Source organism: Dermacentor variabilis, chromosome 3, assembly GCF_050947875.1.
Source record: "Dermacentor variabilis isolate Ectoservices chromosome 3, ASM5094787v1, whole genome shotgun sequence".
Lineage (NCBI taxonomy): Eukaryota > Metazoa > Arthropoda > Arachnida > Ixodida > Ixodidae > Dermacentor > Dermacentor variabilis.
The window spans coordinates 9,611,075-9,683,163 of NC_134570.1; the positions used below are offsets into that span (position 1 = coordinate 9,611,075).

At 46.2% G+C, this 72,089-nt stretch overlaps 1 protein-coding gene across 5 annotated transcripts; it reads right to left on the minus strand.

The window, feature by feature from the left end:
• Positions 1-4,461: 4,461 nt before the first annotated feature.
• On the minus strand, positions 4,462-20,819 carry LOC142575128 (uncharacterized). 5 transcript variants are annotated; one of them, XR_012826585.1, is made up of 3 exons: positions 20,420-20,811; positions 13,916-18,842; positions 4,462-9,176 (listed from the first exon to the last, which is right to left on the minus strand). XR_012826585.1 is itself a non-coding variant. In XM_075684155.1 (3 exons), exons 1-3 carry the CDS (start codon positions 20,532-20,534, stop codon positions 15,060-15,062), a joined length of 315 nt encoding a protein of 104 aa, XP_075540270.1. In that variant the 5' UTR covers positions 20,535-20,819; the 3' UTR covers positions 4,462-15,059. The 5 variants fall into 5 exon arrangements, 2 of the variants coding, with proteins under 2 accessions (XP_075540270.1, XP_075540269.1); XR_012826584.1 differs by having other exon boundaries at positions 4,462-9,215; XR_012826583.1 differs by having other exon boundaries at positions 4,462-12,934.
• Positions 20,820-72,089: the final 51,270 nt, after the last annotated feature.

The following is a 72,089-nucleotide window of genomic DNA, read 5'->3' on the forward strand; positions in this document are numbered from 1 at the left end:
TCCCCGTTAAATCAAATAGATCACTGTAGATGGTGGCCACAAGCATATTACAAGAACTGTGAATTGGAAGCTGTTAGCTGCCTGTGGCACAAAGTCATGCAAGGGTACATGTAGTTTTTGTGTGCACATTGACTTCATGTTTTACTAATTTGACTGGCTCCTATTGCACTCTGGCTGAATAGCAATAACACACAGGCCACTTTACATTCGAATTACTTGAAAGTCTGCGAAAGCTGAAGGTACATTCATAAAAGTTCATAAGTCCATGGCATTAGTGAAAACAAATCTAAACCTTTTCTGGTACAGCTGTGCGTTGTCAGAAGTGGCTCAATGCATTGCAGTGATTGAACAGGCACATATTGGCTGTACCACTTGGATTTCAGCCTGCATGCGTTGGCTGGACAAAAAATTCTACCATATTTTACCTCCAAACTTTTGCTCATGAGTGGAAAGCGCTGTTTCTGTTGTAAATAGATGTGGCTTGCACACAAGGTATGTGCATGCTAAGTGTCTTGGTAAAGAAAAGTAAAGGTATGCTGCACGAACAGAAGGTGCTGCAGCCACATAACCTGACCTTTGATCTTCATTATGCTCGCAGATTGAAGGGATGGAACTAAATGCGTGTCTTTTAAATGCTTGATTTCAGCCAGTTAAATTTGCCAACACGGGGATTCAAACCACTGGTGTCCATCTGCTGTTGGGCTGAACTCTCAATTTAGTGAGAATACTAACCACTGCGTTCATTGGTGCTGACAGATATCAAGTCAGTTGTAGCTTGGCATTACTGTATTACGTCACCAAAATGCTAGAGAACCACTTGAGATCCTTCGATGTCAGCATCCTCATAATCAGTGGGCACCCCATAAGAAAAATAGGTCAATTTTGGATGGTATCCTTGCAAGTGTGAGAAGGCTAGGCCACAGAAACTCGTGTTTCTGATTTGTGTACTATTCAGCCACGTTAAAATATGGGTAGCCTAGACATCTAAAAGACGAGGAGCAAGCAAATTGAATGCAGCTACCAAGCAAAAAATGTGGAAGTGTAAGCTGTTGATTTTCTTACTCTAAAGGCACGTTCACACTGAAGACAAAGCGGCTAAACCGGGCAAAGCTCTTGGCCAGGCGGATAAAAGCAGGCATTAAACGAGGCGGCAAGCCCGATCGCTCGCGGACCACTTATTTTTCCGGCCCGCCAGAGCTGTCCGCTTTGCCGCAGCCAATCAGAACACCAGACGACGGTGGCGTGATGACGACGGTGGCGTGTGCGCGATAAGGATGGACGACCGGTGCCACGAGACGGCGACAAGTGCGCCACAAAAACGTTTGATGCTCCGCCTCGGCGGTGCGGGCAGCCAGGCAAGCCGTCCAGTATACAGGGTGTTTCAGCTAATTTGTGCTGAGGCTTTAAAAGAGAAAGACGGAAAGAAACTAGGCCTGCAGTACTCAAATGCAATCAATTCAGTAAACTACCCTTTTGAGCAACTTTAATACTTACAGCTCATTCAGAAACATCTGCTTTATTTTATGAAGATAGCTGCTGTGGTTATTTTTTCAGGACAAAAGAAAGTGCACAAGATCGAAAAAACTACCATGCAACTATGCACTTTTGAGCAGTGACGAACAAATGAACAATGCGGCATGCAGACAGGATGTAAAAGATATGCAGATCCGACACACTGAAGATTATGTAACCAGCTTTCTTTGCTGCTTCTGTTCATTGATGGCATTTGGCAGTGATATGTTAAATGTTACCTTGCATGCACCACTTGTGTTTGTAGTACAGAGCTCACAGGCAGACGTGCACTCCGATGCTCAAGGTGGTGTTGTGCACCATCCATATCCTGCGAGAGTAGTGGCACTGTCATTCCCTCGCATGGCGCATCGCATAGCGGGTGACGTAGAGAAATCCGTTTATTTAATCCTTAGGAGAAATAGTTGCTGCCACGTCCTGTGCCCGACAGAGCAGCGCCTGCTGGCCACCCAGGCTTCTGTCATGCAGCATGGCCTCCCAGTGTTGCAGTGTAGGGACATTGAAGTTTTGATGCTGGACCACCACTTGCATACTGTCGTTTTGAGGCCGTGGTGCTGTATTGCAGCTTTGCATCTGCACATCCTGTGTCAATTGCTGGCATGGACACACTTGCTGTGTTTATTTTTTCAGAAATAGCATAAACATGCCATACCACACCTTGAACTATCATTATAATATTTTTAGTTTGCCACCACAACTGTCACCATGTCTAGTTGTAGTGTTTTTCTTTTAAAGAGACTCTATACGAAGGATGCTTTCTGATGGCATCTTTACCTTCTCGTATGATCATTCAGCGACACAAAGTGCTGCAGCTTCTGCAATGCTTTTGTCTATTCCTTCCAGGCACACTACTCTCAATGTATCATTTGCGCTGAAATAGAATACCGCCCATTGCTCAAAGCAGCTTCAATATAGATTCCAATCGGAAGAATAGGCAGACTTGTGGCAGTATATGACTTTCTATAGCCATAAAAGGCAAGCTAGCATAGTGGGGCATCTCAATGCTTGTAAAAGCATTCAACTGCATGTACCTCGAAATAACTAAGCTCAAGCAGACACTATCAAAATTCGTGCTTGTCACGGTGAGTTGGTGCGGGAACTTGAAGGTGTCGCTTTTCCTTCATTTTAGAGCGCAGCTCTTTGGCGTCCGTTCCTGGGTTTCGCGTCGTCGTCGGCGTCGTCGTCGGCCTCGTAACCAGCTCCGCCCCCCTTTCATCCCCCCAGCGCTAGCAGCGACCGACTGATGCCGCTGACGCCGCTAGAGAGTCAAGATAACGTGACTGCATAGAACACCGTCGCCGCCATGCAGAAAGAGGAGGAAAGGGTCCCCCCCCCCTGTTCTTGTGTGGCGGATAGCTGGGGTTGACTCACTATCGCCGTCAGCGGCATCAGTCAGTCGCTGCTATCTCTTCCCTCCTCCCTTTATCGTGTTGTCCGCTCGCTGCGCGCGCTTCTGCCCCCATCGTTTGCCGCTGGGTGTACACGCCGCCCCCCTCCGCTTCCGCTTACTGCTGGTTGCTCTCGACGGCGGCGATGAGCTTCTGCTTCAGCCTCGCTTACTGCTGGTTGCTCTCGACGGCGGCGATGAGCCTCCGCTTCGGCGGCGCGAACGGCAGGGTCTTCTCGGCGGCGGCGCTTAGCCTCTGCTTCCCCCACGGCTGTGACAACCTCGCGAGGCACTTGTATAGATCTCGTCTTTGAGAATCAAGCATTGGTGTACCAAGTCGAACATATATCAGTCTATTTCTCCGACCACAAAGCTTCCTTCATGACTGTCAAGAACTGTTAGTGGAGTCTTTGTTAAAGGAATACGTGTGAAAAAAAAAAAAATTATGTGATAGCGCATACATGTGTTGCTCGATTTCTTTGCCTCAATCTATCCAAAAGGTGAAACAGCTTATTTGCTGCGCTCAAATTTCGCATTAGGAAGTAACGTAATCGTCGGTAATTTTTTTTTGTGTGTCTCATGTTTTTGCTAAGGCTCTTGCCACAGCAAAGTTGCACTTGTGGTATTTTAGAAGGGTAATTTACTAATCACCTGGATGATGTCATTTCCTTCATTTGGTTGCACTTTGTGCATCAGTGCAATAAATAGGTCAAACGGCTTAATACGAAATGTTGCCAGGCCATTTTGGCACAACACTTGTGGATAGCATTTTGGTGTGGCTTGGGCGAGACTGAAAGAGAGAAATTGACACATACAAGCACAAAGGCCAGGCACTGTGGCCTGCACAACCACTAGAATAGCAGCTAGTCTTATCAATTCATACTGAGTATCACAAAGTGTAACGTTGCAAGAACTGTAGCTTGGTTGATGAGACAAGGCACTTACAGCTGTAGCTGAAACATGTGTGATCAACATGTACAAGGTTACAATACTCTACACCCTTTTTGTATTTAAGTTTTTAACTTTGCCCACAATCTGATTACAGCTTTCCAGAGTTCCTTGGAAAATCCTCTCATGCACCTACCATGTGGCGTGCAAGATGGCAGCAGCAGCTGTGGGAACAGTTGAAGAGGCGAAGAAAGGTCCACTTTATAATAGGTTGTATGTAAATAAAACTGATTGAACTCAACCGATTCGGCTTCCACTTTGGCAAGACAATTGTCAGCAAAGCAATGGGCGATACTAATAAATAGTGCATAGAAATTCTTGGAAGCCCCGTCAGCTTTCTTGCTGTTAACGGGCTGTGTTGGTGAGGTGGTTTAGGCAGGGAATGCCAATTCATGAGGGATGGTCATGGCCACCATGTTCAATGTATGTGCAGCATTAATCAGTTCTCTAGACCGAGTGCACTAATGTCATGGCAGGCCAGCACTTTGTCACATGATACATTTTCGAACCTCGCATGCTTTCTTTGGGGCTGAGAAAATTAATGAAGCATGAAACTAAAATCGGCATGTTGCAGTTTTCAATTAACCATCACTGCATTTGTCCATTCTTGAAACAAATTTTATTGTACCAAATGCATACAGAATGAATTTGTGGAATATCCAAAGTACATTTTGCTTGTTTTGGTCAAGCAGCTGGCAGAACAAAACCACAAAGTTCCAAAGCAGAAAGGTAACACTTCTTTTGAAGTACACAATTGGCGAAACAGTGTTGCTAACACACGAGTGCAAAACTTGCGGCCGAGTAAAAAAAGAAGGGAGCTGCTACACACCACTTGGTTCCTTGACCATTAATTTTTTTCTTTTGTGGCTGATTTTTAAAAATCCTTGCTATAGCAAATGCAAGGACATCAGAAAATCAACGCACAACAGATATTGGTGCTATGGTGTAAAGTAATGAAGATATAATTTTGCATGCACATTATTTAGTCTGAAATAGAGGGATACAGCACAAACATTACTCTTCAATCCCAATAAAAAATATGGAACTCGAGGGCTATGGATAAATCTTGAGGGCCTCTGCTTCTGTAATGTGCAGCTATACTTAAGTACACAAGCGTTTTTGAATTCTGCCTCTACCTGGGTGCAGCTTTGTGACCTGGAATGAAAAGCCACAGCCATCGAGCTGCTGCAGTGGCGACATCACAGTAAAAGGTGATAGCGAAAAATTAAAACAATAATATGGCCATGCAACTTGCACATCAGATAGGTCACCTGAAGCTTCTATTTCCAATTTTTCTGGTGTTGCATAGAAGGACAAAAATTTTGAAAAGTAATAGTGTACGATTTTCATACATTAACAATTATGCATATCTAGTTTTTTTTTTAACCATGCTGATATTTAGCAAAAAGTTTTGAGCACGGAGAGCCCGGCGTTTTTGCAAAGGAGTTTCTAGGTGAGTTGGACACACTTTGCTGCTAATGCGAGTTTCAGAAAATTAATTTTGAAAAATTCAGTCACTTTTTTATTAGTAACTTGGCGGCAGCCTTCTAAATGGCATATTTGGAGGCAGTCGCATGTGAACGCACACCCTTTCTTTTTCTAAATCTCGAAAATTGCACTTATTCTGAAATATTGATTATCGCGCTCAATTGAGTACAATCAAAACTTGGTGCATCCTCCTCCACATCAGGCGGCAGTGCCCTGTCAAGAAGTGTGGGACAAAGCTTAAATGATAGCCTGACATGGCACACTGACGCACATGCTTGCCAGGCAGAGTGTGTCGTATCAGCAGCTACAATGACTGGCCAAGATGTTTCCATCTGATGAGATAGCGGGACCTTCTTTTCTGCGCCTTCTTTTCTTTTCTGTTCCAATATTGCCTCGATTTACCAGTAAAATTCAATGATGAATATCTTGAATTAGGTGCAACTTTCAAGATTTGTAAGAAATGAGAGTGCATTAAAATGTGACTGCCTCCAAATTTGTGGAGTTCCAAAATAGAGGAATTCCTCTGCAAGAATGCCACATTTGCCGCGCTCATAACTTTAAAACAAGAAAATCTGTATGGTAATAAAAGACACCCTGCACGTAACAGTGTGCATTGGAGCATTTCATGCAACCAATATTCAAGCACCTTCTGTCTACAAAGAATTCATAAAGCAAATTTATGCATTAAGACTGGAATCAGTTACGAGCACTGGAAATGCAAACACTGTTACGAACCCTGGTCACATGCCAGGCATTGTGTTGCTGCTCTCTGCGTAGGGCCTATGAATAAAAACCACCTTCAACATCGTACAGTAAGCTACCAATTGCTATGTGTAGGAAGACTTACAGTTCTTCAAATGCAATTATGACCTAGACATTCTAAAGCTTTTCTAATAGTGTACTTTTAGTGAACAAGTACCCCAAACTTGAACAACTCTGAAGCTATAATGCCATTATTATCTGAAAGATGCACTACACATTTTTTTAACGCAGTAAGGAAACATTCATAATCGACAATGCCACCATAGACATGAGAGTCATAATATTGCACTGCGTGCAGCAAGGATAGCACAATCTCGCACAAAAGATTAGTCTCTCCCGCAGCCTTTGAGGCCCCCTTTATTATGTCTCGCTTATGATGCCGTGACATGGTACGAAACCATGATGACGTAACTTATGGTCATGAGTTACTCTTGAATGAAAGCTTGTGCACACATGCATATTCCTGCATTGTAATTCTGGAGTGCACTTACAGTAAGGACACTGTGAAAAGAAGAAAAGGCCAACAGCAAGAACCAGGCGGCGCAGTGCTATTTGCACCTTCTCGGCTGTTGTCGGTTTAAGTCACCTTCACAGCAGCAGAGTCGTGTTATGCGGCGAAGCATATCTGAAGTTAAAGGGGACACTGTCACAGGGCCCCTGCTGGTGCTTATGGTTACCCGACACTATCAGCTGAAGTACTCGTACTGTGACCTCTTCATGCATTTGGACAACACCAATCGCCATGTGAAAACCTCTGTTCACTGCTAATCTCGCTAAGAGCCTAAATTGTTTCCAAACTACAAATTTCACCAAGTGGCAAACTTGGCAATGCTTCTGGAACCTCATTCTCAAGTACTTTAATACTACCAGGATGCTTCAATGTCAAACTGGATTGAAAACCTGGGATAAGATTGCGCAAGCTTCTAGCTTTCTGACTGTTTGCTTCACCTTCTACATCAGTGACTAGGCAGTGTTCAATAGGCGCTCCCGCTTCACCAAGCAGACGACCGCTGACGAAAGCACGGTGAAGGCGAATAATGAGAGCGCAAGCAAACATTCAGAATGCAAGATCTCGCCCTTTGATTTAGAGAAAGGAAGGATAATTTCAACACCAAGGAACCCAAGTATGCGTTCAACAACAAAAGCTTCTGAACGGGCCACTTCCACATCAGCACTGCGGAAAGACTGATTAGCTTATCACCCAGCAGAAATTTTCACTCGTGGCAGAAATTTTCACTGCCACAATCGCAGGTTCAAAGATATTTGCATGATGAAATTTTGGGCCAAAAAGAAGATCCGTTTGAGTGATGGTGTAAGCGTGGTGCCCACTGTTGGCTCGGCTTGTGAAGAGCGACCTGTTGATACCAGACACTCTAAGCAGCTCTTTTCGATGTCTGAATCGATGGTGACATGCACTAGGTGTCACTGCTCTTTGAACATGTTGAGCTGTTGTCCTTGCTTCATGAAACATTAAGTAACTACAGTTATGACATTGTCAAACAAAAGTGTTGTATTAGAGAATTTTGTTAACCACGAAGCATAATATCCCTGTACATTATTTGCTATGCAGTAAACTATTTTGCACCTCTGGTTGGTGAAAAAAAATGGATTTTTGCAATACCAGTAGTATTCATATTCGAAAAATATTCGCTTCGCACTAAGGTTTCATTATTCAAATTAGCTTTGAAATTGAAAAATTCATATTTCCACACCCATAGTTTTGCTCAAATACCTGGAGCACAAGTCATTTGAGGACGTAACTTCAGGATTAGCAACAGTATGCCACCAAAGAGTCAACACAGTTCAAATTTTTTTACATTCTTTTACAATTGTTTCCTAATGTACATTCATTAAAACCATCTTAAGCTTCAATAATTGACTAAACTAAACTTTGATAACAGCTGCATGCTTGGATCGAACGGTGCATGTTCCGGCCACTCTAGGGTAGCAGTTTAGGAGAAAAAATATCCGTTACTTAGGAATTCCACTTGGTGACCTTGTGCAGAGAAACCCCGGCTGGACCTTACCATCTGAATCTGCTTCACAATGGCTATCACTGGCTTTTTTGGTGTTCTCGATGGCATCCACTTGCTTGAGAAGCTCGACCTCAATGATGTCTGACCACTGGCAGCACTTATTTCTGTTTATCACAGATGAAAATTGCCTATGAGCTCTTATTTCGCCCAAAACACAGACTTTTGCCACATTTAAGAAAGTGGCACTCTCCAAGTCAGTGTGGTCAGCATGCCTGGCATGCACTTTCATCTCCTGCGTCAGAGTGAGTTACTATCCCAGATTAATGTGCTACAGAGATGACAGAGAGGTTGGCGAAGAAGTTGTGCCCAGACAGATAGAATGATAATATTTATGTCTATTGCAATTCAAAGCCATCTATTAGAGCACCTTGCACCACCAGAGAAATCCTAATGGCTTCCTTTTCTTTCACCTCATAATGTGGGCGGTAACACCCCATTAAATGATCCCTAAGATGGTTTTTGTCAACCCTGAGGAAATCTCTCACAGAAAACTTGTAGACAGTCTTAAGTGTTGTCAGATTACTTTTCAATGTGTTCTTTATCATCACTGTGGTGGTCGTAATTTCAATTCATGTGCAGCACTCACACAGTGCGCACTCCTTGCAGACATCTGTAACTAGTGGCAGTTCACCAGCATATTTGAAGGGAGGAAAAAAGAGCATGGCCACACCAACCACACCACAGCATGTGTATGCATCAGATGACATTGTGGAACCTAATTCTATGTCAGCAGGAAATGCATGGCTTCTGTCGCTATTTTGAGTGCAAATATTTGTCCCACAGGTACAGAGAAGTCATTATGGCAACCACATAATCCAGGCAGCTTAGCGCTGGGCAACTGCAATATTTATGAAGCAGCACACTGCATTCAAAGCCAGGCACTGTCACACTTGTCTGGGAAAATCGGTGCTTGTATACACAGGGGCCGGACCATTTCAAACCACAGTCACGTTGAAACTCTGTCCACTCTTGTAGGGTACATTTTCTGTGTAGTCGCTGCCACTGCAGGAATAATTTTCTTCCAACTGCACAAAGAGAAAATTGCAGCACTGTGCTCTGCAGTGCTTGGTGCAAAGGCAGAACAGCCATGAGCCTTCTCCCATCCACAATTCAGAAATCCGCCAATACATAGATGGCTTACAGTGGCATCCCTACAGGCAGCACACACCACCTATATGCCGCCACTTAGTTTGCAACACACTGAGGGTCTCCATGCCTTTATGTAAATGCTCAAATATACTACAGGACAGGATCTTTAGGGAATAAAGGTTGTTTCACGGTCCTCACATCTATGCTGTGACAAAGCCAACTCCAACTGCACAGGTAGAAATTGCTGTGGAAAATTAAATTTTACAGTTCCATGTACCATATTTTCCATACAGTACTATAGTCTGCAGGATCTAATTTGGGCTGAAAAAGCCCCTCTCATTAAGCACCATGGCAAATATTAGTTATAGATACATTGGTACGTTGGAAGCCGTCAAGGGAGCATTTTCTCAAACAAATATTTCTAATTAGTTCATTATTAAAGGAAATGGAAGAAATTGAAATGTTGCATTTTCACGCTGCCAGGAGGCGAGTGCTAAAAGCAACAGCACTCAACCCCTTTGCCTCCAAGTGATCTTCCTTCTTCATCTTCCCCCATGACGGAGCCAAGGGTTCACGTCACACTCGCATGACAAGCCCTGTCTTTTCTTTCCTTTTTTTCTTCTCTTCCTTTTTTGCTGTGGGGCACACATCCAGGGATGGCATTTAACATTGTTTGGCTTACGAAAGTCACGTGCCATGGTTGGTGATATTGCAGGCAGCACGTTTTACATAGAGACATTTGTGCATGTAACCTTGACTCTGGCTGAAGCAGGGCTTCGTTGCGACCATGATGGCATTTGTTTAAAATTTCAGCTGTTTTCCCACTGTGCATCATTTTGATAATTTGGAGACAGGATTGTTAGTGTGTGATCTATGCATTGCACTTGTCGGTTTGCAACTTCTAATCTTGGTGAGACGCCTTTTCAAATAACAAAGTGCGACTGAACTTCCTGAAGGCATTTGCCTTCAGGAAGTTCAAGGGAAGCAGCCCACATCCGCATACCTTATTCACAGCTGTCAATTCTTTTTTTGCTGCTGCTCCGTATTAAAGATGGAAACCCAAGACTGTGGAAGTAGCGTGGGCTTGGTGGTCTGGAGCTTACCATCGGTTGTCGGATCGAACCGCTGGCACCAATTCTTACAAACTGTGCACCCAGGTGCTCAGGATCGTGCCGCTGACTGCATTTTGCAGCGGCTCGCGAGTCCTCAGGGGGCCAGGCAGGAGATACGGCAACAAGGCAACGAGTAACAATGAATGTTTACTTCACATTGTTACGGAGTGGTCAACTCTGCAAGTTTCCCGATGGAGAGCGACAGACATGCTAGTTTGATCAAAAACTGAAGGCTCAATTCCATTGGCGAAGACGTCCTTTATAGTGTTTGGAATACCCTTGCTCAAAAGAAGGAGAGAGAAAACACTTTCTACGCTGGCGGCCACCGCTCGATACATGGAAGTGTTCAACAAATTTTCTAACCCCCACTGGCTCAGCAGAAGGAAAGGCACTGACGTGCGTGCACACACACACACACACACACACACACACACACACACACACACACACACACACACACACACACACACACACACACAGAACGCTGGCACCTTCTCTGTCGAGGACGAAGAGAAAGAGCGAATGCACACACGAAGCTTAACCGTCCCACTTGCTGAAGGGAGACAGCACTGTGGAGACTACGCAGACATCAGGGTGTTGTGCAAGCCGTGGGTAAGAAGGTGAAAATGCCTGTACAAATGATAAGGTCTTTTTGCTATTAGGGCCTCCTAGGCGTTTTCCAACGGTTGCAGGCGGCTCGGCGTATTTAAAAGGTCCAGCCTTTCACTGTTGCTTTGGCGCCGCGACACAAATCGTTGACCACACAGGCCAGTCATAACATCAGTTAGACTAGTTCTTGCGCACGCTCAAGGACACTGAGCTTGAACGACGCCATGAATGCTCTGTCTTTTCAGTGCTATTAGAACTGTTCTTGTATTTTCTGTGTATACGAAGTCGATAAATCTCTTGTGCATTTTGCAACGTGGCCTTAGATATCCAAGCACTGAAACGCAGCCACATGATCAGAGTGAGCAGCATTCACTTGCATATCGTGAGTTGCCAGAATAAATTGAAGATATTGTGCTGCGACTATCATTACTGCGTCATGAAGCAACCAGAAATGACAGTACCATGCTTCACAATGCGACTTTCATTTCTCCCCTGGTGCGCTTGTACTTCTCTGGTCCCCTTTCCACTGTGTAGGGCTCCCAGAAAAGCTTTTCTCAGGACAGGGGACCATACTGTGCGCTCAACCAGGTGGCACCCATCACCACAACATTGCCCCAATCAGACTCACCTTGTCATCTCTCGTCCTGTCCAGTGACGTCCTTCACATTTCAAGGATGAAGGTTTAGCACTGTGTTTCCGATGACTCTCTTTAGAGCTCTGGGACAGCGCTTCCGCTGCCCAGAGTAATGCTACAGAACAGCGATTCCACTGACCCCAAGCAGGTACGCCATGTTTGAAGAGACAAAGATAAAACCTTGTGCAGGCTGTCCGGCATGCATATACATCTTTTTCTGCGCCTCTTTCTAAGCAACAATACTTTCACTGGTGAACAGGAAGGCAGCCTTTGTTTCTTTTTTTCATTATCGTTTCTCAGTTTTACAAGGCCATAAAGAAAAATAAAGAAAACAGGAAAGATTGCAAACCAGCCCTGCAATTTTCCTGAATTATTGGAAACGAATATGTGCGAACAGAGGATGCCAAATGAAATGAACAGCCAGGTGCAACAACAAGTGACATCATTCAGGTGGTGCAGGCGGTTTGGCGGGCCCATAAAATGCCTTAACGAGATTTATTTGAGCGTGAACATGGTGAGAAGGCTGCTTCTGCCTTGCAGTGGTGTAAAGACTGCTGCATGTCTGGAGGTTAAAATGCTCATCATTCTATCATACATGGAAGTATTCCGACTATTTAGTGGAGTCATGGGAAAGCCACTCAAGCCTACATTAGCAAAATGTGTAGTACTGATTACAGCGAACACACTCCCTCCATATTCATGCAACCGAATACAAACATACTGAAACCTGAGGTGTACCTGACGAGCGTACCTGCCAACAGCCCATAGGACAGGAAAGGCAAATCCCTGTGCATGCATAGTGAATTCGTCACTGCTGTGCATGCTCATTTCGGCAAACTGGCATAACAGATGAATTGCGAGAGCAATATGTGACTGTAAAGCACGTGGCGCATCTTTGTCACCATAACTTGAGCTTGGTGAGAATCAAGTGGTTTGATAAATGTACAACAGAGTCAGCAATGGTGGGACAGTTCTTAGAAACTTCACAGCATGCCCGTCTGCCTCTACAATGTAAAAAAAAAATTGGCTTTGATCCAAGAGCCAGATCTTTTTGACTGGGCAACATTCATGCACCAGCTTTGTCAGTTTTTTGATGCTCCCACTACTTGTGCTGAGGTCGCGAGAAAAGCCCAGAGAGAGTATACAATTCGAGAATCATGTACCTCTTACATTGTGGATGTCCTTGCACTGTGCTGACGCATGAACACCACCACGTCTCAAAATGATCGAATGCGACATATTAAAGGCGCAAACACTGTTACCTTATACGTCCTTGGTATGCAGAACCCCAGCACCTCCACCACTTCTAAGGAACCGCTTTATTCTTGCCGAGCTAGAGCTATGGCGAGGAAGAAGCGACACACACTACGTACGGATGAGGAAGATGAAGGAAAGTCACATTGCGCTCACAATATCGCTAACGTGGTAGTTTCCCAAAGGAAGCGGTCACACCACTGCATATAAAGTGTATGCACAGGGATTCTCATATGTCTTCCCTGTCCAAGGGACTGGTGGCAAGCACCACAGAGCAGCACTGGTCAGGTGCATTCCAATTAAATTCTTAAGAATTGAGAAAAGGCCGATTCAACACAGAGCAACGATCTGACACCCTTGCCAACAAACCTGTTGCACTGGCATTAAGTTTCAGATATTTGCGGCCACACATAGGTAAACCAATGGGCAAGGTTCTGACTGGTGTTGTAGTGAGTACTGCTCCAGGAGGGCACATGTAACCGGCAAACAGAGGCCTCAGGAGAGCATTAGAATATAATCAAGGAGGCGGCAGGGTACCTAAGGGGCAGCGGAGGGATCATAACTGGAAGCAGGGCGGTCCTAAACTGGAAGCAGGTTATGTTGCTCCAACTCACGGACCACCCTGACTCCAGCCTTGTCCGTGAAAGCGGACAGCTGATCTTAAAATGCGTCAGAAAATTCGGAAAGTACGACTTACACACAGCCTACAGACATCATAGATATACTACTAGCACGCGCAGGCCTCGGCGAGCCCCAACCCATGGACCAGTCCGCGTTCTAGCTCTGGTGTCCCCGTTATCGATTTGGTGTCCTGGAGACGCCGCCAATAATATGAAATAGTGACACGTTGTTACTAGTAAAAAACACGATTTAAGCCGCTAACGCTACGTTCAGCACTGCCGCGCCCAACAACTTCTACAACGCCTGTGAGAACTTCACCAAGCAATGGTTGTTCTTGACAATACTAAGAACTTGTGAATTTTGTGTACCGCTCATGCTTAACTTTGTAGTGCACTGTGGCTTAGTGAAGCACTACGATTGCGTGTAGCATACGTACACATCTTACCTGATAGACGGTGAACAGGGTCTTGTACAAATATCCGCTGAAGAAGAAAAGACTACACCTTCACACGTGTTAAAACACATGCCAAACTTGAAAAAACAGACGTACAATGAACCTCCACACGTTAAAATAGCAAACGCATCACTTAAAAGGCGAAAACTATTGAAAACTTTGCAAGCGCCATGGCAAGCGCAAATCCGCCATTGCTGCTGATATTGATGTTGATCAGGCTGTCCCCTTGCGATCGAGTCGGCAAGCGCGTGGAAGCGCGTTTCCTTATTCTATGGAAGCGCAATTGGCGCAATGTAGCCAAAATAAATAAAGAAAACTGCATCAACTCCAAATACACACACGCAAAAGAAAATCGTCGGGATTCTCTATAACGACGTTTCCAACCCCTTGACCGATATTTCATACAGCTCGTTGCATTAATTAAAATACCCGCAGTGCATTGTTTTCATAACGCGCTAAAAAAATTTTGCGCTTAAGCTTACCCGCACAAACACGCGGCGCAAATTCGTAGAACGCCACCAGTGCAGCCCCCCACCCCCCAAGAATATATATGACTAGTCAATAATAATAGCATGCAATTATAACGTGAGCGTCGGCGCAATCAATGGAGAATTCAATTTTATTTGTTATAGAAAATCAAATGCAATGCAGTAAACAATGGATAGAATTAAGCATATAGCTTCGAGTCTAAAAAAAATCTGCCTTGAAACTTGACGTGGTGACGCGGCAAATTGTGAGTATATGATTGAAAATAATTGCTATAGTGTGTTCGTGTATGAGTAAGCTTCTCAAAAGGAGTTTCAAGTGTTTCCATGGTATGGTAAGCTTATATCTTGATTCCTCAAGTTTTTTTTTTATTCATATAGGTCAATTATGTTTAAAAAGCGAATTGGAAATCCCAATGGTTTTGTTTTTTACCGGGGGAACACAGAGTTGAGCCACTGTTTTGAAACAAACTTTTATTTAAAGTAGTTACAAGTAACACCGACACCCTCGCTCATGACAAAACAACTTTCACTCACTGTGTCCAGACACTTGGTTCAAGTTGCATGTAATGCTTCATCTCCAAGCTTTGCGTGGTTTCTTAAAGGCATTGTGAAATCTACACGGTGTTTTTATTTTACACCTCCTCATCTCATAGTACAAGATCTGAAATGCGTGAACAAGAAGAATCAGGCCAGCACATATTCACAGAAATGAACTCTTCACAGTGCAGTTGACAAGTGCAAAAATTACAGCAGAAACTGCCAGTCACATGATATGAGCAAAACATAACTGTTCTTTTTGCGGGAAAGCCTCAGTCCCATGCCGACATTAACCCATATGGTGGTCATCACTGGCAATGTTTGAAAGATTTTCAGAAAATAGAGACTGAATGTCTGGAGTATTTATCATAAGGGAAGTAGAAACTCGCACGTCTTCTAAACAGCCCTTTGCAGTGCTAAATGTATGCTGGCTATTGATAGTAATAAATAGTATGACTGTTACAACTGTTAAACAAGACAAAAGCTCACAGGAATATGAAGGCTTGAAGTGATAAACAGTGTTTGGAGGGAGAATGTAGCTGGAGTGAACCTTTTGACAAAGATTTGTCTTCGTCAGTGCCGCAATTAAATTCGGCACAGCAATCTTTATGCACCTTTAGCTCACTTTCCCACACCCTCAATGTAGGATGAAGAGGAGAATAAGATAGTGCGTAGAATGAAGTTGAAGTGTAGAAAAGAAATGGGGATAGAGAAGGTAGGAGCACTGTTGTAGATTATTCTTCCAAGGTTACTCTTCCAAAAGAAAGAAAGAAAAATATTAAATGTGTAAGGAAGCATTGCCAATTGTTATTATGCCTACTCAAGTAAGAGATGCACCATAAGGGATGCAATATTAAACTGATCTGATATGTAGGGTGGCCTAAAGCTTTCTGCATAGTCTTTACAATCATTATGACACTGTCGGCTGCAGCTAAATATGCAGAAGTTTTAATTGAGTGCTCATGAACAGAGCAACTTATCCAGACTGCACACAATACCATTGCATATGCCCTCTATTTTGGTAATCTGAAAAATAAAAGTTTATTCAAATGGGCAATAAGAACATCACATGGAACACAAAATCTAGATCGAATTATGAGGCATGCCACAGTGCGGGACTCAGTATTATTTTTGACCACCTTGGGTTTTGTGATGTGCACTTAAATTCAACTACACACTTTTTTTTTTTTCATTTCACCACCACTGAAATGCAGCCACCTTTGCTGGGATTGAACCCGCAAGCTCGAGCTCAGCAATGCAACATCATAACTACTGCGCTACTGAGTGTTTACACAAATTTATAAGTAGCAAAACACATTGGAGGCTTTTGCACACTGAAGCACTACACACCATCCAATGCACTTCCTTACATCTATGTACAGACATACTTACCAGCGGTTCATATGACAAGCATGGAGGCGTGCTCTAACACACTACCATCCAACAGCTGCCACATACCAGAGATGACCACTGGGTTTGTACCTATTTTCACAGAACACTTACCAGCAGCTCATACAACAAGCATGGTGGCCTCTCTCGTGCTCTAACACACATACCATCCAGCTGTGACATATGGCTGCACACCACAGACAAAAACAGACGGGCTAATCATCAGAGACCACATGTCATGATTTGTTAACATGCGAGCCCTCAACCTGCTTCAATAAGGCACGACAGCACAGCACTACTGCACCACTTCGCTCTTCCTAACTGCACTGGAGGCTTGTTACCAGTAATCGTGCCCTGCTGACGTGGTTATCTCTTCAGTTTCTATGTTGCTGTCCCTAAGCTGTTATTTAAGGACTTCCTTTGAGCTTCAGTGGGCCTTGAAAGGCTAGATGATGGCTGCCACAATCTAGGGTTTTGCTTGCATATTCAGCCTTGTGGCGTGGTCTGGAGAATCGGTACGTCGGCCGAAATGCGCGTATTTTTTGTAGAGTGAAACCTTAACAGGTGCACAACTTTTTTGTTGGCTGGTTTATTTGAATGGTCTGGCATCTTTCTTTTTGGGTCACTTTCACTTTCAACAAGCATGAAAACTGGCTCAAACAAATTGTTTGCCTTCTCAGCCACACCCTCAGAGACTTCACCATCTGATATTGCCTGTCTGACTGAGTCCATTTTTGCTCTTAAGAGTGCTGAGCTGGACACTGCTTTGGCTGCTTCCAGCTTTGTTATACTCTGTACAATGTGCAATGCCCGACTTGCCTCACATGCTTCTTCGGGTGAGCTCTCATGGGCCTTGTTGCTGCTAGTTGGATTAGCGTTGACCACAAAGTGAATGTGCTTGCACACTGTAAAGTGTATAAGATGGTCATAGCAAGTGCACATATAAGTATGCACACACACTGCGCATTCCTTGCACCTCAAAGGACAGCAAGCACCATCTCCCACTTTTGACACTTTATATGAGAGCCCTTTAATAGACTGAGATGGCACAGTCCATATGCCATCTTCATTTAATTTGGCACAAGCTGCCATTTCACTGCCAGACCTGTAGTTCTTCTGAATTCTGCTCAGCTTCTTACCCTTTGCGCCTTTCATCATCTGGATAGCCCTTTTCATTAAAAAATGATTTGTCAAGTCCATGAGGGCAGAAATTAGTTTGTCACCATGCTTATTCTGTTTTCTCTCCAGCATAGTATGCTTTAACGTCCTGTGCTTGCTCTCAACGTGCATGTTAGTGTTGACAGCTGCTCTAGTCCTAAAGCAATAGGCCCACTCTTGCGGCCTAACTGCATAGTGGTCATTGAAGTACTTCAGGAAGTCCCTCAGTTTTTCTTCCTCACTAGAAAGGAATTGCTTAAAATAATCTTCAAATGCCTTTTCTGCGAGGAACTCTAAGAGTAGCCACACACTATGGTAAACATGTGGCCTTAGCTGTTTCTCTACACACTCGAGTATCTTCTTACGCCAATTGTTATCCACATGCCAGGCACAGAGAAGTTTCTGTTGTGCAGCACCCATGACCATGGACCATGCTTTGTAGAATTGTGACGCATCATCAGATATCAATGTCTTAGCAGCCACTTTTTTGGCCATGGCTGACTCCAGATATTTGAAGAATGCTGTCAAAGTTTGCTCGTTCATCCGATTGCAGATGAAATAAGCTATAGCTACACCTGATCCTACTTTATCTAGCACCAGAAGAGTGGTCAGCTCAAACTGGTACTCTGTAGTTCCATGTGTGGATTCAAGACATACAGTACCTGCAGGGCCCAATTTTTCTAGTAGCTCCTTCTGAGGCTCTGTCATCAGAACAAGAGCAAAGTCTGCTGAAGGAAATGTACCACTTGGGTCGACTGCACCTTGTGCCTTGTACAGGCGGACAAGTGTTTCACCTTTTTCTTTCATCACAAGCACCCACGTGTCTACACTGATAGCGTCATTAGTGTGACAATGTTATGGAGCAGCAATGTTAAACTGCTGTTTGATGTTATGCAGGGTTGAGCACTCTGCCAAGTGCACTGGCCTCAGCTTGGATGCCACAGATGTTCTTACTCGCTTTAGAATGGTTTTCATGGGCACACCCCTTTCTAGGTTCTCTGCTACGCTGGCCTTTTCCTTGTCGCTCATTCTCAAGTGCTGAATTTCTGGCTTATGACCGTAATGGTTTCTTTGATACCTGACTTTTATGGTGGTGCCTTCAGGTGTCGGACTCTGAGTATTGTCCATTGTGACGGTAATAAATGAAAGACATATCTTACCAGACCTACAGCTCCCCTGACTTTTCTCCCGACGGTCACTATGACCTTCCTTTTTCCTTGCCTCGCCTGATCTATTACAGTGATAGTGGATCCTTGTCCCTCCACTGGCCAGCTTTTCGGAGCCCGTGGGCAAAATGACCCAGCAGTTCTGGCTACTCTCTTCTTCTGCTTTCCATTCATGAAATTCTGTAATAAACGCACAAAATAACATTAGATAGTGACAAGTACCTTGTGGAGAGAGATACAAACAAAAATAATCACATTGAAGGTCTTGGACATGGGCTAATGTAGCATTTATTTTACTCCCTCACCTTCAATTCGACCGTGTCATGAGGTCATCCTTGATATTGCTTAAGTTTCTGTTGAAATTGAATTTCAAATGCGGTGCACCATAACTTCAAAAAATTTATCATATTAGTTTTGTTTTAATAAGAAACAAATATGAAACTTAAGCATGATCTATGCTCACTCCTTCCTCAATATTGAATAAGACTGTACATTCACAGCAATGCTGTTACAATAAGACAAAGACGAACTGAGAGCACGTGGTGCAAGCTACGCCCCAGAACAGTGTGAATCCCTTCCCTCAGTTTCTTCTTGAAAAGCTCCTGCTTTTCAAGAAGAGCTTGATTTTTTACTGTACATAGGGGCTTGGCGAGGGAGTGTTCCATCGTCACGCGGTTATGATCTGGCTTGGGCATGCGCCTGGTTCGAAGAGGCAGCATTATGTGCCATTTCAATAAACCAGTTGCTAGTCTGCGTTCTTCCTGTCTTCTTGTACATTGGTGTCTTTTCCCAAGCGCAGTTTACGTTCACAAAAAGATGTCTTACCAAGTAGCCTCTCCTAACACACTCTTCTTAAAGAAAAAAGGATTGCGCGTGCGTCAAATTTCGCTCTACCTTATGAAATCTACAACCAGAGTCCTTCAATTGAAGGACTGTGGTACTACTAAAGAATTTTCCCAAAGTACGCCGGGAGACCAAGCCGCTGACAGCCGCAATTGCAAGTGTGGTCCTGGACCTACGTCGGCCTGCATTCGGACCTATTGCGGCCTGCACTGAGGCGAAGACTACACCACGCACGCAAGTAGCGCAGAGCAACGTCAGAACGCAGAGCAAATTCCTCCTCTTGTTTAAGTAAAAAAAAAAGGGGGGGGGGGTTGCGCGAGCGTCACATTTCGCTCTATTCTATGAAATGTACTGCTAAAGAGCTTGCCCACAATACGCTGGGAAACCATCCCGGCGACATCCGCAAATTCATGTATGGTCCCGGTTCTGCGTCTCTGCCGCATTGCAACGTGCACTGAGGCGAAGACTAAGCCACGCACGCATGTGGCACAGAGCAACGTCAGAACGCAGAACAGCTTACTCCTGTCGCTTAAAAAAAATAAGATGTACAAACGTCAAATTTCACTCCAGTTGCTGTGCAGGATAGCAGACAATGCCAAACGTATGTCATGTAGCGCATCGCTGGGAGCGCGCACACATGACTATACTATAGATGGATAAACAAACAAATTATATTTAACGAGGACACAAACTTCAAAATACCCCAAGGAAATAAATTAGGCACCTGCGCAAAAGCTGCTCTTCGCGAAACAGATGGAGAAAGAGAAAACAAAGGCCCGCAAAGCATAAACAACTGCCTTTTTGGAAGCACACTGCGCAACAAGAAATTAAAAAAAAGTCCAAGATATAATATTGCGTTTAAACGTCATTTGCTCACGATGACTGAGAATAAATTTAATAAAACTGTTCCTCACCCTTACTGTTCCGGAACACCAGGTGCACGTCAGCCTTGCACGTCAGTTGTGCGCAGCGATCTGGTGCACCGAATACTTCTCCATTGTAGGCAGGGAAGTGCCACATACGTCGCATTTCATCAATTTCTTGACATCCACGGCCATTTTATGAACGTTCCTGATGTGTTGCAGCATGTTCTTCCTCTGTATGAATAGTTTGCTGCAAAATTCGCAGCGACGATCGTCATCGCCGATGGCAGCTCGATCACAGACGCGCGCCATTCCGAAGCGGAGTAGGCGGCGTTTGGAAGCACGTGGTTTCTGTGTCATTGCACTCACTACAGCAATACAGAGAAGAAACCTCCCCAATCACGTGACACACTAGGTATTCGGTGGCCCCATAGGGACAGTTGGAAACCAACTTAGGGAACCAACATCCGGGAACGCAGGGTCACGTGGATGTTGCCTTCTATTGTTCACCGGCCTCAGCCGGCCTGCGGGGAGACGCATGTCACCGGGGCAGTCACCGGCCGTCTGGCTCATGACGTTTGTCCAGAGCGCGCGCCCATTGGTGGATGCTCGTGTGCCTCCGGATGGATGGATGGATGTTATGAGCGTCCCCTATGGAACGGGGCGGTGGCTTGCGCCACCAAACTCTTGCTACTATGCTGCCTACCTACCTAGGTTAATCAATGAGAAACAAAAAAAAGACACTATGAACTACCACGTCCAAATTTTCTGATACCCTATTGCGAACTGTGCTTTTGTACGTCTCCGTCTTTTGTCGTTTCCCTACTTTTCTTCCACCAATCCTCCAATCGCCTCTTACAGATGTCTATTGCGGACCTGTTTGCTTTACCATTGCTCCCGCTGAACCCAAGGGCTTCAAGGAGGCCAGTGGTGCCTAAATCGACCGCTGGATAGACGTCTTCACATTCTAATAAAATATGCTCCGTCGTTTCCCTAGCTTTACCGCAGCAAGCACATGCTTCTTCTTCCTTCTTATATCTCGCTTTATAGGTGCGTGTTCTAAGGCATCCCGATCTCGCTTCGAAAAGTAATGAGCTTCCCTTTGAGTTATCATAAATGGTTTCTTTCCTAATTTCGTTTTTTCCCCTTAAGTAGTTACTCATGGCAGGTTTCTTTTCCATTGCCGCCACCCATGAGATTAATTCAGCCTCTCTGACTTTCCGCTTGACCTTCTTTGTTGCTGTGTTGCCCACCCCACAGGCCGCATACTTGCTGGTAAGCTTCCTAGTTCTTTTCCTCCACTGTGAATCAATGTTTTGCCTGTACAGATACCTGAACACTCTCCCAGCCCATTTACTTTCCTCCATATTCCTCAGCCGTTCTTCATACTCAATTTTACTGCGAGCTTCCCTCACTTCAAAACTAGTCCAGCCCATATCCCCTTGCACAGCTTCATTTGTAGTCTTCCCGTGAGCGCCCAATGCGAGGCGACCCACTGACCTTTGGTTCCCGTCGAGTCCTGATTGTACCCCTGATTTAAAGCAAACAACCGCATTTCCAAAAGTAAGTCCTGGAACCATTACCCCTTTCCACATACCTCGGAGGACCTCGTACCTATTGTATCCCCATAGCGCTCTGTGCTTCATTATGGCTGCATTTCTCTTCCCCTTGACTGTTATGGTTTTTTCCTGTGTTTCCATATATCCGTTGCCTTCGTTTATCCATATACCAAGGTATTTATATTCTGTTACCCGAGGTATTTCTTGGCCCTGTATCTCCACTGTCTGTTCACTGTTTTCATTGAATACAATAACACCTGATTTTCTAACACTAAATTTCAAACCTAAATTGTTGCCTTCCTGTCCACAGATATTAGCCAGACGTTGCAAATCACTTTGCTTGTTTGCGAGCAACACAATGTCGTCCGCATAAAATAAACCTGGGAGTTGCTGCTCTATTACTGTACCTGCCTGTTTGTATGAGAGATTAAACCCGATATTACTTCCTTCTAGCGCCCTCTCCATCCTCACCATGTACATCATAAACAGCAGCGGAGATAAAGGGCACCCCTGCCTCAGTCCCTTGTTGATATGAACTTTCTCCGCGCTCCTCCTCCCTTCCCATTCAACGCAAACAGTATTTTCTAGGTAAATCTCTCTGAAAAGCTGTATACAATCGTTACCTAAGCCTTCCCCTTCCAGAATATCCCACAAAATGCTGCGGTCTACGTTGTCGTATGCTCCTGTAATGTCCAAAAAGGCCACATACAACGGTCTGCTTTCTGCTTTTGATATTTCAATACACTGAGTAAGAACAGACAAGTTATCATCCAAACGCCTACCTATTCTAAAGCCATTCTGAAGCTCTCCCAAAATGCCATTATTTTCTGCCCATGCTTGAAGCTTTAATTTGATTGCCTGCATTGCTAGCCTGTATATTACCGATGTAATGGTCAACGGTCTATACGAGTGAATTCTGTCTTTCTCCCCCTTACCTTTATAAATTAAATTCATTCTACTTTGTCGCCAACTGTCTGGTATTCGTCTATCTTTTAAAGTTTTTTCAACTGCTTTCACGAGAGCTTCCTTACTTTTTGGTCCCAGTTCATTTATCAGCCTAACGGGAACCTCGTCTAGCCCTGTGGCTGTGCGCTTAGGAATTTTCTCTTCCGCTTTCTTCCAGTTTAAATTTGTAAGCACTAGCTCCTTTCCCCCTTGGGTCTCTTTCATGCTCTTTTTTTCTTCAAATACAACCTCGTCCTTGCCTTTGAAAGATTCGGCTGTTACTTTTTGGATGTAATTTATTGCTGCTTCTCCTTCCAGTCTGTTTTCATCTTCGTCTAGGATATGTTGTTGTACTGTCGTTGACTTCCTGCCTAATAATTTTATGTGATTCCAAAATATTCTAGGTGCGGCCTTCTTTTTCTCACGTATTTCTGACAACCAACTTTCACTTTCACCTTTTAATTTTGCTTGCACCAGTATTTGAACCATAGACTTTTTCTCCCGGTATATTTCCCATTTACTGGTTACTTCATCCTGTGGCAACTGCGCCTTCTTTGCCTGCCTGTGCTCTCGAGATGCCTTCTGTCGTTCGGCGATCGCTTCTCGTATCTCCTTGTTCCACCAGCTTTTCGGTTTCTTTTTTCCTTTCCAATGAACATGTTGTTTCTCTTTCTGTATTTCTGTCGTTACTACACTTAGAAGCTCACCATATTCCCACCCCTTACTTGGCAACTTGCCAATTTCTTCCTCCACTCTAGTGACTATATTTGCTATTTGTTCAGCGTTCAAATTTGGACTGGCCATTTTGCTTTCGTTGCTCTCTTTCCCAACTACATATCCCATTTTCAAAATGATGCGTTTATGGTCACTCCCTATGCTGCTAAACCCTTCCTCATCGATGACCATTTCTCTCAACTTATCATGAATTCCTTCTGTCATCAGACAGTAATCAATGGTCGATTGCCGGTTTCCCACTTCCCACGTGATCTGCCCTTCACACTTAGGCCCTGTATTCACGATCACGAGGTTATGTTGCTCGCAAAGGTCGAGCATTGACTTCCCGTTATTGTCGGTATAGCCATCTAAATCCTGTATGTGGGCATTCATGTCACCTAATAGTACTATCTCAGCACCATTCCCGAAACCCCTAATATCAGCGCTTATGCATTCCACTAACTCTTTATTCTTCTCTGTGCAATTTATTCCGGTCCACAAATACGTAACTCCAAGCCAAGTTTCTTTCCCACTCATTGTACCTGATAACCAAAGATGCTCTTGACATTGTGAATTTACTCTTTTCCATTTGGCTCCCTGATGGATGAGCATTCCGACTCCCCCTCCCTTTCTTTCCGACTTAGTTCTGTTGCACCCTTCCCATACATAATTCTCAATAACTGGCGGCTCTTCTGAGTCTCTAAGGTGCGTTTCTGTAACCGCATACACCCCTATTTGTTCTCTATGTAACTGCTCCTCAATCTCTGCCCACTTTTCCTTTCTTCTACCGCCCTGCATGTTTATGTAGCCTATTGCATGGCGAGCTCTTGTTCTTGCTTTCCTCCTTTTTCTGTTATCGACGGCGATGCTCTTCTGATGTTCCCCTAGGGGACCTTCTTTATTACTACCTACTCTGACCTCCTGAGCGCCCGCGGGCCCCCTAAAGAAGCAACAGCGCGACCCCCAAGTCGCCAGCCCACTTCTCGTGCTAGCCTGTAATTGAAGTGGATCCCATCTCGTTTAAAACCACCACAACTTCTCACTTCCCTGTTTACTTCGACAACCTCGAAGCCTTTCTCTCGGCTCATTTTCCATATTGTCTCATTGGCAGCCATTACGGCTCTTTGTACGTGACTGTCACGCACAGGCACCTCCGGCACCGTGCACACCACGATCTGCACCTGAGGGGATAGCTCGCGCAAGTCGTCCACCCCCTTCGCCAAGCGCTGGGCTAGTCCTGGCCCTTTCCTGTTCAGGACGTCATTTAGCCCACCTGCTACTACGACAAGGTTGCGCACGTGGGCATTTTCCGTGAGCTTTTCTTTTGCTCGCTCCATGACAGAACCCAGTGTCTGTCCTGGAAATGTCCCTACCGCCACTCTTTTGTCGCCTTTCACCCTCTCCACAATTGCTTTTGAGCACCTAGCCATGTTTGAGTCGCCAGCGATAATCACCCTTTCACTCTCTCCTACCTCTCCGTGCTTCCCGGCTTCCTGTGGCTGCAGCGTCGCTTCACTCGGGGCGTGTTGCGCTGCTTCGCTATAGCTACGCCGATTCACCGGCGGTGAGCTGGCGACCGCTTGCTTTGGCTCCCTGCCTCCCACTTCGCCCTCGCTTTGGTGTCCTGACCCGACATTATCCGCTGCCCGAGTCTCAAGAGCGTCGAGCCGCCTTTGCAGTTCGGCGCTCCTTTCTTTCGCCTCCCCAAGCTCGGCCACAGTCCTCACCAACTGCGCGGCCTGGGCCGCCTCCACCTTGACGAAATTTTCAACCTTCGCCTGCAGTGCTGCCCGCTTCTCCTGCTCCTCCCTCAGGTTTGCCTTAAGCTCTTCAAACTTAGCCGCCCAATTCTCTTCCAGTTTTTGGACGGCTTCCCTGACGCCCTCGCACGACCTGCACGTGAAGCTAGACCCCACCGCGTCTGCTAAATTCTGAAATTTAGTCTCGTCGAGGAAGCACCAGCGCAGGCACTCGTCGCACTGCACTTGCTCCCCGTCCCCCGCGGCCTTCACGTTTTTCGATTTCATCGCTAGGCCTACGTCCCTAGGCCCAACGAGCAAGTTCGCCAAATCACTCACGCAAACCCGACCTCGACCGCTATCCCAAACAAAAACAAAGAATTACCACTCCCTACTCCATGTGAGAATCCGAAGAGCTAGCTGAAAGAACTACCCCCTAGGCCTAACGGGGGAGCCGCCAGACCTAGACAAAGCCGGTACGTTTCCTACTCCTACCAAAAATTCAAAATTTGCGCCCCTACTCCATGCAAAAGAAAACACTTCAAAACACTAGCTAATAAAGATAAAAGAGTACTTAGCTACGAACGAAGTCGCTGAAGCCTCGTCCACAGGAGCGTCCGCGAGCCACGACCGTTCCCAACGCGACCGTCCGCAAAATCGGAGGAGTAAACGCCCCCTTTTTTCTAAAGTTGTATCAATGGAGTGGCGAGAGCGTCTTGCTTGGCAGTGGAGCCCACCTGCTGAAATCATGAGTTTAATTTGCGGCACTGAAATATTTCTATCTCAGCTATTAATGAGCCGATTTGAAAAATTTTTCGGCAGAACGCTCCCTAGAGGACACGTAACAACTTCCAGCATATAACCAACATTTGCTATGGGGCCTGGTGAGGAGCCTTTTAACACATTGAGATGTTCCACGTGCGATGGCTGTATGGTTCACTGGGCACACACCAAACACAAGCTGCATAGTGTTAAGAGGAAGCTTTAGCTCGAGTGCTCCTATCTAAATACATGTAAAAGGAAAATTCGTTTTTCTTGGCAACCACTGCACCAAATTTGACAAGGTTTGTTGCACTTAGTAGGAAAGCTCAAAATCTAGTGACTGTTGGTTTGAAATTCTTGAGTTATGTCGTCAATTTTTTATTAAAAATTGGCAAAAATCGAAAATTTTCAAAAAACGAAACTATCAAGTTTACAACTCTGTAACTCAACCACTAAAAATGATAATACAATTCTGTGAATTGAATCTAATAGTACATCAAAAGCGGACAAAATTGATATGTTACACATGAATATACAAAAAATTTAGTCATAGGGAAATACAACTTTTGCAAAACCGTTGTAACCAACGTTACAAATTCACGCAAGATGTAAAATGACAAATTGAATTTGTCTGCTTTGAATGATCTAATGGATGCCGTTTACAGAACCGCGATATCAGTTCTTGATGCAGAGCTATGAATTTGTGAACTTCGTGCTTCTATTTTTTTCAAACGGCCAAATATTTGAAAATCGTTTTAAGAAAATTGAAGCCCTAAATCGAAATTCCGCTTCCAACAGTCACTAGAATTTAACGTTCTATTTCAGATGCAACAAATTTCATCAAAATCGGTCCAGGGGTTATCTCATAAAGACGTTTTTGCGTTTTACATGTATTTGAATAGGCCGCGTCGGAGTTGGGGCCGAGCTAAAGCTTCCTCTTAAAGCGTGTGTATCTTGGCAGCATAGAGTTTCTCACTGCATTACCTAGAGGGAAATCTGGCGCTGCTGCGCTGTGGTATGCATGGGAATGCCGGTATCTTGTGGATTCGGATTGGCATATCGTTCTCGTAGAGACAGGACAGCAGGACAATAGAGTTTCCTAGGAAACTCTATGAGCAGGACACCTTGAAGACGCGCTTGGCAAGTACCGTTCCGTCTGTCACAATGATTCATTTTCTACTAAAACAGCACGTGGAGAGCTGTTTTAGCTTTATTATTACGCGAAAACATGTTTTGTCTAACTATGAGAACTTGTTATTGTGTGTACGACTATATGTTACGTAAAAAGTATCAGCGGGCCGCTAAAGTTGGAGGACAGACGACAAGGTTCGCGCTCGCTTTGAGACAGTTGGTCGTCTGTTCTTGCTTTTCTTCGCTTGGGCATGCATTGTGGGTGAGTAAAGATATAATATGCGTGAATGGAAACATTTCATGAAGATTTTACTTTGAGAACGCGTTATTTGCGTAGCCATATCCACGTTTTAGACGAAGCCTCTTACAACACCAGCCAACACAGCCTCGTAGACACATATACCGTCATTCCCATGACGGCACGGTGCCCCCTTAAGAAACTCCCATAGACGGTGGCGCCAGATTACCCTCTAGGTGTTATAGTGAGAAACTCTATGCTTGCCAGTAAAATCAACGCCTCCTATAGGAGGCGTTGGTAAAATACGTTGTAGATGAAGCTATAGGCATATTTACCGGGGGGGGGGGGGGAGAGGGCACTTGCCTCCCTACTCTCAGGACTGGAGGGGCCGGGGAAACGTAGGCCATTTGCTCCCCGTTTTTGAAAGCCGGGTATACGGTGCCTCGGTCCCAACCAAGACCACTTGAGTCTACAGAAAGCTGCTTGAAGCCCTGATAATGGGTTCTGGCCTCTCCACCAGCTGCATGTGGAGCCTTGGCCACATTGGTTCTCCAGGGCACTCGTCACCCGTATTTATATACCAGGGTGTCAGAATGAAATGTTTGTTGTTATAGTTTTATAGCGTCCTCGATCACCCGTACCGGTGCGCACCGGGGCGTCTTGGTGCGCACTTTCATCCTCGACCAACCGCACCGGTGCGCACCGACCATCGGATGGATGGGATGGATGGATGTTATGAGCGTCCCCTTTGGAACGGGGCGGTGGCTTGCGCCACCAAGCTCTTGCTACTATGCTGCCTAATATCCTACCTAGGTTAACGAATGAAAAAAAAAACACTATGAACTACCACGTCCAAATTTTCTGATACCCTATTTCGAACTGTGCTTTTGTACGTCTCCGTCTTTTGTCGTTTCCCTACTTTTCTTCCACCAATCCTCCAATCGCCTCTGACTGATGTCTATTGCGGACCTGTTTGCTTTACCACTGCTAGAGTGTACTAGAACATCTTTCTAGTACACTCTATCACTGCTCCCGCTGAAGCCAAGGGCTTCAAGGAGGCCAGTGGTGCCTAAATCGACCGCTGGATATACGTCTTCACATTTTAATAAAATATGCTCCGTCGTTTCCCTAGCTTTACCGCAGCAAGCACATGCTTCTTCTTCCTTCTTATATCTCGCTTTATAAGTGCGTGTTCTAAGGCATCCCGATCTCGCTTCGAAAAGTAATGAGCTTCCCTTTGAGTTATCATAAATGGTTTCTTTCCTAATTTCGTTTTTTCCCCTTAAGTAGTTACTCATGGCAGGTTTCTTTTCCATTGCCGCCACCCATGAGATTAATTCAGCCTCTCTGACTTTCCGCTTGACCTTCTTTGTTGCTGTGTTGCCCACCCCACAGGCCGCATACTTGCTGGTAAGCTTCCTAGTTCTTTTCCTCGACTGTGAATCAATGTTTTGCCTGTACAGATACCTGAACACTCTCCCAGCCCATTTACTTTCCTCCATATTCCTCAGCCGTTCTTCATACTCAATTTTACTGCGAGCTTCCCTCACTTCAAAACTAGTCCAGCCCATATCCCCTTGCACAGCTTCATTTGTAGTCTTCCCGTGAGCGCCCAATGCGAGGCGACCCACTGACCTTTGGTTCCCGTCGAGTCCTGATTGTACCCCTGATTTAAAGCAAACAACCGCATTTCCAAAAGTAAGTCCTGGAACCATTACCCCTTTCCACATACCTCGGAGGACCTAGTACCTATTGTATCCCCATAGCGCTCTGTGCTTCATTATGGCTGCATTTCTCTTCCCCTTGACTGTTATGGTTTTTTCCTGTGTTTCCATATATCCGTTGCCTTCGTTTATCCATATACCAAGGTAATTATATTCTGTTACCCGAGGTATTTCTTGGCCCTGTATCTCCACTGTCTGTTCACTGTTTTCATTGAATACAATAACACCTGATTTTCTAACACTAAATTTCAAACCTAAATTGTTGCCTTCCTGTCCACAGATATTAGCCAGACGTTGCAAATCACTTTGCTTGTTTGCGAGCAACACAATGTCGTCCGCATAAAATAAACCTGGGAGTTGCTGCTCTATTACTGTACCTGCCTGTTTGTATGAGAGATTAAACCCGATATTACTTCCTTCTAGCGCCCTCTCCATCCTCACCATGTACATCATAAACAGCAGTGGGGATAAAGGGCACCCCTGCCTCAGTCCCTTGTTGATATGAACTTTCTCCGCGCTCCTCATCCCTTCCCATTCAACGCAAACAGTATTTTCTAGGTAAATCTCTCTGAAAAGCTGTATACAATCGTTACCTAAGCCTTCCCCTTCCAGAATATCCCACAAAATGCTGCGGTCTACGTTGTCGTATGCTCCTGTAATGTCCAAAAAGGCCACATACAACGGTCTGCTTTCTGCTTTTGATATTTCAATACACTGAGTAAGAACAAACAAGTTATCATCCAAACGCCTACCTATTCTAAAGCCATTCTGAAGCTCTCCCAAAATGCCATTATTTTCTGCCCATGCTTGAAGCTTTAATTTGATTGCCTGCATTGCTAGCCTGTATATTACCGATGTAATGGTCAACGGTCTATACGAGTGAATTCTGTCTTTCTCCCCCTTACCTTTATAAATTAAATTCATTCTACTTTGTCGCCAACTGTCTGGTATTCGTCTATCTTTTAAAGTTTTTTCAACTGCTTTCACGAGAGCTTCCTTACTTTTTGGTCCCAGTTCATTTATCAGCCTAACGGGAACCTCGTCTAGCCCTGTGGCTGTGCGCTTAGGAATTTTCTCTTCCGCTTTCTTCCAGTTTAAATTTGTAAGCACTAGCTCCTTTCCCCCTTGGGTCTCTTTCATGCTCTTTTTTTCTTCAAATACAACCTCGTCCTTGCCTTTGAAAGATTCGGCTGTTACTTTTTGGATGTAATTTATTGCTGCTTCTCCTTCCAGTCTGTTTTCATCTTCGTCTAGGATATGTTGTTGTACTGTCGTTGACTTCCTGCCTAATAATTTTATGTGATTCCAAAATATTCTAGGTGCGGCCTTCTTTTTCTCACGTATTTCTGACAACCAACTTTCACTTTCACCTTTTAATTTTGCTTGCACCAGTATTTGAACCATAGACTTTTTCTCCCGGTATATTTCCCATTTACTGGTTACTTCATCCTGTGGCAACTGCGCCTTCTTTGCCTGCCTGTGCTCTCGAGATGCCTTCTGTCGTTCGGCGATCGCTTCTCGTATCTCCTTGTTCCACCAGCTTTTCGGTTTCTTTTTTCCTTTCCAATGAACATGTTGTTTCTCTTTCTGTATTTCTGTCGTTACTACACTTAGAAGCTCACCATATTCCCACCCCTTACTTGGCAACTTGCCAATTTCTTCCTCCACTCTAGTGACTATATTTGCTATTTGTTCAGCGTTCAAATTTGGACTGGCCATTTTGCTTTCGTTGCTCTCTTTCCCAACTACATATCCCATTTTCAAAATGATGCGTTTATGGTCACTCCCTATGCTGCTAAACCCTTCCTCATCGATGACCATTTCTCTCAACTTATCATGAATTCCTTCTGTCATCAGACAGTAATCAATGGTCGATTGCCGGTTTCCCACTTCCCACGTGATCTGCCCTTCACACTTAGGCCCTGTATTCACGATCACGAGGTTATGTTGCTCGCAAAGGTCGAGCATTGACTTCCCGTTATTGTCGGTATAGCCATCTAAATCCTGTATGTGGGCATCCATGTCACCTAATAGGATTATCTCAGCACCATTCCCGAAACCCCTAATATCAGCGCTTATGCATTCCACTAACTCTTTATTCTTCTCTGTGCAATTTATTCCGGTCCACAAATACGTAACTCCAAGCCAAGTTTCTTTCCCACTCATTGTACCTGCTAACCAAAGATGCTCTTGACATTGTGAATTTACTCTCTTCCATTTGGCTCCCTGATGGATGAGCATTCCGACTCCCCCTCCCTTTCTTTCAGACTTGGTTCTGTTGCACCCTTCCCATACATAATTCTCAATAACTGGCGGCTCTTCTGAGTCTCTAAAGTGCGTTTCTGTAACCGCATACACCCCTATTTGTTCTCTATGTAACTGCTCCTCAATCTCTGCCCACTTTTCCTTTCTTCTGCCGCCCTGCATGTTTATGTAGCCTATTGCATGGCGAGCTCTTGTTCTTGCTTTCCTCCTTTTTCTGTTATTGACGGCAATGCTCTTCTGATGTTCCCCTAGGGGACCTTCTTTATTACTACCTACTCTGACCTCCTGAGCGCCCGCGGGCCCCCTAAAAAAGCAACAGCGCGACCCCCAAGTCGCCAGCCCACTTCTCGTGCTAGCCTGTAATTGAAGTGGATCCCATCTCGTTTAAAACCACCACAACTTCTCACTTCCCTGTTTACTTCGACAACCTCGAAGCCTTTCTCTCGGCTCATTTTCCATATTGCCTCATTGGCAGCCATTACGGCTCTTTGTACGTGACTGTCACGCACAGGCACCTCCGGCACCGTGCACACCACGATCTGCACCTGAGGGGATAGCTCGCGCAAGTCGTCCACCCCCTTCGCCAAGCGCTGGGCTAGTCCTGGCCCTTTCCTGTTCAGGACGTCATTTAGCCCACCTGCTACTACGACAAGGTTGCGCACGTGGGCATTTTCCGTGAGCTTTTCTTTTGCTCGCTCCATGACAGAACCCAGTGTCTGCCCTGGAAATGTCCCTACCGCCACTCTTTTGTCGCCTTTCACCCTCTCCACAATTGCTTTTGAGCACCCAGCCATGTTTGAGTCGCCAGCGATAATCACCCTTTGACTCTCTCCTACCTCTCCCTGCTTCCCGGCTTCCTGTGGCTGCAGCGTCGCCTCACTCGGGGCGTGTTGCGCTGCTTCGCTATAGCTACGCCGATTCACCGGCGGCGAGCTGGCGACCGCTTGCTTTGGCTCCCTGCCTCCCACTTCGCCCTCGCTTTGGTGTCCTGACCCGACATTATCCGCTGCCCGAGTCTCAAGAGCGTCGAGCCGCCTTTGCAGTTCGGCGCTCCTTTCTTTCGCCTCCCCAAGCTCGGCCACAGTCCTCACCAACTGCGCGGCCTGGGCCGCCTCCACCTTGACGAAATTTTCAACCTTCGCCTGCAGTGCTATCCGCTTCTCCTGCTCCCCCCTCAGGTTTGCCTTAAGCTCTTCAAACTCCTCGATCACCGGAAGCGCACCCTGTTGGAGCGGTTTTCCATTGCCCCGTCTCGCACCGAGAAAATCGGCGGTGCGCCGGGGTGCAATCCCAACAAGCACTGCGGGACGCGCGCGCGCACTGCCGACTGCACAACTGTGGATGCTCTGGCCCGATAGCTGCGGTTGCAACGGAGTTGACGGAGTTGGCCAGTGGAGATGTCGGCAATGAGAAAGGAAGCGCTGCTAATTGACGCAACCGATGAGTTTTTTTCAAGTTCGTCTGACAGCGAAGACGGCATGCTTATCGACCTCTTCCAAAAACAGTGTGGTGAAAAGCGGCCGAAAGTGGACAGGTTCGTTGAAAGGGTCGTCAGGAATGGCTCGTCAGGATTAATTATAAGATCCATTGGTGTTTGCTTGCAACCAGGTATGTCGGAGCACGCAGTTTGACAAGGTTCGAGCGCTTGCCGCAGATGCTCAGCACCTGCAAACAACAAAATGTGCGCGCGCGCGTGTTCGCGCACGTCTTGCGCGCCAGGGGCAAAGTAGCGCTGCATGCAAGCTCGTTCCCTGCAATGGGTGCAGTTTTGTCCTCGATGTTGACCCTCCGCAGTGCGCCACCACGGCGGTGCAAGGCGCACCATTCTGGTTTCGGGGCAACCCCGGGGCAAGGTGATCGAGGACGCTATCAGTTTCGTTCGACTTAAAAAAGCTTCGTTTCTGTTCTGCTTCAGAATGGAAAAAAAAATGATCTGTCATGGTTCATAACAGTTTTGGTTCACATGCTAAAATTTTCAAAGCAACATAACGATAAACGCATAGTATTTATCTTTCTCAATAAGTGAACTATGATTTCTATGACCTCAGAAGCACGTCATTGAGTGTATTTGCCAAAATGCGAGGCCACTGTTACAATAGAGAGTTTTAGAATAGGGGCCCCAAACGTTTGGGGGCCCCAAAGAAATAGCGTCGAAGCCACTGCGCATGCGCAAGACGCAAACTCCGTTTGGGTTTTGCGTTGGGAACGCTATTTCACCGATTTAGCGGGTGCCCAAATAGCGGCCCAAAAGCTTTGCGTCGGCAAACATGGCGGCACCCATCGAAGCGACGGCTCTAACCTAGCACCAAACTGGGTTCGATTCGCGGTAACGCGTGAAGTTCGCAAGCTAGGAGAAGTGAGTGCAGTTATCGCTTTCTCTCAACTAGCGTGTGTTATGAAGATTGACTCATTAGACGCCGCTGATTTTGAATTCGATTGTGGATTTTATGGCTCGTAGGCCTAACACGGCTAAGCTTGGCTGGTGAAGGCTAGTAAAGTTGGTTTGCTCAAAACTAAGCGCAACTAATTGTTTGCTGCTTACAGAGAATAACCTCTAAATTGTACTTAAACGCGAGTACACGCAAGTAAAAATTATTATTTCTATCATAAAATGGTATATTTTATTTAATTATTTCTAATAGTTTTTCTTTGACGCCGTAGTGGCGCTGTCAGCGCAAGACGCTATCCGCAAACGTCAAACCCTATTCTAAAACTCTTCACTCCTACGTGCCCCAACGCTAACACCCGCAAAGCTCTTTGGGGCCCCAAACTATTGGGGCCCCTATTCTAAAACTCCCTAATAAAACGAACTTAAACGAACATAAACTAACTATAAAGCTTCGGTAACAAAGCATTGTACCCTCAGAAAACGAAACGATACGCACTTCAGTGTCCATGTCCTGGGTTTTGCTACGCTACTGTCTGCTAGTGCACCAAGTGGCAGGCCTAGATTAGTGCAGCACTTGACCGCAGCTGTCGCTCACACTATCCCTGCCTTAGAGTTACTGTATGTGCTACCGTATGGTAGCATATACAGTAACTCTACCCTGCCTGAGACATGCCCTTATGCGGACCCCTGAGATGCGGGCTAATTCTGATGTTGCCTGATGTCAGTTATTTCAAATTGCCAACTTCCCCCTCGAACTGAAAACCGAACGAAAATATTCCGGTTTCCCTCCGAAACAAAATAACTAATGTTTCGATTACGTTTTCCTTCCGGTCAAAAATATCATTTTTCTTTTCATTTCGTTTTATTCCATTCCAACAGACTGGTATATAGCACACAGGTTCTACTCGGTTCCACTTGGTAAATTTCCCCACCTCCACAAGTCTGCAGTTGTATTTCAAGACTTGATATAGGCATTGATTCGGGCTACTTGGTCTATCATACTAGGAACCTCAATAGTGCAATTGAGGTTCCCAGTACTTTCAAGACTGCTTTGATTTACATTCTTTAAAAAATTTTATGCCCTTTGAGGCGTATCTTGTCCCACAACAATAATTGTTATCAGTCTTTTCCCGCATTTCCTTTCTTTAACGCTGCGAGCCCGGTACTTCCAAGTCACGGTACACAATCAGGAGTGAAAGGGAAAAGTAGGCCATTTGCTCCCCCCCCCCTACACACGCACACTTGTAAAAGCAGGCACTGTCAGCTGCACACTGCACAAATACAACAAAACAACAGCTGAGGCCAAGTTTTCTCTCAGAATCGCGCCCACATAGGTATGATTAATTTATTACGTATCCCCTGCTTGGGCAGATAGGATTGTCTTTCAGGCCTCGATGCCAGTGCTGTCCCATATGATACTCGGCCGGCTGCACTAAACAGCTAAGGGTTACCCGTACTTTGCAGGGCAATACGCCTGCGAGATGTGCCTTACAAGCCTGCATTGCTGATAAAGCTGTCGCTAAGCTGTCCAAAACAAGTTTAATCTACTGTCACTTGCATCAGTTTGTTGCGGCTGTCTAACCTAACCATTTTTGAAAACACAAAATCACATTTCATTTTATAATTTACCGGTATTTAATACGTGTTGCCATTTTAACGCTAGATTTAGTGACTTCTTTGTTTATGGCAAAGTTCGCTATTCAGCAATTGGCTACTTTTTTAGTGACTTGAATAAACAGTTGGCGATATTTGAACGACTTATAAGTTAGAAACGTTGTTTGAAAAATCCCCTTCTAGAAGACGGCTTAATATTCAAAAGCTACATGCAAGTAGCCGAAATTCGCTGTATGATGCGTAGGCACCATGACCATGATGAACCAATGGCTGCCTTCACTTGGGTAGCCTTCACATTGCGATTGTGCTTCACAGCACAGTGGTCATCATAGCTTTCAAATAGTGCTCACAAAGTTGAAGTTTCTTTATTATTGTTGACTGAAGCACAACAGGAGGCGCGGCAGGGGGAAACATTGGAGGCGTACATCATTCTTTGTGTATTGTATCGGTTGGGCTGGTGAAATTGCAACCGGATGAGTGGCGTGAACTAACAGTGGCGGTGATGGAGCAGGGAATGTGAGGGCCTCCGCCTAGGTCGCACAGCGGTGTTCAGTCGATGCAGGTGCAGTGTTAACAAGAGGAAAGGTGGACCGGAGCACTTAGTGCACTTCATCTTTTACAACACTCACAATGGAGCTCATTGTAGCCCGTGACGCGCCGTAAACCTTCTGCATTTCTTCGCGCACAACGGTGCTAATGAGTTCTCGGAGGTTGTCATCGTTGCTTCCAGTGGCCGTGAAAATATCGGAAGGGGATGCCACGTTCACTTGCCGCTTGTAGAAGTTCGATCGCTGCTGAAGCACCTTCTCCATACTTACAGCCTCAGATAAAAATTCAGCGACAGTCTTTGGAGGGCTCCGCACCAGTCCAGCGAAGAGCTGCTGCGCATCACTCCTTCCATCAGGTGACGCAACTTCTTGTCCGCGGTCATTCCTGGGGCTGCTCATCTGAAGATGCATGTCATGTCTTCGAAGAACGTGGTGACACTTTCATTGGGAAGCTGGATGCGGGCCTGGATCACTCGTTCTGCTCGTTCGCGACGATCAGCACTGGCGTATGTGTCTAGCAGCTGATGGTGGAACTCAGGTCACGACGTCAGTTGCTCCTCACGGTTTTGAAACCACGTACGCACGCCGTCCACCAGGCAAAAATACACTTTTGTAAGTTTAGTCATGTCGTCCCATTCGTTGTACTCGGCCACGCGCTCAAAGTAAGCCATCCAGTCTTTGACGTCTTCGAACATGTCGCCATGAAACAACTTTGGAACCCGTGGGTTCTGAAGTGTGTACTTTGTCGTCATCACGCTAACCATACCAGTTGAGGTGGTTGGAATCGATATGTTGACTTCCAGAGCCAGTCCCCTGATCCTTCGGCTGGCCTGATAGATGGGATCGAGTCTCTATTGGCACACCCAGCACCTCCACCACTTTGTCACGTGTCTTCAAAGAGGACTTACTATATTTAATGAAGACAGCTGGCTCCCGAAAAACACGGCGGTGGGACTCGGCTATCGAGCGAGCGGGGGTAGCATGCGCGCTTCGTCCTTCTTGTCCTTCCTGCCTCTTTCACTGTGCCCCCTACTGCAGGTGGCAATATAGCACGCCCACAATGCCGAAAGTGTGATTGAGTGATAGGAAACTTGCAAAATACGGGGACATGAGAATATATGACGTGCGAAGGCAAAGGAAACCCTACTACCAGGAAACCCCTACCCAAGGGCCCCCCTCCCCAATAATTTCTTTTTAAATATTAAGCGCATACCCCCCTCCCTCCCCGCCCATGCCACCACTCGATCTCACACACATTTCTAAAGCGCTGCCAAATCAATCTTGAGACTTTTGACAGCTATTCTGCAGTCAACATTTTCTTGCCTTTTTCACTCCGTTTGGATGGTGGTAGTTATCGGCATCTCCGGGATGTGAAGGCCAGTTTTCTCATCGATTCGGTGCTCCCGCAATGAACTCAGGATGCGTTCAGTTGTCAACATCTATTCAACAGTCATGTGCATTGCTGTTGCTTCATTAGTTCAACCTTTCTTTAGACTGATCCAGGGAACAGGAAAGGGCTTCGGTTTGTAGTAAGCTGACCTGTATGCTCGTGGAACAGGTCGTGGCCGAAGCAAACGCCAGTTGTGTTTAACATTTCCTTTGCTTCATTATTTCCCCGAGCGATGGCTCGCCGTGACGCTAGCAGATCCTCGAAATCATACACTTGCGATATGGGTTAGACAAGGTGGAAAATAAAATAATGCGAAACAGCGTCCATCATCAAACCCTGCAATAACCGTTAAACCCAAAAACGATATGACTGTCACCCGTTACCTCCTCTGGTTTTTCCCTAATTGTACAGCACTTTTAGTGCAAAATTGGCAACTGGGAACAAGAGTCGCAAGGAGTAGAGAAATTAAGCGATCTACTAAGGGAGAGAGCCAAAGCAACAGCCAAACAGGAAGGAAAAGCGAAAAGTAACAAGTTTAACTGTTCTTTTTTGTGAAAATGTTTATAGATCAACATGTCTTTATTTAGAAAGGAAGTAGAGAATAATTACTTATGTTTTAAATGACGTTTCTACAGTTATCAGTCAAGCCACCTGACGTAGCCACGGTTCTCTGCTGTGCTAATGTGGATATTTTTCTAACCTTCCGCAGTGGGCGCAATACGTCTAGAGCCGCAGCATCCTGTGCCTATACGGTTGTATGGGACTGGTGGCCACTGTGATGGTTGGGTTCGGGCATGAAATAGATGGTAGCTGGCCCATGCCGTCGTCCAACTTATCCACGCTGAGGATGGTGTTGAAGGGATAGGCTTGTTCTCATCGAGAACGAGGAATATGGGATTTATTTACAGTATCTACATGAGAATGTTACAGATCATCAGTCTAGCATGACTGAAAGAGGAATGCACATCAGCAGCCGCGCCACAGCTGCTTATAAACATTCTGTGCTCCCCAGATCCCTAGGTGAAGGAAAACGGTCGTTCAACTTTCGACCGATGGGAGTGACCAAAGTCATCGTCGCTGACCTGCCTTTGAAGGGGAGGGTTTACACACTCACTTGCGCACAGGTTTCACTGACCACACCGAAGTGAGAGGGTTCTCACAGACACTGTGCTGCCCTGAGCAGGCGCCTCTTTATCCCAGAGTCGATTCCGCAGACAGTGGCTGCCGCGTCTGTTCATTGACTGACTGACGACTTCTAAACTGCATGAGACGGCACCGAAAAACATCTTCCTGGAGCTCCCCTGCTCCAGACAGACCGTGACGGTGTCGGCGTACACACTAACAATACTTGCTCCGCCGACTGCGTCTAGACATCTCGGCACCATGCCGTTGGGGACGCGCCGCATTGTCCTCCTTACAAAACGAGTCTCCGCCACAGCCATGATGGCGCCGATGGGCTGGGGACTGACGTATTGTCACCCTTTAAAGCGAGTCGTCGCAGCAGACATGGTGGCGCCTTTCCGACGGTCGCTTCCCCGAAGATCACCAGCCCCCACCGGTCGAACGTAACAGCTCCTCCATGGCCCTAAAATCTCGACTGGCCAGTGCTGATAACCGCTGGGCAGGAAGAGAATGGCTGGTGGCAAAGGGGGGGGGGGTGCCTTGGCTTGCAGCGACCAGCTGTGAAATGATGAAACCACCCAAAATATCCAACAAGGACAGGCAACTGCAAAACGAACCCCACAACACGGCTCTGCACCGAGATGTATCTTGGATCTCACTTTAGACCCGCCAGGCTTAAAAAAAAAACAGAAGTGCAGAAACAACAAATGCTGCATTTCGCTACGCCAATTTTTGAAGGAATTTCGTGCTGACAAATTGAGCAATCATGGAGGGAGTCCTGCTAAATGAGAGGGGATTTTCTTGGCTTAACAAAATTAACAGTAACAACCCCAAAATTTAGGCAAGATCCCTAAACGCAGAATTCAAATTAGCCTGCTCAAACCATCCGCATTGCGATGCAACTTTCCCTTCTTATATCTAACGGAGAAGTACTCTTGGAGAGTGAGGCGCCATCGAAGCAAGCGGCCATTTTTGTGCGACATTTGATTGAGCCACGTCAGAGGACAGTGGTCGGCCTCGAAGATGAACTTCGCTCCGTACAAGTAACACAACTTCTGGGCTGCCCAAACCAAACAAGCACATTTCTTCTCAGAAGCGCTGTTATTGTTCGGCTGGAATAGAGGATAGGATGTTCCTCATTATCGTTGCTGACCTAAGTACCACGCGCATACCCTTGTCGCTTGTGTTGCACTGAACTATGAATTACTTTGTGTAGTCTGGCGCATGAAGCACAGGACGAGAAACCAATAGCGTTTTCAAACCTTGGAAAGCGTTTCTTTGTCCTTATCCCAGTGCACGCTATTCGGTGCTCCCTTTTGGGGGGCATCCGTTAAAGGACTTGCTTTTGTGAGTAATTCGGAATGTACCGTTGGTAGTACCCCACAAGTCTAAAAAATGAACGAATGTCTGTTTTCGTGCGCGGCTGTGAAAATTTTCCAATTGTAGCTGCTTTCAGCTCGGCTTGCCCTCTAGTGCCCTGGCGGACAACATGGCCCAGATAATTAAGCAACCTGCGAGCAGCCAAACCTACGCTTTTCCGCCTTCATCGTTAAGCCGGCTTCCCTCAACCGTGAGAACACCTGTTTGAGGTGCGATACGTGCTGTTCCAGCTGTCCGAAAAAATTGCTACGTCGTGAAGATATGGCAAGGCGAACTCCTGCAAGTCCTTTAGGACAATATCCATTAACTTAAAGAAGCTAAACGGCACATTCTTCAGCCCGAAGCTGAGGGCGAGAGGGTGAAAAGTGCCTACAGGCGAGATAATAAGGCATAGCGGCTGGCACTTTCTGAAAGGAAAACTTGCCACTATCTCCGCACGAGATACATAGTTGAAATGTATTTAGCAGTGCTAACTCTTTCAATTTGTTCCTCAATGTTGGGTATCGGGTACAGCTGATCCCTAGTGATGGCATTTAACTTCCTGTAGTCAACACACAGACGAGGTACTTTTAGGGGTTTCTACAAGTATTAGTGGTGACATGTAGTCACTCTCAGCAGGCTCAATAATTCCCAACTTTAGCATGTGCTGTATCTCTGCCTCCATAATTTCTCTCTGTTGTGGAGACACCCTGTAAGGCTTTGATATCTTACGGGTTCGGTTGATGTCAGCTTTATTTCATGCGTTATTAGTTCGGTTCTACCTGGCCAATCGCTGACTCTGTCGAGATATTCTCCAAACAGCCCTCTTAGCTCATCTAGCTGCTCGGGCATAAGAGCGTGAGAGCTTACCGAATGTTTTACTACTTCTAGGCTGATTTCAGAGTTGGCGGTCACCTTATACTGATTAAACTTGATACTAGTGTCATACTGCTCTTTGATGGTACAGTTAACGACTCCGCTCCGCTCTACATATGGTTTCATCAAATTGCAGTGGTATGTCCTCACCTCCTTCCTGCGACCAGGCATTTTCAGAGCATAGTTAGTATCTGAAAGTTTGTGCAACACTTTAACGGGCCCATCCCAGTGAACTTCAAGCTTGTTCTTTCTTGAAGGTTCGAGGATCATTACCTGGTCTCCGGCGTTATACGTACGAAGCCTCGCATTCTTGTCGTAATAGAACTTGGCATTCTTTTGAGCTACTCCCATGTTATTTTCGACTAGTTTTTGGGTTGCACTTAGCCGTTCTAGCAGATTTAGCACGTACTCTACCACTGTCGGACTCTCTTCTCTTTCCTCCTACATCTCTCTTAACATTCTCAGTGGAGAACGGAGTGTCCTCCCACGCCCTAGTTCTGCTGGCGAAAACCCTGTAGCCTCATGGGGAACCGTCCGCAAGGCAAAGTGGCCGGAAGGCAATTCTCCCAGTCCTCCTTGTGCTCGTGACATAGCGCCCTCAAAACTCGCTTAAGCACTGAATGCCACTTCTCTACACTCTTTGATTTGGGGTGATAGACGGAACTGTGTGTTAACTTTACCCCGTACTCTTGTAAAAATGTGGAAATCAGCGTGCTGGTGAATACTGAACCTTGATCCGCCTGAATTTCGGCTGGAAACCGAACTCGTGCAAACACTGTCAAAAGCGCGTCTACTACTTCGGTGGAGCTGAGCTCTTTCAGAGGGACTGCTTCTGGAAACGTTGTAGCCAGACTCAGCATGGTAAACAAGTACCTGTAACCTGACTTTGTCTTTGGTAGAGGCCCTACCGTGTTTATCACAAGTCGTCTGAAAGGTTCTGAAGTTAAGGGCACTATACCTTTAGTGGAGCTTTCCAGGTTTCTCCTGGTTTACCCGAGCGCTGGCCGGCGTCGCATGATCTTACAATGTTTTCTATGTCTTTGAAACAGCCAAGCCAGTACTATTCGATAAGCAATCTTTCCTTTGATTTGTTTATACTTAGGGGGCCAGACTACCCATTCCCATGACAGAGACTCAAAAGGTCCTCCCTGTACTTAGTAGGTACCACTAACTGATCTAGAATACTACCCTTTTGGTCTCTGTAGTGCCGATACAATCTTCCTCTCTCTTGTATCATCATGTTGCACCTAGCAATGCCTGGTTTAGCTGTGTGATGTAGTTTAGCTAAGCTGTCATCATTCTTTTGCTCGGCTGCCAGTGGCTCTGTTTTCACACGTAAGAGCTGATCAAAGTTCTTTGAGGCCAGTGATAGTAATGACCCTGCCTCGCTTGCGAGTGCGTCAGCTGGCTCATCCTGCAGGCGTGAACTTTGACACCCTAGTGATACGCTCTTATTGAACTGGTCAGCTGGCAGGCTTTCCTCAACAGTTATTTCGTCCGCTGAGCCTAGCTCGGATTCGGCTACAGAAGTTACCTCTTTTGCTACTTCCGCTGGAGCAGCTTTCGCATTTTCAGCTGAAAGCGACACGATTTTCTGAGCTTGGCCTCGTGTCAACGCCTGTACTACGCCTTCTCCCAGTTTAAGCCCTTTGTCACACAGTAACTGATCCGACCGATTCGAAAAAGTGTAAGGGTACTGCAGCAACAAAATTTGGGAACTGCCGTCTCGGTCACGAGCTCCCGGAATGGCCCACTGATTTTGACTTCTGCCATGGGCAGACACACGCTGTGTTCTTCTACAACCTGTTTGATCCATGCTACTTCTCCAGTGAAGTCATCTACAGTCACGTAAGACGGATGGACAATGTCCATAGTGGCGGCACTGTCCCGCAGCAGCCGGCATGGTTTGCCATTACCTTGCAGGTTGTGAAGATAAGGGCTTAAAAGTTCCATATTCTCGTCTTTTTCATCCACGTAGGAGACAACTATGCTAGGCTTCCCGCAGTTTACCGCGATATGTCCTAGTTTGTGGCACTTATAGCAGCGGATAGGTCTAAAAGATTCGAATTTTCTTTTCTGCTCTTTTTGCAAGGTTTCTTCGCTTGATTTCTCCTCACTCTTTTCTGAGGGCTTTTCCTCCACATCTACAGGCTCCGGTCGTCTAGTCTGCGAACCCTTTTTGAACGGGAATGGTTTCCGTGGTCCATTTCGGCCGTCCCAATTTCTGTCCTCGGTGTTCAGCTTTCTACGTGTTGCGTACTCTTCGGCTAATTCAGCCGCCCCTTCCACAGTGTTTACATCTCCTCTGTCTTGCACCCACAGCTTCACAGATTGTGGGATGCTTCTGTAAAACTGCTCTAGACACCTGCGTTCAATAATCATGCCTCTGCTCTCGTATGCTTCTGCGCTTTTCAACCTCTCGACTAGGTTGACCTTTAAGCTATATGCAAACTCCGGATATCCCTCGCTATCCTTCTTGCCTGTGCTTTTAAACCTCTGCCGAAAAGCTTCGGCTGAAAAGCGGTACTTTTTCAAAAGAGTAGCCTTAACTTTCGCATAATCATATGCATCTTGCGCACTGAGTCTGCTGATTACTTCCGCAGCCTCACACGGCAACATAGACAACAACTGCTGTGGCCCATGTACTCGGGCCAAAGTTCATCTTCTTGCAATTCCTTTCAAAATTTCCTAGGAACAAGCCTATGTCGTTCCCGACCTCAAATGGCTTTAATAGCCTGTCCATGCGGTACGATTCTGCCTCACTTGATCGTCCCAGAACCCCTTCACTTCCTTGAGACAACTCCAAACGTTTTCTTTCAAGCTCAAGTTGCATTTTTCTCAACTCGCGTTCCTCTCTGTCCCGTTCTTCTCTTTCCCTTAGAAGTTCTAGTCCAATTTCAATGTTTTCCTCACTGGCCTTTTCGTAAATCAGCTACAATAATTCCCATTTTAGCCTTTCCTTGTGTACCTCTAGGCCCAGTTCCTCACCAACAATCAACAATTCGTCTCTCAGCAGTGTCCTTAACTCCATGATTGCTACTCCATGATTACTCCATGATTGCCCTTGGTTGCCGAAGTCGGGCCAACCGTTTTGCAGTCGGCCGGAGACGTCGGGCAGACTTTTTGCCACGGACTTTTTGTTGCTTGGGTTTACTGCCTTGATGCTGCTCGCTAAACCTACCTAGGAAAACGCAACCTAGCTAACAATCAACAATCCAGTTTCCCTACTGCTCTAAACAGAACAACCACAAGATGAAGCCCAGAGAGTCAAAGCAAGAACCAAGCACTCACCGCAGACACTGTACCACGTCGCAAAGTCCGCCTCACGGCTGTCAGCCAGTTGTGATGGTTGGGGTCGGGCATGAAATAGATGGTAGCTGGCCCATGCCAACGTCCAACTTATCACGCTGAGGATGTTGTTGAAGGGAGAGACTTGTTCGCATCGAGAATGAGGAATATGGGATTTATTTACAGTATCTACATGAGAATGTTACAGTTCATCAGTCTAGCATGACTGAAAGAAGAATGCACTCTCAGCAGCCACGCCACGGCTGCTTATAAACACACTGTCCTCCCGAGATCCCTAGGTGAAGGAAAACGGTCGTTCAACTTTCGACCGATGAGAGTGACCAAAGTCATCGTCGCTGACCTGCCTTTGAAGGGGAGGGTTTACACACTCACTTGCGCACAGGTTTCACTGACCACACCGAAGTGAGAGGGTTCTCACAGACACTGTGCTGCCCTGAGCAGGCGCCTCTTTATCCCAGAGTCGATTCCGCAGACAGTGGCTGCCGCGTCTGTTCATTGACTGACTGACGACTTCTAAACTGCATGAGACGGCACCGAAAAACATCTTCCTGGAGCTCCCCTGCTCCAGACAGACCGTGACGGTGTCGGCGTACACACTAACAATACTTGCTCCGCCGACTGCGTCTAGACATCTCGGCACCATGCCGTTGGGGACGCGCCGCATTGTCCTCCTTACAAAACGAGTCTCCGCCACAGCCATGATGGCGCCGATGGGCTGGGGACTGACGTATTGTCACCCTTTAAAGCGAATCGTCGCAGCAGACATGGTGGCGCCTTTCCGACGGTCGCTTCCCCGAAGATCGCCAGCCCCCACCAGTCGAATGTAGCACCACGCAACGTTACACAACTTCCCAAATGAAACGAGTCGGTTTTGGCACTTAACTTGGTAGAGCACTGAACGAGGGATACAAAAAACTGTGATTGTTCCGAAAATATATATTTTTGCATAATTCTGCCAGAGCTAATTCAAAAAACGCTACTAGAAATCTTTGTTTTACACTATCGCTTGTTTACTTCTTCTTGGCAGTGTTCTTGCTGCGCTTCTTTCATTCGCGAGTCCATTTGATGTGGTTCCTTGTTTGCCATGTTAAGGAGAGGTGTATCTGACAGGCGTACCTGTGAGATACACCTTATTTCAATTCTTTTTTGCGGGTTTACACGTCTTTATGGGTTTACACGTCTTTTACACGTCACATTTGTACTAGTATAGGTACCCTACCCACATTTGCATAGCCTACTACTATATGACAGTGGTTGTAGAAAAACTGGATAAGCTTAAGTTCAAGGTACGGTACAGTACATTCCTGCATTTCTGAAAAATAAACACCATGCAAATATGTCAAATTATGTCAAACATGTCAAATTACGCAGGGTGTGCAGAAGCAGAACTGGATTAATTGAAGCACAAGGCACAGTCCAGGCGACACTATGGAAGCATTCGACCGTTCGAATGCTTCCATAGCTTCCAAATCAACAGTTCTGTGCCCGCTGCTGTAGCTTTGCAGCTATAGCATTGCTAGAGATCGCGGATTTAAACTCGACCATGGTATCCGCATTGCGACAGGGTCGAAATAGAAAATGCACGTGCACTTAGATTTTGGGACACATTATAGAACATCGCGGTGTCAAAATTATTCCGGAGTGGTTTTGGCACGTGCATCCCCATAATCCAGTTCAAGTTTAATACTTTTGCCATGATGCTATGTGCCAAGTGAGGCAATTAAAATGCTCAACCCTCTCAGAGGTTATGAAGTATGGTGCACAACAATACCTCAAGAAAACACCTCTCCCTGTGTGTTATGTGTTCTACACAGACAAACAGCAGTGGTGCACGTAAGGTAGCATTTAACATCTAATCACTACTATCGTGTTAGAATAAATGTTGAAGAAATTAAGCTTTCGCCGTCAACATTACCGCTATCATCAAAGCAACCAGCACAGGAAGCTTCGCTTACATCAATTCGCACTGTGTGTGGGGCCTGCATAACTTTTATTAATCATGTAAGAAGACAACAAACAATGACACCGAGGACAGCATAGGGAAAATTACTTGTACTTACTAAATGAATTAAAGAAATGATAAATTTCAATGAAATATTAAAAATCGACCAGTGAAATTTGCCATTAGACAGGAAGAAGACGCAGAACGAATCGCTTGAGGCACGAAACGTGAACGATCTCTGAACCACGGTAACAACGATTCGAAGAAAGCTCAACGGGAGCAACACGATGGTCAACTGGGGATGTTTGTTCAGTAATAATGTAGGATCCAAGGAAGTGTGATTAAAATTTCTCACACAATCCGGGTGTATGAATGGGCGTCCAAAGGAGCACTTCCTCTCCAGGACGAAAGGAGACATCTCGACGAGAGATGCAACATTTCTTGCGATCTAGTTGACTGACTCCTGCGTTGAGGCAAGCACGTTGGCGACATTCAAGTCTCGAGAGGAACTGTTCGGATATATTGACCGGGCTGTCAGATTGGGGCATTTAAGAAAGCGGAGTCGATAGTGAATGTCGGCGAAAGGCCGTAAACGAGGCAGAAAGGTGAGTACCCCGTAGTTCGTTGGATAGCGGTGTTGTAAAAAACGTCACAAAAGGTAGAAGTTTGTCGAGGTTGTCGTGGTTTGGCCTGATATACATTCATATCATATCCGTTAGTGTGCAATGAAATCGCTCTGTTAAGCCATTCGTTTGAGGGTGGTATGTAGATGTCGTCTCATGAACTGTGCCACAAGCTCTGAGTACTTCTTCGAATGTAGCTGACATGAAAGTCTTGGCACGGTTGCTCAACAGAACACGAGGTGCAACCATGATGCAGCACAATGGTGTCCAAGAATAACATGGAAACGTATGAGGCCGAATTAGAGCATAGAGGAGCGGTCTCTCCGTACCATGTGAGATGGTCGACAACTTTCACAATCCATCAATGACCTGCTGGCATTATGGGCAAAGGGCCGACCAGGTCTATCCCAATGATGGCAAAAGGTGTCTCCGGACATGGGATAGGCTGCAAAAGGCCAGCAAGAGGCGAAGTCGGTCGTTTCCACCGTTGACACTGGACGCAAGAGGCAACGCACTAGGCCACAGAGGTAGACATGACTGGCCAAAAGAAACGGCTCCTAATGCGGTTGTATGTTTTGTGGAAACTCAAGTGGCCAGCAGATGGGTCGTCGTGAAAGGCCTCAAGAACTTGTGTGCACAGCATATGCAAAAGAAAAACAAAAACTAAATTATTGGGTTTTACGTACAAAAAAACACTTTCTGTTTATGAGACATGCCTGAATGGAGGACTCCAGAAATTTGGAACACCTGGGGTTCTCTGATGTGCACCTAAATCTAAGTACAAGGGTGCTTTTGCATTTAGCCCCCATTGAAATGCAGCCGCCGTGGCAGGGATTCGATCCCACGACCTCGTGCTTTGCAGCCCAACAGCCATAGCCACTAAGCAACCACGGCGGGTCAACGCGGAAGAACAGGTACCGAGCAGTGTCCGTTGTTATCACCCACGAAACACAGAACCTTTTAAAAACTTATTGAAACGGCTACAAACGGCTATAGACGTCTTGGTCTATGATAAGACTGAAAATAGAATTTCTTCTAAACATAACCTCAGCACTTGGAATATGCTAGTATATATTCTCACTGCGGCAAAACCCACTACTGGTGCCACTAGAGTCTGTTTTGGTAAACACATTCAGAATGTCTAACTCAAGAGCTTTTCTAGATCCTTTTGTCTAAAAGTGCGTAAAATGCCAAACGACGTGTTAAAAGTGTGGTTACCGTCGGCGTTAGCGAATAAAAGACGCCACAGGCAAATCGAACTTGTTGGAAGCAACATAAGTTCATCATCATCATCATCAGCCTAGTTACGCCCACTGCAGGGCAAAGGCCTCTCCCATACTTCTCCAACTACCCCGGTCATGTACTAATTGTGGTCATGTTGTCCCTGCAAACGTCTTAATGTCATCCGCCCACCTAACTTTCTGCCGCCCCCTGCTACTCTTCCCTTCCCTTGGAATCCAGTCCGTAACCCTTAATGACCATCGGTTATCTTCCCTCCTCATTACATGTCCGGCCCATGCCCATTTCTTTTTCTTGATTTCAACTAAGATGTCATTTACCAGCGTTTCTTGCCTCACCCAATCTGCTCTTTTCTTATCCCTTAACGTTACACCCATCATTCTTCTTTCCATAGCTCGTTGCGTCGTCCTCAATTTCAGCAGAACCCTTTTCGTAAGCCTCCAGGTTTCTGCCCCATATGTGAGTACTGGTAACACACAGCTGTTATACACTTTCCTTTTGAGGGATAGTGGCAACCTGCTGTTCATGATTTGAGAATGCCTGCCAAACGCACCCCAGCCCATTATTATTCTTCTGGTTATTTCAGTCTCATGATCCGGATCCGTGGTCACTACCTGCCCTAAGTAGATGTATTCCCTTACCACTTCCAGTGCCTCGCTACCTATCGTAAACTGCTGTTCTCTTCCAAGACTGTTAAACATTACTTTAGTTTTCTGCAGATTAATTTTCAGACCCACCCTTCTGCTTTGCCTCTCCAGGTCAGTGAGCATGCATTCCCACGAAACACAGAACCTCTTAAAAACTTCTTGAAACGGCTACAAACGGCTATAGACGTCTTGGTCTATGATAAGACTGAAAATAGAATTTCTTCTAAACATAATTTCAGCACTTGGAATATGCTAGTATATATTCTACCTGCGGCAAAACCCACTACTGGTGTCACTAGAGTATTTTGGTAAACACATTCAGAATGTCTAACTCAAGAACTTTTCTAGATCTTTTTGTCTAAAAGCGCATAAAATGCCAAACAACGTGTTAAAAGTGCGGTTACCGTCGGCCTTAGCGAATAAAAAACGCCGCAGACAAATCGAACTCGTTGGAAGCAACATAAGTTAATTGGCTTTAATGTTAAATAATTTCACACCAGAACTTCAACAATCAAGGGCGTGTTATTGTTTTCCATACGGGGCGCGCACACGATGCCTGGAAACCATCAGCAGCAGGAGCGAAACGCCGGCGTTGAAAAGCGGTGTCACAGAGCCACCGCGCTGCGATCACTTCGGCGGCACAATCCAAATTTGTCAGACATCTCATTCCGTGCTGGAAACACTGGCTGGCAGGAAGTTTGAAAAAACGGTCGCTGCCGCCCGTAATGTTTCGTACGTGGGTTCGTTATGCCAGTTGTGCGTCATTCTAAGCCGTTCTGTACATTTATACTGGATATTAAGTGGAGTCATTTAGCTGTGCTGATGCTTTTTGCGTGTGTTTTGCATTAGTGCTTCGTGACATCGGCTGTATTGCCTGTTTTCGCCGACGGCTTACTACCACAATGGCGGGATCTGCGTTCGCGGCCTTCGTGTCTCGGTGTGTCTTTGTACGTCGCACGTTCGGATAACACTTTTTCCGGTAAGTGAAATACATTGCACTTCGTTTTTCGTCAACAATGTGAATATTTTTAGGTGTTACCCACGACAGTTCTTGATAGATGGGCTCTCCTGCTCTGCGAGTTTTCGTCTTTACTTTTATATGAGGGTTCTGCTTGTGTTCAGCCGTCCAGCACTACCACGCTCCATGACTTCCGCAACACCAGTTAGAACTTTTCCCTGCTTGTTAGTCTGTGGTTAACGTAGCACGAACCAACCGAAGGAGTGCATTCGAAGACGACGCGCTGGCTGTAATGCTGAACCGGACTGAACTCGCCCTATTTTGTGTCATTTTGTTCTTGCGTGTGCGCGCGTGTGTGTCAGTGACTATGCAGCTTGTAGCGTTCCCACTTTATAGCAAAACAAAATTATAACTGCAATGTTTACTTCCCAAATTAAATCGTCTGCTGATGTACAAATTTCACTTGTGTTTTGTTCTAAATAAGCAGCAAAACCTTTAACCTAGTAGGTGCTTGATCTGGGAGTGAAATCACGACAGCTTGGCATTTATTAATGAATGACTGTGACTGGGGGTCACCTTATTTGTAATTGCAAATCTGCCTTTCAATTGACTTGATGCTATCTTATTTTGTTCCTTTCACTCTATAGACGGCTGGACATCCTTATTGTACCTTGGCGCTAGTTGGATGACGGGACCTCATCATGATCAGTGTAAGCCAATGTACTGTACCCTCTCTGGTCCTCCTGGTGCTTTTTATATGGGCTAAGGCCAGGGAGCGCTTCGTGGTAAAATAGCTAGTTGGTGTCTCAAAACGGGCATTTTCTGCGCTGGTTCTTTATAAGCTGCCACTATTATAACCAATTTCTCAGTGCCAGCGTACATACACAGTTCTACTATTAGTTTCCCCCAAAGCCTTACAAAATTTAACTCTAGGTAGTGCTACGTAAGAACTCGCAAATTAACTCTGTTGTGTCATACAAGTATTCCGTACATGAGTGAAAATTTGCTACAACAGTGTACGTTACACCTTGTTTCCCTAACACACAGATGTATTCAAGCCAGCATTTGATTAGTTTGGTATTCTAAATGTTTTCTGTGTGATTTAGTTTTTTTACAGGAATTTACTGTACAGCATCAGCAAGCAGTTCAATTTAAGATTTGTGTGCTGTAAAAGGTGTGCTTTGCCGCTAGAATTGATAAAACATGGGCCGAGGCTTCCATACAAGGACAAACTTCAATTTCGCTCTACCACCGTCAGCAGTTGGCTGGCGCTTGCAAAATGAAGCACATCAGGTAGCTTGTGTCAGACTGTTTTTTAACCTTATTGTGAGGAGATCACGAAGTGATGTGTGGAGGCGCCTGTGTCTGAGATATAGATTGTGCTGCAACAGATGTGCGTGTAGAACAGGCATGATGCTGAGGGTTCCAGCAGTTTGCAGAGGTGCTTTTAAAAATTTCTCATAACTGTTTTTTTACCTGTGCTGTTTTTTGTCACCTGTTTCAATAATATAATTGGAGGTGTCAGAATTTAGCAATTTATTTGCCCTGGCCCATTAGCCTGCCATATTTGACTTTTCACTAGGTGGGCCATTATTCAGCATGGACCATTACTTGAATACACCTTTTTGTGTGCAGTGGCTTCTCAATTGTGGGTCAACGTACATGCTCATAATTACCTCATGCTATAGATGCACTGATGAATTTGCTACCTATACGAATCACTTTGCACTTTCTAGCGCAAACAGCATGTTAACACTTCCAAGACAGTGGACAATTTTATCGTTTGATCACATCATGAGATACTTTCAATATTGTATGACGCATCATTTGTGTGAGGTGTTGCCCTAAACCAATTAGGGTCACATGAAAATATATCAACAAAAGTGATTGATCCAGCTAGGAGTGTTGCTTTGGAACGCTACTTTATCACCAGTCCTCCTTTGCATGCTACCTGCTTACTCTGTACTGCGTCACGTTTAAGTTTGAAAGAAAGGCAGTGCAAAATGCCAAACTTGCTTTTAGTTAACAATATAGAACGCGGTTTAACTTTTTTAATTAAGCTAGTGCATCCTTTACCTGCAGAGTGAATTACTATTTTAAACTGATTATATCTTGCAGGAAGCTTCTCAGACTTGATAATGGGAGGAACGAGGTGAAGGACACATTACACAACTGGTATCGCAGGCGTAAGTCCAGGCCCGTGTCACCTAGGAAACGTGAAAGAGCACGCATTGTCTCTGTCGTCTGCCAACTCTGTGGCCATGCGCCTAGCAAGAGGTTCTCCGACAGTGGACCATTGTGTAAATGTCTCAAGGTATCTGCCATTGTCAGTCTTTCGCGCGCATACTCAGGGCACACCACGAGCACATGTTCTATAGTCTCTACAGTGCCACACACTGAACAGTCCGGGGAGTCTGTCCGTCCAATAATGTGCAAATATTTGCGCGTGAAGGCGCCGCCTAATCGGGACCCTTTTTCTTCCCCTCTTCCCCTTCACTTATGTAGAATAGCAGGCAAGATGCTCCATTATCCGGCTGACCTCTCTACATTTTCCAGTCATTAAAATAGTTCTTCTTTTCTTCTCAGACTTGTTTGACAGGTTGATAAGTGGCTTTTTAGCCACAAAATACCATATATTAATTTAAAGGCTGACTTTGACTCTGCTATGCAATTTAATGACTATATGCCAGGAAATACTTAAGCGTACATACCTTAAGCGTACATGCATTCATGCCTTAAGATACCCGTAATTTAAGGGAAAGGAGTGCTTATATTTATTTTTAATGTGAGGCAAACTTCTTACTTAGCACATATTGCTAATTGAAGTTCCAATTTCAATATTCCCATTTCCTCCCTCGCATTTTCTCCCCCTCTTCTGTGCAGGTATTGCTTGCCTATGTCTACAAGAACCGTCACGCGTGGCCTGTGACAGCAAGCTTTTGTGGGCAGCAAGTGCTCTCCTACGAAGGCTGGCCTGCTCTGGCAGCGGCGGCAATCATCTTCAAGATTTATATATGATCACCTTTGCTGCTATTTGTCACTCTTGTTAATTACACTTTCTGCATCTTTTCTCATTTATTAGGTAATAAAGTATGAGTACGTGACGTGGTGTGAAGTTGATGTCTTGCTGCATTTTCGCTTGCAATCATCTTTTATGCATGAATAGCTCATCGCACAGTTTATGAAAAAAATAACAGCATATTGTGATTTATCTTTCAGTTTTGGTAATGTGCAACGTACAAGGAATTCACTAATGGACGATATGCCGAAGAACTGGCCATTATTTCTGCGTGATGCTGTGCAAGCATGTGGCATTACCTTACAAGAGGCATCCACAAAGTAAGTTACAATTTACTTTTAAATGAAGCATGGACATCAGAAAAAATATATTTATATTGCTAGTTAGAGTGGTTCGCAGAGTGTTTTTCCAGATGTGTACTATCCTTTATTTCTTAATAATTCATTCCAGCACAGCGTTCTGTTTCGTATACTGGTATCAGGCTATTGCGCCTCCTGTACCTGAAAACAATGTAATTTTTGCCTGAACTGCAGCATCACTCACAAAATTTTTCTTTGCTAGAAACTATTTCAATTTGGTGGAGACCCAGCAGGGCGAAGTTTTGTCAATAATGACGTGCTTCATGCAGAGATGTTCTTGTTTAGGTCAATGGGCGAACATTGGAATGATATCAGCATACAATACAGAACTTCTTTTATTTGCAAAATAATTCTGACAGACGGAATGCAATTGATTGGTCTAATTAAAAAGCACTAATTGACCAATGAGGCTTTACTACACTATTCCCATGGTTCACATCTGGAAAAACTACCTGTGCATCACTACAAATATACATTTTTTTCTGATGTCCATGCCTCGTTTAAAATAAATTGTAACTGTGGGCAAACGTCGGGTTACTGTAACAGCTGCCGCAAAAAAATTGAGGGAATGTCTAATAAAAGTCTTCAGTTGTTCTTGTCAAGCCGTCCATTAGCCAACTTTTAGCGTAACGTTAGCAGGGCTTACTGAAGTACTTCTAGACGTCCATGGCTACAAAATGTCTTGATCAAAACAGCTACTAGGCTTTTGAATTAGCCATTTAAGACATCTTTTAGACATCAAATAGCTGCTTGCGTGTTTCGTGGGTTGCAATTGGTCTCCTGAGTTACTAAGCAAGGCAATATCATCAGCGAATCGCAAGTTGCTAAGGTATTCTCCATCAACATTTATCCCCAATTCTTCCCACTCCAGGTCTCTGAATACCTCCTGTAAACATGCTGTGAATAGCATTGGAGAGATCGTATCTCCCTGCCTGACGCCTTTCTTTATTGAGATTTTGTTGCTTTCTTTGTGGAGGACTACGGTGGCTGTGGAGCCGCTATAGATATCTTCCAGTATTTTTACATATGGCTCATCTACACCCTGATTCCGTAATGCCTCCATGACTGCTGAGGTTTCGACTGAATCAAACGCTTTCTCGTAATCAATGAAAGCTATATATAAGGGTTGCTAATATTCTGCACATTTCTCTATCACTTGATTGATAGTGTGAATATGGTCTATTGTTGAGTAGCCTTTACGGAATCCTGCCTGGTCCTTTGGTAGACAGAAGTCTAAGGCGTTCCTGATTCTATTTGCGATTACCTTAGTAAATACTTTGTAGGCAACGGACAGTAAGCTGATCGGTCTATAATTTTTCAAGTCTTTGGCGTCCCCTTTCTTATGGATTAGGATTATGTTAGCGTTCTTCCAAGATTCCGGTACGCTCGAGGTTATGAGGCATTGCGTATACAGGGTGGCCAGTTTCTCTAGAACAATCTAACCACCATCCTTCAACAAATCTGCTGTTACCTGATCCTCCCCAGCTGCCTTCCCCCTTTGCATAGCTCCTAAGGCTTTCTTTACTTCTTCTGGCGTTACCTGTGGGATTTCGAATTCCTCTAGGCTATTCTCTCTTCCACTATCGTCGTGGGTGCCACTGGTACTGTATAAATCTCTATAGAACTCCTCAGCCACTTGAACTATCTCATCAATATTAGTAACGATATTGCCGGCTTTGTCTCTTAACGCACACATCTGATTCTTGCCTTTTCCTAGTTTCTTCTTCACTGTTTTTAGGCTTCCTCCGTTCCTGAGAGCCTGTTCAATTCTATCCATATTATAGTTCTTGATGTCCGCAGTCTTACGCTTGTTGATTAGCTTAGAAAGTTCTGCCAGTTCTATTCTAGCTGTAGGGTTAGAGGCTTTCATACATTGGCGTTTCTTGATCAGATCTTTCGCCTCCTGCGATAGCTTACTGGTTTCCTGTCTAACGGCGTTACCACCGACTTCTATTGCGCACTCCTTAATGATGCCCATGAGATAAGTTAATTGGCTTTAATATTAAATAATTTCACACCAGAACTTCAACAATCAAGGGCGTGTTATTGTTTTCCATACGGGGCGCGCACACGACGCCTGAAAACCATTCTATGCTCGCGCAGCAGGTGTACTGACAGCAGCAGGAGCGAAACGCCGGCGTTGCACAGCGGTGTGACAAAGCCACCGCGCTGCGATCACTTCGGCGGCACAATCCAAATTTGTCAGACATCTCATTCTGTGCTGGAAACACTGGGAGGCAGAAAGCTTGAAGAAACGGACACTGCCATAGAGTTTCCTACAAAAATTACTAGAGGGAACTCTGGCGCTGCAGTCGTTGTCCTACCATGGGAATGATGGGAAGTACATGGATTTGTCTGATCTTCGTGCTTGTGGATTCTGACGTTCTTGTGGCTTTGTATATTACGCTGTATAAATCTTATTGTCGTGTAGTTCAGCCCAATCTATATTCTTCGAAGTGCAGAAGACGCCAGGAACGCGTACAATTGCTATTAATTGCAACGATTGAGCTTGTCCAGGTGGCCAAATCGAAACGCGCCAAGCGTCTCAAGGCACTAGCATGCCTGTGCTAAATTCATAAGGGCGTTTCATTCGCTTGTTGATACATGCGTCCGTGGCTTAATGGTTTCAATATCAGTCTTCTGTGCTATAGTCCCTATGTTCCAATCCTGCCGTCGGGCAATATTAATGATGTTTATTTAATTATTTATTACGCAATACACTGTTGAAAATGACGAGTTTACGAAGTCACAAAGCCGCGTTTTAAGCCAAAAGGACGAAGTTTAGGCAAATCCATGTACTTCCCATAATTCCCATGCTGGGACAACCGCTTCCATTGCAGCTCCCGTAGACACTAGCGCCAGAGTTCCCTCTAGTAATTCTTGTAGGAAACTCTATGGACACTGCCGCCCGCAATGTCTCGGTCGTGGGTTCGTTATTCAGTTGTGCGTCATTCTGAGCCATTCTGTACATTTATACTGGATATTAACTGGAGTCATTTAGCTGTGCTGATGCTGTTTGCTATGTGTTTTGCATCAGTGCTTCGTGACATCGGCTGTATTGCGTGTTTTTGCCGACGGCTTACTACCACAATGGCGAGATCTGCGTTCGCGGCCTTCGTGTCTCGGTGCGTCTTTGTACGTCGCACGTTCGGATAACCACGACCTACTGTATAACACTTTTTGCGGTAAGTGAAATACATTGCACTTCGTTTTTCGTCAACAATGTGAATATTTTTAGGTGTTACCCGCGACAATTCTTGATATATGGGCTCTTCTGCCCTGCGAGTTTTCGTCATTTATTTTATACGAGGGTTCTTGTGTTCAGCCGTTCAGCACTACCGCGCTCCTCGGCTTCCGCAACACCAGTCAGAACTTTGCCCTGCTTGTTAGTCTTTGTGGTTAAAGGGACACTAGAGGTTACTATTAAGTCAACGTGGACTGTTGAAATACCATCACAGAAACCTCGAAACGCTTGTTTCGTGCCAAGGAGAGACATATTTTAAGAGAAAATGCGTTCTGAAGCGCCCGCGTTCCTCTAACCCAGTTCAAATCGCCCGCCCTCCGATCGAGGAGTACTGACATCATGGTCTCATAGTGACGTTACGAGATCGGTGAGTAGAACGGCGTCCGCAGACGGCGCTACGGCTTTTCTGCGCAAAACGCGAACGCGCGGCCAGAAACAGAGCCAAGACAGAGCCGACAGCAGAGCGAAAGCGGGAGTATGGTGGCTAGCGGAAGGAGAAACGAATTACGTCCCACATTACGTCCCACGGAACACGGAGAGTCCGTTTTCGTTAAACTATAGGCTGCGGCGAGCTCGCAGCGTGGTCGGCGTGGTCTATGAGAAACGACGAGCCTTTTCGCACTCGCAACAGGGCATAAAAATGTGCGAATCGATGCAAAACTCGGCCTAGAAACGTGCTTCGCCACAGCCAGGGCTCATTACGACCCAAGCTGGCACGACCCAGATGTCGTTTCCCGCACCGCCACCAGGCGCCGCTACTATACCTCAAACTCCAGCGCAAGACGCCCATAAGCTGGTACTTCATTCTATGACGCTAACTTCGACGCTCGTCGCAATAGACCCTGACACCGACAGATTGGCTCGCGATGGTGGGCTCAACTTCAGCGATTTGAGCACCGACGAGCGCGACCTGCTGCTGAGGGCTCACACTGCTGGCGTCGTTGCGTACTACGACGGCGGCCTCGACACCGGCTCTCCGGAGCGGGAAAGCAACGAGGGCTTCCCACGACATCACATGCACGTGGCATTCTCGCTGCTTGTTCCAAATGAAAGTTTCGCGAGCCAGCAAAACCCTCACAGCACGATGCGATAACGAAACTACTGAAACTCCAAAGTGTGCGCGGCGCGGAGTCGAGCGCGCAGAGTCGAGCGAAAACGAAACCTTTCGAACACCCATATTACTGAAGGGTAACGTCAAAATGTTATTTTTTCTTAGAATCAAATAGACGTAGACAAGTAGCATTTTTTTCCGTCTTATAATCGAATGAAATGATATTTTTAATACGAGTAGTTGAGTATTAGTAACACAAATTATGAGGAGTCCTTTCGTCATCGGGCTAGTACCGGAATGTCGCTGGGGGGTCTCAAATCGTGTCATGCATTTACCTCAATTTCTCGGTTACTAAAGCTCTGTTCGCGATTATATTGACGCCTCAGACGTTCTAGAACATTGCTCTACCACTTTAACTTGAGTTTCTGGTAACCTTTAGTGTCCCTTTAACGTACCACGAAACAACCGAAAGGAGTGCATTTGAAGACGACGCGCTGGCTGTAATGCTGAACCAGACTGAACTCGCCCTATTTTGTGTTCTTTTGTTCTTGCGTGTGCGCGCGTGTCAGTGACTATGCAGTTTGTAGCGTTCCCACTTTATAGCAAAACAAAATTATAACTGCAATGTTTACTTTCCAAATTAAATTGTCTGCTGATGTACAAATTTCACTTGTGTTTTGTTCTAAATAAGCAGCAAAACCTTTAACCTAGTAGGTGCTTCATCTGGGAGTGAAATCACGACAGCTTGGCATTTATTAAAGGGACCCTGAAACGCTTTTGACGATTTTCTACAAACGTATTGAGTCGTTAGAGTAGGTCCTTCTGATAATTAATTGACACATCTAAGTGCTCCGCGTAAAGCGTGTAATTTATTATAAGGTTTTAAATATGCACATCGCTGCCGATCGCAGCACACTGCTCGGCGGAATTTTAAGCCGCCCCTACCCATATGACCGAAATCACCCATACGACGTCAGTGGGGCGAGCTATCCGATTGGCTGACAAGGGCGCGTGATCGATAATTTTTCCAATTTTATGATAAACAAATGATCTTCGTAATAGTTGGAATGTTAGCTAATTTGTTTTTATGAAAAGAAAGTAACATAAAGAGAATGCACAAGAATAATTTTTCAGTACACTTAAGCACTTCCGGCACACAGCGTGTGTCGTCTGCTTGTGTTACAACGTACTCCATTTTGACGAGAGCTCCGCGGTCAGAGTCGGTCTAAGTCTTTTCGCGAGCACTATGATTCGACTTTGTTGCCTTGTGGACTGCAAACGTAGCGACTGGCAATATGCCAAGCTGCGACATCGTGTCCCTCTGCAAGGCAGCGTACGAGCGAACTGGCTGCTGCGCATCGGACTGCCGCTATGGACGTCAGACTCTGGAGTTTCGCAAGACGCGTAGCGCCACCTGCCGGTGCGAAGAGGCAGTAATTGAGTAGTGCCAAGCCCGACTCCCTTGCTAAGTTGCCTATGCAGCTAGCGACGGCGAAACAACAATTTAACTAGATTTTGGTCCATATTGCGAGTGTTTTGCTCATTTAACACCCAGACAGAGAGCTATGAATTTCTACGCTAGTCGTACGCGCCGCCGAACTGCCATAAAGTGCTTGCTGGCTCACTTTTCAGACTGATGGCGGAAACGACGTCAACCGCGATAGCTCCGCGCGCTACGAAGAAACGCCGCAATCGACGCTGCTGTTGTGTTGTAAATTGCCATGAACGTGAACGACGGAATAACAACGTTCAGTTTTACCGATTTCCATCGCGATCGTATGAAGGGGAAAGGCGAGAGCGCTGGATACGGGCCGTTCAACCTGTTGGGTAATCGGATTACTTGCATTCCTCACAACACATCGGCTCGCATGAGAAAGTGCGACAATTTTGTTTTTCTGTAATTGTGTTGCGTAGCCCTGACGGAGGACCATGGTAACCAAGCGAAAACTCAAGAATTTGCAGCCGCCACTTCGTTGGTAACAGAAAAAAACAACGTTGCGAACCATCCTGCTTATGTGCCATCGATATCTCCACCTTTTAACAGACGTCCGCCTCCGCTTGACTCAACAAGTGGAACGGAGAGATTTGGCAGGTCAGCTTAACCAAACATATTGTTTCGTTTATGAATTCAAAATCCTGTTCTAGAGCATCGTTGTATCGCGAGCTCATTTATACTTTCGGTATTTTGTATGTCCTGCGCCGATACAAGCACGCTTCGCAATGTGCTGAGCCTACTCGACTGCGTTTTTCAAATGTGAGCAATGAAGTTGCTGTAGGAGCACTGGACGAGTAATTGCGAAGTAACGCACGTGCGTAAAGAAAAAATAATGTCGCGTGTATTTACATTTATTTGTGCGCGCTTGTTGCTCGAAGTGTCTGCAAAAAGTTCAAATTAAGGTATGAGCGATGCTGTAGCTCCTGCAAGAAAGAAAGATGCAGCGCGTAGGCACTGTAGGAAGCTTCTTTCGTTATGATCTCACGCTGTTTGCTGCCTTGGAAAACGTTTTCTGTTTGCTGCCCTGGAAAAAGTTATGAAAGGATACTCTCTCTATAAATAATTGCGAGACAAAACATTACGATAAATTACATAAAAATATAGGAGATACTTAAGTCTTGTGTTCAGGACATATTCAATATGAACCAATTTGAAATGCTTAGATTTTTATGCTGATATGCATACAGACAAACCTGATGTTCTCTGTACTTGCGAGTTGCAGCACGCCGAAATAACACTTGAGACTTTATTTTATTTTGTACACGTACTTCGCTCTGCTGAGCTTCCTTTCCGAAGCGTGGATGGGCGGAAGAAGCTTTCCAGGTCCTTGATATTTAGGAAACCGTGCCTCAACACAAACGAAAGAGAGGGGTCCATTGTGGCCTATGCACCTTCGCTTGCGGACAACTCTCCTTGCACTACTCAGTTCGCGCCAAGGCTCCGATGGGGGCGCTGGTGACGGCTTTTTCCGCAGCGCCGCCTGGGCAGAGTCTGAGGTCTATCCGATCGGCGCCAGGATTTGCGCGTTTGTGGCCGTCACTTTACACCGGAAGATTACTAACGCAATAGCGTTTCCCGAGTCCCGTATTAGGGAAAACGCAAGCGCAAGGGGACAGAGTCTTGCCGCTTGACTTTGCCGTAACGGGATGAGCCATGAGATGAGCAGAAGGGCAAATGCGAATATATGGTCTGCACGGTGCAGCCACCTGGTGGCACAGAGCTCAACCATACACAGTAGCAGCAACGAAGTGTATTCTTTGCTGCTGGTGTGTATTTTTCGCAGGAGTGTAATCATGAACACGTTGTTTTTATAAATGTTTAAAATGTTTTGCACTTGGTTAGAGCAATATTAGCGCTTTGTTTGGCTGGTTAAGCTCTGCACCAACAAGTGTATGGACCGTGCAGACCGATCAGGCCGCTCACGTACGTCTACGCTAAAGTTCCTTCATCAGCTTGAGTTTATGCCTACAGTCATTTGCCGAAATGTCCAGCTTGCCTGTGGTTACCGGAATACAAGACACGCTCGGCGCTACGACAGAATGCTCGCAACGCACGCTGCTTCGATAGCTCTCGCTTGGGGTCGACGGTTAAGCGGCTAGCGGAGCGGTCTCGCGCGGGCGGGGGCGGGCTCCAAAACAAACGGAAGTGGACGATGTGGACGATCGTGACGCTGAACCAGTGAAGGCGGAGCTTAGCCCCGCTCGCTCGGCGAACGAGTTCAGGAGGAAAAGCATGGCTAGGGAGGAGGGTAACTTCTAATCGCTTGTAGCTCCATTAATACGTAACGCTTCACTTAAATTGTGGTGCGAATGTTCTACTTAAGCTGTACCCTACGCGTCTACAAAATCTGCCTTTCAATTGACTTGATGCTATCTTATTTTGTTCCTTTCACTCTATAGACGGCTGGACATCCTTATTGTACCTTGGCGCTAGCTGGATGACGGGACCTCATCATGATCAGTGTAAGCCAATGTACTGTACCCTCTCTGGTCCTCCTGGTGCTTTTTATATGGGCTAAGGCCAGGGAGCGCTTCGTGGTAAAATAGCTAGTTGGTGTCTCACAAATGGGCATTTTTTTGCACTGGTCCATTATAAGCTGCCACTATTATAACCAATTCCTCAGTGCCAGCGTACATACACAGTTCTACTAATAATTAGTTTCCCTAAGCCTTACAAAATGTACCTGTAGGTAGTCACTGATATGCAAGAACTCAAAAATTAGCTCTGCTGTGTCATACAAGTATTCCATACATGAGTAAAAATTTGCGACAACAGTGTACATTACACCTTGCTTACCTAATGCACAAATGTATTCAAGCCAATATTTGATTAGTTTGGTATTCTAAATGTTTTCTGTGTGATTTAGTTTGTTTACAGGAATTTACTGTACAGCATTAGCAAGCAGTCTAATTTAAGATTTATGTGTGCTGTAAAAGGTGTGCTTTGCCGCTAGAATTGATAAAACATGGGCCGAGGCTTCCATACTAGGACAAACTTCAATTTCGCTCTACCACCATCAGCACTTGGCTGGCGCTTGCAAAATGAATCACGTCAGGTAGCTTGTGCCAGACCATTGTTTAACCTTAGTGTGAGGAGATCACAAAGTGATGTGTGGAGGCGCCTGCGTCTGAGATATAGATTGCGCTGCAACATGTGCGTGTAGAACAGGCGTGATGCTGAGGGTTCCAGCAGTTTGCAGAGGTACGTGCTTTTAAAATTTTGTCATAACTGCAATTTTACCTGTGCTGTTTTTATCACCTATTTCAATAATATCATTGGAGGTGTTATCACAATTTAGCAATCTATTTGCCCTGGCCCATTAGCCTGCCACATTTGCCTTGTCACTAGGTGGGCAATTATTCAGCATGGACCATTACTTGAATACACCTTTTTGTGTACAGCCAGGCATCTCGATTGCAAGTCAACATAGACGCTCAGAATTACCTGAGGCTATAGATGCACTGATGAATTTGCCACCCATACGAATCACTTTGCACTTTCTCACGCAAACAGCATGTTAACACTTCCAAGACAGTGGGCAGTGTTATCGTTTGATCACATTATGAGATACTTTCAATTTTGTATGACGCATCATCCAAGGTGTTGCATCATTTGTGTGAGGTATTGCCCTAAGCCAATTAGGGTCACATGAAAATATATCAACAGAAGTGATTGATCCAGCTAGGAGTGTTGCTTTAGAACACTCCTTTATCACCAGTCCTCCTTTGCATGCTACCTGCTTACTCTGTACTGTGTCATGTTTAATTTGAAAGAAAGGCAACAGCTAAACAGCGCAAAATTCCAAACTTGCTTTTAGTTCAACAATATAAAACGATATTTAACATTTTAATTAAGTTGGTACATCATTTACCTGCACAGTGAATTACTGTCTTAAACGAATTATATTTTGCAGGAAGCTTCTCAGACTTGTTTGACAGGTTGATAAGTGGCTTTTTAGCCACAAAACACCATATAATAATTTAAAGGCTGACTTTGACTCTGCTATGCAACTTAATGACTATATGCCAGGAACAAGGTCTCTGAGTTGTGGCGCTGGCTAACACTCCCAGGGTTCTGCTAGGATACATAATGTTTGAATCGGACTGCTGGTACGATCTGTTGGGAACTCGGCGCTGACGCCCGTGGTTGTACCTGGGTCGCAAGCCCCAAGGGTAGCGTTGGCCTGGCGGCCTGGGGTACAACTGGAAGCATCCGAAGGTCCCGGCAAAGCATGAGTCGACAGGTAACAACGAAACAACTAGTTTATTTTAACATCGCAAAGAGTTGGCGGTCAGGTTTGACCGAAGTAGAGAGACGGGAGAGCACTTCACTCAACAGAAGAAATCGGAGCCCTCCTCTGGCGTCCGGGGGCAGCTGTTTTTATACTCTCGCAGTTGAGGGCAAGAAGGAACCCCTCAAAAGACGAGCACGTGAATGTACAATGGGCTAATGGTGACGCACACTGTCGTAGCGATGCCGTAGCACCATGTCGTGGCGCTGCGCACGATCTCGTAGCACCTGGTCGTGGCGCTGCGCAGCACACTGTCGTGGCGCTGCGCAGCATACTGTCGTGGCGCTGCGCAGCACACTGTCGTGGCGCTGCCGGTCGGACACAATGACTGTAACGAGAAGATGGTCCCTGCTTTGGCATCGCCTGTTTCGGGCACAATGACTGGAACGAGATCCCTGCTTTGGCATCGCCTGTTTCGGGCCCAATAACTGGAAGGAGATCCCTGCTTTGGCCTCGCCTGTTTCGGGCACAATGACTGGAACGAAATCCCTAGGCGGTCGCACCGCCGCAGACGCGCCTGGAAACACCTGGCGATGAGTGTTGCGGTGACGACGATCGGGCCCAAAATGTCCGCCGCCCCGCCGCCGTCGCGCCGGCAAAACCACGTGTCGCAGGCGAAACGCAACAGACCGCCCCGCCGGGGAAAGGAGATCCCGATGGACAGGGGACTGCATCCGCTGTCCGGAGGGATGTCGCTCGATGATGCTCATAACCGAAGTCGGGCGTCCCTTGACGTTTCTTGAGCGCAGCGCACAGAGAAGGCCTCGTTCTCTCGTTCAGGTTCGCACGGGACACTGCAAAGTGACTTCGGGAGAGTTCACATTTTTGTTCTCGTTCCCGGCAAGCGTTAGAACTACGCTGAAAACTCAACCGCTCAGTCAGCAAGCACGGCACAACCCTCACTAAGCCCTGCCAGGCTCTTTCCCCTTTTTATACCACTGCCTAGTTCCTTACAGTAGTCTAGCATCACTCAGAACGCGTCCACAAATTGAAAAATTGCACTAGAAAGCATATCATCACTTTGAAACACTAAACAAAAGCAATATGTTAAAAAAAATCCTGCCTCAGGAAGAAAAACATCAGTAACAAACAATTTTGAGGCTGATTCCTACGTTAGGGGCTTCGACTTAAGCCATCGGCGTTACCGTTGAGACTCCCCTTTTTGTAACGCACCTCAAAGGAATATTGTTGTAAAGCGAGGCTCCAGCGCAGGAGGCGGCCATTTTTGGGAGAGATGGTCTGCAGCCATTGGAGAGGGCAGTGATCTGTCTCAATGATAAACCTCGAGCCGGCTAGATAGCATGACAATTTCTGAACGGCCCACACGAGACATGCACACTCTTTCTCGGTGGCGCTATACGCCTGCTCACGACTGGTCAGCTTACGACTAGCATACAGGACGGGGTGTTCTACTTCTCCATTTTCCCGTTGGCACAGTACAACGCCCATGCCTCGCTCACTAGCATCGCACTGAACAATGAACCCTTTTGTATAGTCTGGCGATCGTAGCACAGGCTGGCTTGTTAGGGCACTCTTTAGGGCGCTAAAAGCTCTTTCCTTTGTCTCGTCCCAGACGACTGTTTGAGGCTCTGTCTTTCTTAGAGCATCCGTCAGGGGAGCCGCGATATCAGAGTACCTAGGGATGTACCTCTGATAGTAGCCGGCGACACCTAAGAACGACCGAATATCGGTCTTTGTGCGCGGTTGCGGAAAGTCTCGCACAGCGGCCACTTTTATTTCAGAGGGGCGGCGACGACCCTGACCAATCACGTGACCGAGGTAGACAACCTCGGCCTGTGCTAACTGGCACTTAGGAGCCTTTACTGTCAAGCCTGCTTCGCGCAGGCGGGTTAGCACTGCCCGCAAGTGTGTCATATGCTCAGACCAGGATGCGGAGAATATCGCTACGTCGTCTAGATACGGTAAAGCGAATTCTTGCTGTCCCCGCAACACTTTATCCATGAGACTTGAAAAACAGTATGGCGCGTTCTTCAAACCAAAACTCAACACTTTAGGACGGAATGTTCCCATTGGTGAAATGAACGCCGCATACCTACTAGCCTCTTCTGTAAGTGGAACCTGCCAATAACCCCTGACAAGATCTAGGGTGGAAATAAACTGAGCGCTACTAACTTTCTCAAGGCGCTCCTCGATGTTAGGGATCGGATAAATTTGATCCTTAGTGATGGAATTAAGCCTGCGGTAGTCGACGCAAGGACGAGGTTCCTTGCCCGGTACCTCAACTAAAATCAAAGGGGAGGTATAATCACTCTCACCTGCCTCAATAACACCGAGCTGTAGCATTTTCTTTACCTCAGCCTCCATAATATCGCTCTGGCGGGGTGACACCCGATACGCCTTGGATCGTACTGGCTCTGTGGAGGTAAGTTCTATATCATGAGTAAGTACAGAAGTCCTACCAGGCCTCTCAGAGAACAGACCTTGAAACTCTTGTAATAGCTGGTGTAGTTCGGTTTTCTGCTCAGGCGACAGCGGTGCTTTACTGATAAGGTCACTAATGACTTGACCGGTGTCTTCCCTGTTCGTCACTGAGCCTAGTCCCGGAAGCTCGACCGGAAGCTCTTCAGGAACGTTTACCATCATGCACACCACTGCTTCCCTTTGTCTATAAGGTTTGAGCAGATTACAGTGGTAAACTTGCTGTGCTTTCCGCTTTCCTGGCAGACTTACCACGTAGTTAACGTCCGACAGTTTCTGAACAATTCGCGCTGGGCCCTCCCACTGCACGTCTAGTTTGTTGTTTAGCGATGTGCGCAATATCATGACCTCATCGCCAACCTCAAAACGACGGGCCCTGGCTGTCCGATCATAATAAACCTTGGCCCTCTGCTGGGCCTTTGTCATTGCTTCACCTGACAACTCCTGTGCCCTTCTTAAGCGTTCGAGGAGCTTAAGCACGTACTCCACCACGACTGGGTCGTCGCCCCTACCTTCCCATGATTCTCGAAGCATGCGAAGCGGAGATCGAAGCGAGCGACCGTACACCAGTTCAGCTGGCGAAAACCCCGTAGCCGCATGCGGCGCGGTCCTTAAAGCAAACATCACCCCAGGCAGACACAGCTCCCAGTCAGTTTGATGTTCAAAACACAAGGCTCTCAACACGCGCTTCATGACGGAGTGGAGCTTCTCAACGGAATTCGACTGTGGGTGGTACACTGAGCTGTGTAGCAGCTTTACCCCACACCTTTCGAGAAAAGTTGTCGTCAAAGCGCTAGTAAACACTGTGCCCTGATCTGATTGAATTTCTGCAGGAAAACCAACTCGCGCAAATATGGACAGTAGTGCATTAACTATCTCAACTGAGCTGAGTTCTTTAAGCGGCACTGCTTCAGGGAACTTTGTCGCTGGGCAGATCACAGTCAAAATGTGTCTGTACCCCGTGGCTGTTACCGGCAGAGGTCCCACTGTATCAATAACGAGCCGTCTAAAAGGCTCCGTAATGATAGGTACCAATTCCAACGGCGCCCTCGATTTGTCCCCTGGTTTGCCCACCCGCTGACAAGTGTCACATGTCCTCACGAAATGGTCTGCGTCCCGAAAACACCCTGGCCAATAGTACTCTTGCAAGAGACGGTCCTTAGTTTTCTTAACTCCTAGGTGTCCGGACCACGAACCCCCATGTGACAAGCGCAACAGATCCTGACGATAGCATTGAGGCACGACCAGCTGATCGAACTCCACTCCTCGGCGGTCTAGATACTTCCGGTACAGGACTCCACCTCTTTCCACAAAACGCGCAGTTTTCCTGGCGATACCTTCTTTGACATTGCAGCGCACGTTTTCCAGGCTGCCATCCTTTTTTTGCTCGGCTATCAAAGCCGTCCGGCTGACTTTTAGCAACCTATCAAGTCCGTCTGACGTAGGCGCGATGAGCAAATCAGTAGATAGCTCTTCTAACTTTCCCGAATCGGGATTTTCCTCTCCAGTATCTGGCGCCTTCAACGCTACAGACTCAATTCTATTCTGTTCGGGCGTGCTCTGAATATCAGCTTGCTGCGCCTCTGACCCTTTTTCGTTGTTTGATAACGTCGGCCCCGCAACTACCGCCTTTGCAGCGAGCTCCCGAACCTTCGATCTGGTTAAGGCCTGAACACTAGCTTCACCAAAAAAAAGCCCCTTCTCGCGCAGGAGGTGATCGGACCTGTTTGAAAATAGGTACGGGTACTGGGGTGGCAGCATAGATGACACTGCCGCCTCCGTCTCAAGCGCTCCGAAAGGTCCTTCAATAAGCACTTTTGCTACCGGCAGACACACGCTATGAGCTTCCACGGCTTGCTTGATCCACGCGCACTCGCCCGTGAACATATGGGGTTCTACGTAAGACGGGTGAACTACATCCATCGTAGCTGCGGAATCGCGAAGCACTCGGCACTCTTTCCCGTTTACGAGGAGGTCTCGCATGTAAGGCTCAAGAAGCTTCATGTTCTCGTCAGTGCTGCCTATTGAAAAAAACACAACTTTTGGTGTTGTTTCCGGACACTGCGCCGAAAAGTGACCCGGCTTCTGGCACGTATAACACAAGCGCGCTCGCCTCATCTCGAACCGCTTTCTGCGTTTGGCTGCCGCCGTCTCTTTACGTTTGGTCGGACTGCTTTCACTCGCATCCTCACTACGCGTGTCCCCCTTAAATCTCATGGGCGTGAACCTTGGCCTCTCAGACTTGGAGCCAAATTCACCCTTTTGACCGTCCTTAGCTCCGCGAGCTCGACGCGTCACAAACTCCTCGGCTAGCTCAGCGGCTCTAGCCACCGTACTCACGTCTGGCCTATCCAAGACCCAGTATCGCACGTTCTCCGGTAACCGACTATAAAACTGTTCTAGCCCGAAACACTGCAGAACTTTATCGTGGTCACCAAACGCTTTCTCTTCTTTGAGCCACTCCTGCATGTTCGACATAAGCCTATACGCAAACTCTGTATATGACTCACTTTTGCCTTTCTCATTTTCCCGAAACTTCCGACGGAACGCTTCCGCAGACAGCCGGTACTTTTTTAGCAGACTCGATTTTACTTTGTCGAAATCCTCTGCTTCCTCTCTATCCAAGCGAGCGACTACGTCGGCCGCCTCGCCGGGTAACAAAGTGAGCAAGCGCTGTGGCCACGTTTCCCGAGAGAACCCCTGCTTCTCGCACGTTCGCTCAAAGTTAACCAGGAACAAACCAATGTCCTCTCCAAGCTTAAACGGCCGCATCAGGTCAGTCATTTTGAACAATACGCGTTCTCCTGCACCGTGTGCCTGACTTCCATTACGAGCGCGTTCCATCTCTACCTCGAGACGCTTCATTTCCAAAGCGTGTTCGCGCTCTTCTTTTTCTTTCTGCTCTTTAAGTTCGCGCTCCTGTCTTTTTGACCTCTCCTCAATAGTCTCAAGGCATTCCGACAGCTCGTCATCCTCAGCCTCTAACTCAAGAATAGCCGTTATCAGTTCCGGTTTTCTTAGTTTGTCTGAGACATCCAGACCCAACTCTCTTGCAAGCTCCAACAATTTCGGTTTGCGCAACGACTTCAAATCCATGGCTGCTCTGAATGCTGCTTTCTCTACTGCTTACTATTGTCTTGCCGCAAACTAACCCGGCAGCAACGACAACCACAATTACCAGCTCTGTTTCTGACACTAACAAAAGCCTGGCAAAGCTCAGAAGAAGAAAGTCCCGCACTCACCTAACCTCGCAGGCAGGAATTCCGCGCAGTCGTTCCGCTGCAGGCAACCAGTCGTCACACAGGGCTCGTTGCACTGCTCCCGGATCGTCGTTGAGCTGCTCAGCATACTGTCAACTGCATCTCTTTGCTGCTGGCCTCCGTTGTCGCGATCTCGCCGCTGGCAGACAGTTGTTTGAAGTCGTAGGCGATCTCACCGCTGGCAACCAGATGTTTGGATCCGACTGCTGGTACGATCTGTTGGGAACTCGGCGCTGACGCCCGTGGTTGTACCTGGGTCGCAAGCCCCAAGGGTAGCGTTGGCCTGGCGGCCTGGGGTACAACTGGAAGCATCCGAAGGTCCCGGCAAAGCATGAGTCGACAGGTAACAACGAAACAACTAGTTTATTTTAACATCGCAAAGAGTTGGCGGTCAGGTTTGACCGAAGTAGAGAGACGGGAGAGCACTTCACTCAACAGAAGAAATCGGAGCCCTCCTCTGGCGTCCGGGGGCAGCTGTTTTTATACTCTCGCAGTTGAGGGCAAGAAGGAACCCCTCAAAAGACGAGCACGTGAATGTACAATGGGCTAATGGTGACGCACACTGTCGTAGCGATGCCGTAGCACCATGTCGTGGCGCTGCGCACGATCTCGTAGCACCTGGTCGTGGCGCTGCGCAGCACACTGTCGTGGCGCTGCGCAGCATACTGTCGTGGCGCTGCGCAGCACACTGTCGTGGCGCTGCCGGTCGGACACAATGACTGTAACGAGAAGATGGTCCCTGCTTTGGCATCGCCTGTTTCGGGCACAATGACTGGAACGAGATCCCTGCTTTGGCATCGCCTGTTTCGGGCCCAATAACTGGAAGGAGATCCCTGCTTTGGCCTCGCCTGTTTCGGGCACAATGACTGGAACGAAATCCCTAGGCGGTCGCACCGCCGCAGACGCGCCTGGAAACACCTGGCGATGAGTGTTGCGGTGACGACGATCGGGCCCAAAATGTCCGCCGCCCCGCCGCCGTCGCGCCGGCAAAACCACGTGTCGCAGGCGAAACGCAACAATAAATACCCAAGAAAGTGGATGGGAAAACGACGCCGCTATAGCTCTATTGGTAGAGCATAGCAAGCGAAATGCGAAGGTTGTGGGTTCGGTTCCCACCTGCGGCAGGGTGTTTTTTCATCCACTTTAATTTCCATTAATTTATCGTTTCTTTATTTCATTTATTAAGCACAAGTAATTTCCCCTATGTTGTCCTTGGTGTCAGTGTTTGTTGGTTTCTTATGATAGGGAATATACTAGTCATTTTAAACATCATCGGATACATACCTTAAGATACCTGTAATTTAAGAGAAAGGAGTGCTTAAATTTATTTTTAATGTGAACCAAACTTCTTCTTAGCACATATTGCTAATTGAAGATCCGATTTCAATATTCCCATTTCCTCCCTCGCCTTTTTTCCCCTCTTCTGTGCAGGTATTGCTTGCCTATGTCTACAAGAACCATCACGCGTGGCCTGTGACAGCAAGCTTTTGTTGGCAGCAAGTGCTCTCCTACGAAGGCTGGCCTACTCTGGCAGCAGCGGCAGTCATCTTCAAGATTTATCCATGATCACCTTTTCTGCTATTTGTCACTCTTGTTAAAGGGACACTAAAGGTTACTATTAAGTCAACATGGACTGTTGAAATACCATCCCAGGAACCTCGAAACGCTTGTTTCGTGCCAAGGAGAGACTTATTTTAAGAGAAAATGCGTCCTGAAGCGTCCGCGTACCTCTAGCGCAGTTCAAATCGCCCGCCCTCCGATCGAGGAGTACTGACATCATGGTCTCATAGTGACGTTGCGCCGTCGGTGAGTAAAACGGCGTCCGCAGACGGCGCTACGGCTTTTCTGCGCAAAACCGAAAAGCGCGGCCAGAAACAGAGCCAAGACAGAGTCGACAGCAGAGCGAAAGCGGGAGTGTGGTGGCTAGCGGAAAGAGAAACGCGCGACCATAAGCTGGTACTTCATTCTATGACGCAAACTTCGACGCTCGTCGCAATGGACCCTGACAACGACAGATTGGCTCGCGATGCTGGACTCAACTTCAGCGATTTGAGCACTGACGAGCGCGACCTGCTGCTGAGGGCTCGCGCTGCCGGCATCGTTGCGTACTACGACGGCGGCCTCGACACCGGCTCTCCGGAGCGGGAAAGCAACGAGGGCTTCCCACGACAACACATGGACGTGGCATTCTCGCTGCTTGTTCGAAATGAAAGTTTCGCGAGCCAGCAGAACTCGCACAGCACGACGCAATAACGAAACTACTGAAACTCCAAAGCGTGCGCAACGCAGAGTCGAGCGAAAACGAAACTTTTAGACCACCCATACTACTGAAGGGTAACGTCAAAATGTTATTTTTCTTAGAATCGAATAGACGTAGTCAAGTAGCATTTTCTTCCGTCTTATAATCGAATGAAATTATATTTTTAATACGAGTAGCTGAGTATTAGTAACACAAATTATGAGGAGTGCTTTCGTCATCGGGCTAGTACCGGAATGTCGCTGGGGGGTCTCAAATAGTGTCATGCATTTACCTCAATTTCTCGGTTACTAAAGCTCTGTTCGCGATTATATTGACGCCTTAGACGTTCTAGAACATTGCTCTACCACTTTAACTTGACTTTCTGGTAACCTTTAGTGTCCCTTTAATTACACTCTGCATCTTTTCTAATTTATTAGGTAATAAAGTATGAGTATGTGACATGGTGTGAAGTTGATGTCTTGCTGCATTTTCGCTTGCAATCATGTTTTATGCATGAAAAGCTCATCGTACAGTTGATGAAAGAAAACAACAACAGCATATTATGATTTATCTTTCAGTTCTGGTAACATGCAACGTACAAGGAATTCACTAATGGATGGTATGCTGAAGAACTGGCCATTATTTCTGCGTGATGCTGTGCAAGCATGTGGCGTTACCTTACAAGAGGCACCCACAATGCAAGTTACAATTTACTTTTAAATGAAGCATGGACATCAGAAAAAATATATTTATATTGCTAGTTAGACTGGTTCGTAGAGTGTTTTTCCAGTCCGGATGTGTACTATCCTTTATTTCTTAACTCATTGCAGCACGGTGTTCTGTTTCGTATACTGGTGTAAGGCTATTGTGCTCCCTGTAGATGAAACCAGGATGTAATTTTTGCCTGAACTGCAGCATCACAGACAGACAGACAATGAACTTTTATTCACGTCCTGAGGGACTAGCCGGCGAAGACCCGTTGGGGCCCCCGGCTCGCCGCTGGCTGCTCCCATGTCGGAATTGGGAGGCCAAGCCTCCGCTCTTTCACGGGCCCTCTGGACGGCCATGGACTGGAGCTTGAGTTGCGTACTAGATATGGCCTCGTCCCAGTCCCGTTCGCTGGTGAGGGACGTATCCCGTAACGCAGGACACTGCCAGAGCATATGAGGTAGAGTGCTAACCTCCACACAATCCGGGCACTGTGGGTCAATTTCTGGATAAATCCTGCTTA

Coding starts and splice junctions, on each gene's coding strand:
- LOC142575128 (XM_075684154.1), bottom strand. CDS start 18,303: ATGAAAGAAAAAGGTGAAACACTTGTCCGCCTGTACAAGGCACAAGGT.